This window comes from Macaca nemestrina, chromosome 13 (assembly GCF_043159975.1).
Source record: "Macaca nemestrina isolate mMacNem1 chromosome 13, mMacNem.hap1, whole genome shotgun sequence".
Taxonomy (NCBI): Eukaryota; Metazoa; Chordata; class Mammalia; order Primates; family Cercopithecidae; genus Macaca; species Macaca nemestrina.
The window spans coordinates 122,396,108-122,463,171 of record NC_092137.1 but is presented as its reverse complement, the minus strand read 5'-3'; the positions used below and the strand labels follow the sequence as shown (position 1 = coordinate 122,463,171).

The 67,064-nt window shown below is 45.6% G+C and overlaps 2 protein-coding genes and 1 long non-coding RNA gene across 5 annotated transcripts; 2 read left to right on the top strand and 1 right to left on the bottom strand.

Moving 5' to 3' along the window:
• Positions 1–20,053: 20,053 nt before the first annotated feature.
• On the bottom strand, positions 20,054–49,498 carry LOC105490014 (zinc finger protein 514). 2 transcript variants are annotated; one of them, XM_011755217.3, is made up of 5 exons: positions 48,824–49,498; positions 44,622–44,798; positions 30,840–30,966; positions 30,378–30,473; positions 20,054–27,980 (listed from the first exon to the last, which is right to left on the bottom strand). In XM_011755217.3, the coding sequence occupies exons 1-5, from the start codon at positions 48,863–48,865 to the stop codon at positions 26,995–26,997; spliced, it is 1,428 nt and encodes a 475-aa protein (XP_011753519.2). In that variant the 5' UTR covers positions 48,866–49,498; the 3' UTR covers positions 20,054–26,994. The 2 variants fall into 2 exon arrangements, with proteins under 2 accessions (XP_011753519.2, XP_011753521.2); XM_011755219.3 differs by lacking the exons at positions 44,622–44,798; positions 48,824–49,498 and adding exons at positions 40,801–40,889; positions 42,438–43,036.
• Positions 42,724–46,807, top strand: LOC105490013 (uncharacterized). The gene is made up of 2 exons (XR_011612160.1): positions 42,724–42,849; positions 44,665–46,807. It is a non-coding gene; the product is annotated as an uncharacterized lncRNA (long non-coding RNA).
• Positions 49,499–49,602: 104 nt separating the features above from the next.
• LOC105490012 (zinc finger protein 2) lies at positions 49,603–65,905 on the top strand. 2 transcript variants are annotated; one of them, XM_011755215.2, is made up of 5 exons: positions 49,604–49,685; positions 58,374–58,445; positions 60,366–60,492; positions 63,028–63,141; positions 63,953–65,905. In XM_011755215.2, the coding sequence occupies exons 2-5, from the start codon at positions 58,413–58,415 to the stop codon at positions 64,948–64,950; spliced, it is 1,272 nt and encodes a 423-aa protein (XP_011753517.2). In that variant the 5' UTR covers positions 49,604–49,685; positions 58,374–58,412; the 3' UTR covers positions 64,951–65,905. The 2 variants fall into 2 exon arrangements, with proteins under 2 accessions (XP_011753518.2, XP_011753517.2); XM_011755216.2 differs by lacking the exon at positions 63,028–63,141 and having other exon boundaries at positions 49,603–49,685.
• Positions 65,906–67,064: the final 1,159 nt, after the last annotated feature.

Genomic DNA, 67,064 nt, shown 5'->3' with positions numbered 1-67,064 from the left:
GCGGGGGTTGGGCGGCGGTTGGGCGGGCGGCCGGGCTGGGGTTGGGCGGGGGTTGGGGGGGCGGCCGGGCGGGGGCGGGGCTGGGACGGGGGGACTGGCGGCCGGGCGGGGGCGGGGCTGGGACGGGGGGACGGGCGGCCGGGCGGGGGCGGGGCTAGCTCGCGCCTGCGGCGCCGGAGAGAGAGCGCAACCGGCCGGGTGTATTTGGCCGCTTGTGCAGGGGCGCTCTGGAGGGGTCCGCTGGCGGGGGACCCTCGGGCTTACCAGAGCTGGCACTGCGGACGCCTGCGAGGTTCACAGAAGCACCGAAGGGTTCCAAGTGCAATGAGGATCCAAGGGATGAATAAGACGAGGAACGTAGAGGTGTTCATCCGCAACTCCAGGAAAGCTCTGAGTTTCATTAGATTAAGCACTTAAATGACCTGCATTTCACACACACTTGTGGATTCATACTGATTTTAACGTTTGGTCACACATGTGTATCTCAGTCCCGGGTCACGGTTTTTTTATTGCCTCCATACCATCTACGTCTACTCAAGTGACCCACACACCTGCAACACAGCAGGGCACAATGTCTTGTAAGAGGGTAGCCTGCTCAGATAAACGTCTGGTTTTCAAGTCTAGCATAAAATTTTTCAAACATACAGAAGAGTAAAATTACTGACAAGCTAGAGTTAAAGATTATCAAGAGGAACACAGTTGTTTCATCTACTATTTTCCCATTTTCTTTGCTGAAATAGACAACTTATTTCACTCCAGGTTATTTTGATGCACACCATTTTCAACAGACCTTTTACATCTTGAGTTGGCGAAATTAAGAGAAAAGAGATTCATTACACCTATGTGTAAAGCCAACTGCTTCAGCATATTTGGGAACATGGTAAGACCAGCTAATTCCACGAGCAAGGACCTACTGCCACACTTCATTTGCTGTGGAGTGAGTTCCTAGGTCAGAGGCAACAGTGTGTGAAATAATTATTAAGTCCAAGGACAGTTGTTTTGGCAGACGCACGGTGGGCAGGAATAGCAAATCCATATCCAGAGTGTCTATTCCAGTCAGAACAAGTGCTGCCCCTTCCATGGTCCAATGTAATCAACCTAGAGCCAGAGAGCTTGCTGAGCCCCCAGAAGTGCTGCTGTATCAGGAGCTGTAGCCAGATTGACCCTGGGGAGTGAAAGTCCACATTGACCCCATGTGTAACCTCCATCCCTAGCCCTTTATTCATGAGTCCATTTGGCTAGGTAAAGAGGCTGACTGACATCCACAAAATGGATTATTCTATCCACCTCATTAAAATCCTCTGTGGAGGTCACCCTTTGATAAGCACTCATGTGGGAAATAATTATCTTCACATTCTGGGCCGAAGTCCATCCACATACCTGTTCCCTAGACGCCCTTGTCACCAACTTCCTAATTATGTTCCTCTCAAGTACTGACCATCCAGCCAAGCCATTAGCCACTGCTCATGAAAAAGTATAGATCTATACTTCCAACCAGGCAAAATGAACAACCAGGTACACTACTCTTATCTTCTTCCCACTGGGAGGATCTCCCTTCACCGCCATCCTTCAGAAGCATCCCAGAGTGGGATTGCAGTACTGCAGCTGTCCACTTTCAGGTGATACCAGCAGATCATGCAGAACCATGAGTAAACCAAGCCCAAGAGTTTTCTTCTTCAGGCAACTGGTCATAGGTAATTCCTCATGAAGCTGTGGGTATGGGTTGAGAGAAGATCATGTAGCTTGCATGTTCAGGTCCTACTCCAGTTCAGTTTCGTATGTACCATTTCCATTCGATGATGGAGTGTTGCTGTGCACGCACAACTTTATGGCTTGGTGATCATACAACAGCCAGTTCATGATGAGCAGCTTAAACTGCATGGTAAGTTGCTGGTCGATGGTCATGCCTTCAGACTCTGTTAAGGCCCAAAACCAGTTTGGTTTTGATTACTTAGTCATTTGTTTCTAACTTTTAAATTTGAAATAATTACAGATTCAAAGATACAGATAGGAAGTTGCAAAAATAGTACGGAGAAGTCCCATGTATCCTTAACTCAGTTTCCCCAAATGGTACAACTTACGTAACTATAGTACAACATCAAAACCAGGAAGCTGACATCGGTACAATCCATAGTTTATTTAGATTTTATGAGTTTTACATACACTCATTTGTGTGTGTGTGGGGGTAGTTCTATGCAATTATGTCACATGTAGATTTCTGTAACCAGCACCACAATAGAGATACAGAACTGTTTCTATCTCCAAGACCACTTGTGCTTCTCCCTTCGAGTCAAACCCACCCCCTCTTCTATCCTCTCCTCCACCATCTCTAACCCTTGGCAACCACTAATCTGTTTCTCATCTCTATAATTTTATCATTTGAGAACATTATATAAATGGAATCATATAATACATATAATACATGATCTCGGCTCACTGCAAACTCCCCCTCCCAAGTTCAAGCGATTCTCCTGCCTCAGCCTCCTGAGTAGCTGGGATTACAGGCCTGTGCCACCATGCCCAGCTTTTTTTCAGTCAGCATAATACCCTTGATGTCTATCCAAGTTGTTCCATGTACCAATAGTTTCTTCCTTCACATTGCTGAGTAGTATTCCATGGCACTACCATTTGTTTAACCATTCACCCGTTGTAGGACATTTAGTTTGTCTCAAATTATTATTTTTCTTTTTCTTTTCCTTTTTTTTTTTTTTTTTTCCTTAAGACAGAGTCTCGCTCTGTTGTCCAGGTTGGAGTGCAGTGGCACAGTCTCAGCTCACTGCAACCTCTATCTCCTGGGTTCAGGTGCTTCTCGTGCCTCAGCCTCCCGAGTAGCTGGGATTACAGGCGTGTCCCATTACACTCAGCTAATTTTTTGTATTTTTAGTAGAGACAGGGTTTCACCATGTTGGCCAGGCTGGTCTCGAACTCCTGGCCTTAAGTGATCCACCCACCTCGGCCTCCCAAAATGCTGGGATTATAGGCATGAGCCACTGCGCCCAGCCTGTCTCCAGTTATTAACTATTTCAAACAAAGCTGCCATGAACATTCATGTATGTGATTTTTTGATATTTAGAAATTTTATTTTTATTTTTTTGAGACAGAGTCTCACTCTGTCACCCAGGCTGGAGTGTAGTAGCATGATCTTGGCTCACTGCAAACTCCCCCTCCCAAGTTCAAGTGATTCTCCTGCCTCAGCCTCCTGAGTAGCTGGGATTACAGGCCTGTTCCACCATGCCCAGCTAATTTTTGTATTTTTGTAGAGACAGCATTTCACCATGTTGGTCAGGCTGGTCTCAAACCCCTGACCTCAAGCGATCCGCCTGCCTCAAGCAATACACCCGCCTCAGCCTCCCAAAGTGCTGCGATTGTAGGTATGAGCCACTGTGCCCAGCCAGAAATTTTAAAATTGTGGTAAAATACACATAACATAAACATTGCCGGCCGGGCACGGTGGCTCACGCCTGTAATCCCAGTACTTTGGGAGGCCGAGGCGGGTGGATCACGAGGTCAAGAGATCGAGACCATCCTGGCTAACATGGTGAAACCCTGTCCCTACTAAAAAAAATACAAAAAATTAGCTGGGTGGGGTGGTGGGCGCCTGTAGTCCCAGCTACTCGGGAGGCTGAGGCAGGAGAATGGCGGGAACCCAGGAGGTGGAGCTTGCAGTGAGCCAATATTGCGCCACTGCACTCCAGCCCGGGCAACAGAGCAAGACTCCCTCTCAAAAAAAAAAAAAAAAAGCCATCTTAATTTTTTAAGCTGTTGCCCAGGCTGGAGTGTAGTGGCATGATCTCAGCTCACTGCAACCTCTGCCTCCTGGGCTCAAGCGATTCTCCTGCCTCAGCCTCCTGAGTAGCTGGGACTATAGGTGCCTGCCCTCATGCCCAGCTAATTTTTGTATTTTTAGTAGAGATGGGGTTTCACCGTGTTAGCCAGGATAGTCTTGATCTCCTGACCTCGTGATCCATCCACCTCCAGCTCCCAAAGTGCTGGGATTATAGGCGTGAGCCATCGTGCGTGGCCCACCTTAATCATTTTTAAGGGTACAGTTCAGTGGCATTAACTACATTCGCTTTGTTGTGCTACCATCACCACCATCTATCCACAGAAGTCTTTTATCTTTCAAAACTGAAACTTCAGCCATTAAACAATAACTCCCCATTCCCTTCTCCCCCAGCCATGGCAACCAACATTCTACCTTCTGTGTCGATGAGTTTAACTACTTTAGGTACCTCATGTAAGTGCAGTTATATAGTATTGTCCTTTTGTGACTGGCTTGTTTCACTTAGCATGATGTTCTCAAGGTTCATCCAGGTATAGCATGTGACAGAACGTCCTTACTTTTAATATTACGAATAATATTCCATTGTATGAATAGATCATATTTTTTTTATCCATTCATCTGTCAATGGACACTTGGGTTTCTTTCACCTTTTGCCTATTGTGAATAATGCTGCTGTGAACATGAGTGTACAGATAATCTCTTCAAATCTCTGCTTGCAATTATTTTGAAATATATCCATCATGTACATGATTTTGTGTGGCTATACGTTTTCATCTAGGGGGATAAATGTCAAGCCGTGAGATTGTCAGACTGTGTGGTAAGTATATGTTTAGTTTCTAAGAAACTGCCAGCTGGGCGCGGTGGCTCACGCCTGTAATCCCAGCACTTTGGGAGGCCAAGGCGGGCGGATCACCTGAGGTCAGGAGTTAGAAACCAGCCTGGCTAACATGGTGAAACCCCATCTCTACTAAAAATACAAAAATTAGCCAGGTGTAGTGGTGCACACCTGTAATTCCAGCTACTCAGGAGGCTGAGGCAGGAGAATCTCCTGAACCCAGGAGGTGGAGGTTTCAGTGAGCTGAGATTGAGCCATTGCACTCCAGCCTGGGTGACAAGAGTGAAACTCCATCTCAAAAAAAAAAAAAAAAAAGAAATAAAAAGAAAAGAGGAAGGAAGGAAGGAGGGAGGGAGGGAGGGAAAGAAAGGGAAGGGAGGGAGGGAGGGAGGGACTGCCAAACTACTTTCCAAAGTGGCCATTCCATTTTATATTCCTGCCAGCGATGTGTGAAAGATCTAGTTTCTCTGTATCCTCACTAACACTCAGTGTTGTCCCCATTGTTTTTAGATGCTCTCATAGGTATAGGGACATATCGTCATGGTTTTAATTTACATTTCCCTAATAGCTAATGATGCTGAATTTCTTTTCATGTGCTTCTAGAATTGCCATCTGTACACCCTCTTGGGTAAAATGTCTGTTCATATCTTTTCCTCATTTTCTAGTTGGATTGTTTGGTTTCTTTCACTGCTGTGTTTTGAGAATTCTTTGTCTATTCTATATGTGAGTCCATTTTCTTTGTTTTTCTTTCGTTTTTCTTGGAAACAGGATCTTGCTGTATCACCCAGGCTGAGTGTGCTGGCACCATCATAACTCAGTGCAGCCTCACACTCCTGGCCTCAAGCAGTCCTCCTGCCTTGGCCTCCCAAAGCACTGGATTATAGGTGTGAGCTGCCACACCCAGTCAAGCTCATTTTCAAATAGGTTGTTTGCCAGTATTTCCTCCCAGTCTGTAGCTTGCCTTTTCATTCTTGCAGAAGGGTTTTTCACCAAGCAAAAGTTTTTAACTTTGATGACGTCCAATTTATCCTTTTTGTTTGTTTTATGGATCATGATTTTGGTGTCATGTCCAAGAATTCTTTCCCTAATCCATGGTCTCAAAGACTTTCTCCTGTGTTTTCTTCTAAAAGTTTTGTTGTCCCGATTTTACATTTAAGTATGTGACCCAATTTGAGTGAATGTTTGGACAAATGTGTGCGGTTTAGGTCAAGGTCTATCCTTTATCTTTATTGTTGCCTGTGTACATCACTCATGCACCATTTGCTGAAAAGACTGTTGCTCTTCCATTGAATTGTTTTTGCACCTTTGTAAAAAAATCACCTGCACACACTTGCGTGGGTTTTCTATTCTGTTCCAAGGCATTTTTGAAAAGGGAAGTTATGCACAGAGGATGGCATGGTTTTGCTCCACTACCCTCAGGGTCTGCACTGTGATTCACCAACAGCAGCCTGCCAGAGGCTCCACACAGCATCCCTATCTGCCACTGATGCTTCAAACACAGTCATATCTGCTGGGTCATGGCAGCGTGGCAGGGAAGCTCACACAGCAGTCCGGATCTTCTGGCCATCTCTTGTCTTGAGCCCGACGCAAAGCTAGCAGCTTTTCTGGTTACTCGGTAAATAGGTCAGAGTAGCACACCCAAATAAGATGTATGTTACTTCCAAAATCCAAAAAGGCTTGCTAGGCTTTGTGTCTCCTTCTTAGTGGTCTCCCTTAAGAGGCCAAATGCAACTTTTCCTTTACCTTGGAAAGATATCTTGACATGCCTCAGACCACTAGGATTCTACAAATTTTACTAAGGTGGAAGGCCCCTGAATTTCTGTGGGATTTATTTCCCACTCTCTGGCATGCAAGTACATTGCCAATGTATGTATCTAGGTTAGTCACTACTTCCTACTCACCGGATCCAATCAGCATAATATGATCGGTATAATAGGCCAGCCTGATCTCCTATGGGAGGGAAATGCATTCGAGGTCCTTTGAAACTAGATTATGACTTCGGACTACAGGTTGGATATATGCCTGAAGTAGGACACTGAAGGCAAAGTCCTGACTTTGCCATCTGAACGCAAACTACTTCTAATACTCTTGATGAACAGGATTAGAGAAAAAAACCATTGACCACATCAATATGCATACAAGGTGCTGGGGGATGTACTGATTAGCTGTAAAACCACATCTGAAACAGCAGCTGCCAGGGGAGTCATCACCTGATTAAGTTTACAATAGTCCACCGTCATTCACCAAGAGCCATCTATCTTTTGAAGAGGCGAAATGGGCAAGTTTAATGCAGATGTAGTAGGAACTGCCTCCTGGCATCTTTCAAGTCCTTGATGGTGGCATCAATCTCTGCAATCCCTCCAGGATATGATACTGCTTTTGGTTTTCTGTTTTTGTGGGTAGAGGCAGTTTCAAAGGCCTCCTCTTGGCTCTTCCTACCCTAATAGCTCTCGTTAGAAGGTCACAGAAGCCATGAGGAGATTCTGCCAGTTGCTGAGTGTGTTTATGTGAAGTATGGAATCCACAGCTACAGGAATAATCACGGGATGGGTTCTGGGACCTACTGCACCCACCGCGAGACAGACCTGACCTAAACCTCCATCAGTCGCCTGATCTCTTTATCCCTCTGCCCTGACAGGTCACTGTGACATTTTGGGTCTCTAGGAATTGGTGTCAGCTCAGCCAGTGCTGAGTAATCCTTAAAACATCTGATATTCTCTGTCCTTCATGCATAGTCATCCTAGTAAATGGCTACAGGCACCTTTAGGGAAGGCTGAAAGGAAGATGAACAGCGTCCACTTTTGGTAGTGTACCAGTGCCTTTCCTGAGGGGGACCTGGCCTCCCCTTCACTCAGGGGACTCTCCATCTGTGAACTCCCTCAAGTCTGGGAATTGATGGAGGAGACATGACTCCCTCTTTTGGTGATTTAAGTCAGACTTCTGTTTACTAGGCCTAGATCTTTTCTGCTTATACAAATCCAGTAAGATTTCAGTAGGTTCCCCATTTCTTTTATTTCCAGAAGCACCAGGTAGCAACGCCAAAGGTCCTGGTGAGCCTGGCTATTCTGATGACGGTGTTTGTTCTACTGTCTATATGGTAACCATACCCAACTTCTGTTCAGTGATTAAATGCCGCCACATAGTACCTGTCACGTCATTATCTTCATTGTGTTTAGTGTTTTTGGGGGGTTTTTTGGTTGGCTTTTTTTTTTTTGAGACAGAGATTTGCTCTTATTGCCCAGGCTGGAGTGCAGTGGCATGATCTTGGCTCACTGCAGTCTTCGCCTCCCGGGTTCAAGTGATTCTCCTGCCTTAGCCTCCCGAGTAGCTGAGATTACAGGTGCCCACAACCACGCCCAGCTAATTTTTATATTTTTAGTAGAGACAGGATTTTACCATGTTGAAGAGCTGGCCTGCCCTTCCACACCTGTGGGTGTTTCTCGTTAGGTGGAACAAGAGACTTGAGAAAAGAAATGAGACACAGAGACAAAGTATAGAGGAAGAAAAAGTCGGCCCAGGGGACCGGCGCTCAGCTTGCAGAGGACCCACGCCAGCACCGGTCTCTGAGTTCCCTTAGTATTTATTGATAATTATCTTTACCATCTTAAAGATAAGGGAGTGGCAGGACAATAGGATCATTTTAGGGAGAAAATTAGCATATGGACAAAGACATATGGACAAAGATCTCTGTGACATGAACAAGTTCAAAGGAAAATGCTGTGCCTTGATATGCGTATGTAAACATCTCCACAAACCTCTTAGCAGCATTGTGCCAGCGAGCCCCACCTTATGCCATAAGGCGGTTTTCTCCTGTCTCAGTAAACAGAGCATATAATCGGGTTTTACACCGAGATGTTCCATTGCCCAGGGACGGGTAAGATTTTTAACCAGCAAGCTGCCTTCAGACACTTGTTTAACAAAGACACACCCTGCACAGCCCAAAATCCTTTAAACCTTGAGTCACCACAGCACATGTCTCTTGCAAGGACAAGGTTGAGGGTAGGGTCACAGATTAACAGCATCTCAAATACAGAACAAAATGGAGTCTCTTATGTCTACTTCTTTCTATATAGACACAGTAAGAGGCTGATCTCTCTTTCTTTTCCCCACACCATGTTGGCCAGGCTGGTCTTAAACTCCTGAACTCAGGTGATCCGCCTGCCTCAGCCTCCCAAAGTGCTGGGATCACAGGCATGAGCCACCACACCCGGCCTAGTGTTTCAGTTTGATGGTAGCTGTTCAAAGAATTAGACTTCCACAAAAAAATTTTAAAAACTTTTATTCAATGAAAGACTCCATTAAGAGAATGAAATGGGCCAGGCGCCGTGGCTCACACCTGTAATCCCAGCACTTTGGGAGGCCGAGGAGGGCGGATCATTTGAGGTCAGGAGTTTGAGACCAGCCTGGCCAACATGGTGAAACCCCGTCTCTACTAAAAATACAAAAATTAGCCAGGTGTGGTGTCCGGCGCCTGTAATCCCCGCTACTCAGGAGGTTGAGGTAGGAGAATTACTCGAACCTGGGAGGCAGACGTTGCAGTGAGCCGAGATTGCGCCACTGCACTCCAGCCTGGGCGACAGAGCCAGACTCTGTCTCAAAAAAAAAAAAAAAAAAAAAAGAGAGAGAGAGAGAGATAATTAAATGACAAGCTACAGACTGGGAGGGAAATATCTGCAAGCCACATACCTGACAAAACACTAGTATCTAGAATTTATGAAGAATTCTCAAAACTCAACAGTAAAATAACAAGCAATTTGATTAGAAAATGAGGAAAAGACATTTCGCCAACAAAGAATTACAGAAGGCAAAGAGGTACCTGAAAAGATGTCCCACCACATTAACCATTAGGGAAATGCAAATCAAACCCACAGTGATATATCCCTACACACCTATCAAAATGGCCAAAGAAAAAAGTAGTGCCAGCACCATGAACTGATGAGGATGTGAGAAGCGGGATCACTCATACGTTGCTGGTGGGGATATAAAACGGTACCGCCATTCTGGAAAACATTTTGGCAGTTTCTTAAAAAGCTAAACATGCAGGCCGGGTACAGTGGCTCACACCTGCAATCCTCGCCCTCTGAGGGCCTGAGGTGGGAGAATCGCTTGAGCCCAGGAGGCTGATGCTGCAGTGACTTGTGACAAGACCACTGCACTCCAGCCTGGGTGACAGAGCAAGACCCTGTCTCAAAAAGAAAAAGAAAAAGGAAAGGTCAATTTCAAAAGGTCACACACTGTATGGTTGAATTTACATAATATTCTTGAAATGAAAAACTTATAGAAATGGAGACCAGATGAGTGGTTGTCAGGAGTTAGGAAGGGGGTGGGGGCAGGAGGGAAGTGGTGTGGCTATACAAGGGCAACCTGAATTCTTGTGGTAAAGGAAGTACAGCTGGCCCTCCATATCCGTGGGTTCCTTATCTGTGGATTCAACCAACCAAGATAAAAAATATTCAGAAAAGAAAGGATGGTAGGCCGGGCGCGGTGGCTCAAGCCTGTAATCCCAGCACTTTGGGAGGCCGAGACGGGCGGATCACGAGGTCAGGAGATCGAGACCATCCTGGCTAACACGGTGAAACCCCGTCTCTACTGAAAAAATACAAAAAACTAGCCGGGCGAGGCGGCGGGCGCCTGTAGTCCCAGCTACTCGGGAGGCTGAGGCAGGAGAATGGCGTGAACCCGGGAGGCGGAGCTTGCAGTGAGCTGAGATCCGGCCACTGCACTCCAGCCTGGGCGACAGAGTGAGACTCCGTCTCAAAAAAAAAAAAAAAAAAAGAAAAAAAAAGAAAAGAAAGGATGGTTGTGTCTGTACTAAACATGTACAGACTTTTTTCTTGACATTATTTCCCAGGCAATACAGTATAACAACTACTTATATAGCATTTACATTGTATCAGGTGTTATAAGTCACCCAGAGATTAAAGTATACAGGAGGATGTGCATGGGTTATATGCAAATATTATTACATATCATTTTGGATCAGGGACTTGAGTAGTCTCAGATTTTGGTCTCTACAGGGGTCCTGGAAGCAATCCCTCAGGGATATTGACAAATGATTATATTCTGTGTCTTAACTGTATCAATGTCAATATGCTGGCTGTCATATTGTTACTGTTTTGCAAAGTGTTACTATTAAGAAAACTAGGTGAAGGGTACATGGGATTTCCCTGTATTATTTCTCACAACTGCATGAGAATCTGTAATTATTTCCAAATAAAAATTTTAATGTAACAAGCATATGAACTCAAAAAAGTTCAGCTGACTGTGAGAATGGATATCTTATACCAAGGACTAAAGGAATCTTTCCCCTACCAAGAATCTTGGCCAAATTTTTTTTATTAGGAGTTGATAGCCTCTCAAAAATCATAAACTTTGTGATTTTTACAAAGGTTCTTTCTGGTGGTCGCTGGATGTCCAAACCACATCTCATCACCCTTACTCATTTGCTCAAACCAGGCCAGCAAATTAGGCCTCAGTCTTAGGGATCACCCCTATTTCTGCACCCTGGTTATTCAAACCACTTTTCAAGGCTTCCCTCCCAGGTGTTTCCCTGGAAGGACTTGCTACCGATGCTCAGGAGAACTAGATACAGGCAGTTCAGGCCATGGTTAAGGTTCCCCAGTTCCCTAGGGTGGACCTCATCCCCTTTTTTAACAGCTGCATTTTGATATATTTCACATACTACACAATCCACTCATTTAAACTGTAAAACTTGGTGGTTTTTAGTATATTCACAGAGCTGTGCACTCATCATCAGAGTCAGTTTTAGAATATTTATTACTACACGAAAAGAAACCCCATACCCTGTAGCTGCTTCTCCCCTAAACTCCGTCCGGTCTGCCACTCTAGCTCAAAGCAACCACTAACTTAACTAAGAACCCACTGCCAAATCTGAGGTCACAAAATTTAGCCCTGTTTTCTTCTAAGAGTCTTATCATTTTAGCGTTGATGCATTTTGCGTTTATTTTTGCACACTGGGTTAGGTGAGGGTGCAGTTTCTGCATGTGGCTGTACAGGCATCCCAGCACCATTGGCTGAAAAGACTATTCCTTCCTTCTCCACAAAATGGTCTTGTTGAAAATTAGTCGGCCACAGACACATAGGTTTATCTCTGAGCTCAAAATTCTGTTCTGTCGGTCTCCATGTCCATGCTTTACCAGTTCCACATTATCTTGACTGCTGTTGCTTTATAGTGAGTTTTGAAATTAGTAAGTGTGAGTCCTTCTACTTCATTATTCTTTCCCAAGATTGTTTTGGCTCTTCTAGATCCCCTGCAATTTCATGTAAATATTAGAATCAACTTTTCAATTTCTACAAATAATATCGCTGGGATTCTTATAGGGATTGCCTTGAATCTGTAGATCAATTTGGTGAGTATTGTTATCTTAACAATAGTAAGTCTTCCAATCCATGGACGTGAGATGCTTTTTCATTTATTTATATCTTCTTTAATTTCTTTCAACAGTGTCATATAGCTTTCAGAATATAAGTTTTGCCATTTCTTTTTTTTTTTTTTTGGAGACGGAGTCTCGCTCTGTCACCAGGCTGGAGTGAGCGGCGCCATCTCGGCTCACTGCAAGCTCCGCCCCCCGGGTTCACGCCATTCTCCTGCCTCAGCCTCCCGAGTAGCTGGGACTACAGGCGCCGCCACCACGCCCGGCTAATTTTTTGTATTTTTAGTAGAGACGGGGTTTCACCGTGTTAGCGAGGATGGTCTCCTGACCTCATGATCCACCCACCTCGGCCTCCCAAAGTGCTGGGATTACAGGCTTGAGCCACCGCGCCCGGCCGCCATTTCTTTAGTTAAATTTATTCCTAAGTATTTTTTACATTTTGATGCCATTGTATTATACATGGAATTGTTTTCTTTCCTTCCTTCTTTCTTTCTTCTTCTTCTTCTTTTTTTTTTTTTTTTTTTTTTTTTTTTGAGACAGGATCATGTTCTGTTGCCCAGGCTGGAGTATGGTGGCATGATCATGGCTCACTGCAGCCCCAACCTGCTGGGCTCGAGCAGTCCTCCTACCTCAGCTTCTCAAGTAGCTGGGACTATGGGCCCACACCACTATGCCTGGCTAATTTTTGTATTTTTTGTAGAGACAGGGTCTCACTATGTTGCCCAGGCTGGTCTCGAACCCCTGGGCTTAACCAATCCTCCTGCCTCGGCCCCCTAAAGTGTGGGGATTACAGGCATGATCCATCACATCTGGTCTGGAATTGTTTTCTTAATTTCATTTTTGGATTGTTCCTCACACATGTATGGAAATATTATTCATTTTTGGCCAGGCGCAGTGGCTCATGCCTGTAATCCCAGCACTTTGGGAGGCTGAGGCAGGTGGATCACAAGGTCAAGAGATCGAGACCATCCTGACCAACATGGTGAAACCACTGTCTACTAAAAATACAAGAATTAGCTATGCCTGGTGGCCTGTAGTCCGAGCTACTTGGGAGGCTGACGCAGGAGAATCACTTGAACCCAGAGGCCGAGGTTGCAGTGAACCAAGATTGTGCCACTGCACTCCAGCCTGGTGACAGAGTGAGACTCCACCTCAAATAAATAAATAAATAAATAAATAAATAAATAAATAAATAAATAAAATATTATTCATTTTTGTATATTGATCTTGTATCCAGCAATGCTGCTAAACTCATTTACTCTAAAAGGTTTTTAATGGATTCCTTAGCATTTTCTACACACAAGATCATATCATTTATGAACAGAGTTTTTCATGTTCAACCAACTAATTAAACATTTACAATGTTCTTTTTTTTTGAGATGGAGTCTCACTCTGTTGCTCAGGCAAAAGTGCAGTGGCGTGATCTTGGCTCACTGCAACCTCTGCCTCCCAGGTTCAAGTGATTCTCTTGCCTCAGCCTCCTGAGTAGCTGAGATTACAGGCATGCACCACCCCGCCTGGCTAATTTTTGTATTTTTAGTAGAGACAGGGTTTCACCATGTTGGCCAGGGTGGTCTTGAACTCCTGACCTCAAGTTATCCACCCACCTCTGCCTCCCAAAGAGCTAGTATTACAACCATGAGCCACCGTGCCTGGCCTACAGTATCTATTATTCTCTCCCTCTGACATTTCCGTTCACCACTGCAGCACTCTGAATCTTGCCATTCTCCTGCTCCTAACACTAAGAAAAGGGGGGGACCTCACAATTGTCTTACCTAACAGACAGTTATGGAACTTCCTGTAGCTCACTCAGATCCCTTAGAGACTCCTGTGAGAACCATGGGCTAATATTTTTATTGTTGTTTATGATGGATGATACCTTAAAACTGAAACTGGAGGTTATTAAGCAGGATAAACTATTACTAATTTATCTTTAGAATATAGTCCCCTATCTGAGGTAAAGTCAGCCCAGATGGCAGAACTTATCCCACTTACTATATAAAGCTCATCAACTAGTCAAATACCAGACAGTAAACATATATACAGATAGCAGACATCCTTGGGAGGAGTACATGACTTGAGGGTACTCTACAAACAAAGAGGGTTTCCTAACCTCAGATAGAACCCTCTTCAAAAATGAACAACCAATTAAAGAACTTATATTAGGTAGATGCACTCCTACTTCTTAGATTGTAGCTGTTACGAAAGCTAAGGCTCATGAAAAGATAGTACGAGAAGTGATAATATGAAAAAGATAATATGGAAATGAAAGAAAATGCTCTGATTTCTACGCCAAAGAAGGAGCCTTACCCAAAGCTATGTTCCTCACTGAACCCTCAAAGGATCCATCTCTGGAGGAATTCCAAGAGATTAAAAAATATCAATATTAAGGCCCTCATTCTGGAAATGAAAAGTGTTAAAAATTATAACCTTCACTCAAATAATCCCTAGTGCTCCCAAAATGGCCATGTGGGTGTGCCAGATTTTTTCAAGTGGGCACCAGCTAAATTTCTCCATTATATTATCCATTATGGTACATATGAATCAGCTACTATCTTAAATTAACATTGATGAAGACACTTTAAAGCACAGGTTTTAAACAGTATTTTTAGGCTGTACACCATCTGTCAACATAGTCCTGGAAAAACTGTAAAGGTAGGACATGGCCAGGAACCAAAGTCTCAAGAGCCCTCTGGAAACTTTCAGATGGATTTTATCCAGCTTCCTCCCTTCATGATATTCGAATATATTTTAGTTATTGCATATTTTAGTATTGTAGGTGTTATATTAATGGGTTGAAGCATTTCCTCTCTGAAAATTTGCAGTCCTTACAGCCACTAAGAGGTTTCTCACCTGGAACATCCAAACTTTTATAGCAAGTGATCAAGGCACACACACATTAGGGGAACTGATAAATTAACAGTTTGGATATTTGTCCCCACCCAAAACTTATGTTGAAATGTAATCACCAATGTTCGGTTGGGGCCTAGTGGGAGGTGACTGGATCATGGGTGTGGAGTGAGTTCTCATGGGATCTGGCCATTTAGGTGATACCTCCCCCTGCCAACTCCTTCTCACTCCTGTTTTCACCATGTGATGTGGCCACTCACCCTTTACCTTCCACCATGATTGTAGCTTCCAGAGCCCACACCCAGAAGCTGAGCAGGTGTCAGCACTATGCTTCCTGTAAAGCCTGCAGAACTATGAGCCAGTTGAACCTCTTTTCTTTATAAATTACTCAGTCTCAAGTATTTCTTTATAGCAATGCAAGAATGGCCTAATACAGAAAATTGGTATCCAGCAGTGGGGCATTGCTATAAAGATAACTGAAAATGCAGAAGCAGCTTTGTAACTGGGTAACAGGCAGAGGGTAGAAGAGTTTGGAGGGCTCAGAAGCAGACAAGATGATGAGGGAAAGTTTGGAACTTCTTAAAAGACTAGTAAAGTGCTTGTGACCAAAATGTTGATAGTGATATGGACAATGAAGTCCAGGCTGCCAAGGTCTCAGATGGAAATGAGAAACATATTGAGAACCAAAGCAAAGGTCACCCATTATGCCTTAGCAAAGAACTTGGCTGTATTGTATCCATGCCCTAGGGATCTGTGGAAGTTTAAATTTCAGAGTGATGATTTGGGGTGTCTGCCAGCAGAAATTTCTAAGCAGCAAAGCATTTAAGATGTGGCCTGGCTGCTTCTAATAACCTATGCTCAGATGTGGAAGCAAAGAAATGACTTAAAGTTGGAATTTATATTTCAAAGGGAAGCAGAGTGTAAAAGTTTGGAACATTTGCAGCCTGATCTTGTGGCAGAGAAAGAAAAAGCTTTATTGGGAGAGGAATTCAAGCTGGATGTGGAGCAACTACTTGCTAGTGATATTTGCATAACTAAAAAGGATCCAAGTGCTAAAAGCCCAGACAATGGGAAAAAAGCCTCTAAGGCATTTCAGAGACCATTGTGGCAGCCCCTCCCATCACAGGCCCTGAGGCCTAGGAGGAATGAATGGTTTTATGGGCCAGGCCCATGGCCATACTGCCCTGCACAGCCCAGGAATATGCTGCCCATATCTGCTGCTTTAGTTCCAGTTGGGGTTCAAAGCGGCTCAGGTACAGCTGAAGCTGCCACTTTGGAGGATGCAAGCAGTAAGTTTTGGTAGCTTCCATGTGGTATTAAACCTGTTGGTGTACAGAGTGCAAGAGTGAAGAATGCCTATCAGACTCCATCTAGATTTCAGAGTCTGTATGAGAAAGACTCAGTGTCCAGGCAGAAGCCTGCTGCAGGGGTGGAGCCCTCATAGAGAACCTCAACTAGGGCAGTGTCACGGGGAAATGTGGGGTTGGAGCCCCCACATAGTGTCCCCAGTGGGGCACTGCCTAGTGGATCTGTGGGAAGGGAGCTGCTGCCCACCAGATTTCAGAATGGTAGAGCCACCAGCAGCTTGCAATCTCAGCATGGAAAAGCCACAGAGGTGGAGCTGCCCAAGGCCTGGGAGCCCACCCCTTGCAGCAGTGTGCCCTAGATGCAGGATATGGAGTCAAAGGAGGTTATTTTGGAGCTCTGAGATTTAATGGCTGCCCTGCTGGGTTTCAGAGTTGCATGGGGACTATAGCCCCTTTCTTTTGGCCAATTTCTCCCATTTGGAACAAGAACGTTTACCCAATGTCTATATACCCCTTGTATCTTGAAAGTAAATAATTTGGTTTTTTATTTTTTAGGCTCATAAGTGAAAGCACTTGCCTTGTCTCAGACCTTCAAGTTAACTCTGGAATGAGTTAGGACTTTGGAAGACCATTGGGAAGGCATGATTGTGTTTTGCAATTTGAGAAGGACATGAGATTTGGAGGGGGCCAGGGACAGAATGAAATGGCTTAGATATTTGTCCCCATTGAAATCTCATGTTGAAATGTAATACCAATGGTGAGGGTGGGGCCTGGTGGTAGGTGATTGGTTCATGGGGGTGGAGTTCTCATGAATGGAAAAAGTGCTTACAAGATCTGGTCATTTAAAAGTATGCTTGGTAGGCAACCATAAAAAAGGATGAGTTCATGTCCTTTGCAGGGACATGGATGAAGCTGGAAACCATCATTCTCAGCAAACTATCACAAGGACAGAAAACCAAACACCACATGTTCTCACTCATAGGTGGGAATCGAACAATGAGAACACTTGGACACAGGAAGGGGAACATCACACACCGGGGCCTGTCAGGGGCGGGGAGGGCGGGCTGGGGGAGGGACAGCATAGGAGAAATACCTAATGTAAATGACGAGTTGATGGGTGCAGCACAGCAACATGGCACAAGTATACACATGTAACAAACCTGCACGTTGTGCACATGTACCCTAGAACTTAAAGTATAATAATAATAATAAAAGGCCAGAAAAAAATTTAAAAATTAAAAAAAACAGTATGGTGGGGAGTCAGGCACAATGGCTCATCCCTGTAATCCCAGCACTTTGGGAGGGTGAGGCAGGCAGATCACTGGAGGTCAGGAGTTGGAGACCAGCCTGGCCAACATGGTGAAACCCCATCTCTACTAAAAATACAAAACTTAGCCAGGTGTGGTGGCATGTGCCTGTAACCCCAGGGAGGCTGAGGCAGGAGAGTCACTTGAACCCAGGAGGCAGAGGTTGCAGTGAGCCAAGATCGCACCACTGCACTCCAACCTGGGTGATGGAGCAAGACTTCATCTTGAAAAAAAAACATGTTGGGATGTTGGGGGAGCTAAACTATGAGGACGTGAAGGCATAAGAATGATACAATGGAGCCGGGTGCAGTGGCTCACGCCTGTAATCCCAGCACTTTGGGAAGCTGAGGCAGACGGATCATGAGGTCAGGAGATACAGACCAGCCTGGCCAACATACTGAAACCCCGTCTCTGCTAAAAATACAAAAATTAGCCAGGCATAGTGTCGCATGCCTGTAGTCCCAACTACTCAGGTGGCTGAGGCAGGAGAATTGCTTGAACCTGGGAGGTGGAGGTGGCAGTGAGCTGAGATCATGCCACTGCACTCCAGCTTGGGCAACAGAGACTTCATCTCAAAAAAAAAAAAAAAAAAAAAGAAAGATACAATGGATGGACTTCAGGGAGGGAAAGGTGGGAGGAGGATGGGGATAAAAGACTATACATTGGGTACAGTGTACACTGCTTGGGTAATGGGTGCACCAAAATCTCATAAATCACCACTAAAGAACTTATTCATGTAACCAAATGCCACCTGTTCCCCAAAAACCCAGTCTCAGGTATTTCTTTGTAGCAATACAAGAACAGCCTAACACAGGAACCACTATAACAAAACTCCATAAGGAATTAACCCTTACTCAAAAATTATACTTCCTTTACTATCCACAATCTTCTGGAATGCTTGGAAGAATAAATAGCATCCTTAAGTTAAAATAAACAAAATTTTCAGAAACCCTTGTGCTCTCTAGGCAAAGGTACTTCCAGAACCCCTTATGGCCATTTGGTTCACTCCCCTGGGGACATATCAGTTCTTCCGCTAAGAACTGGTAACTGGAAGGCCCACTTATTTAGGGATTTTACCTCCAGTACTATACGCTACCATGCTGTATGCAGGCACGGCAAAATAGGGTAAAGGACTCAAGTACTGTCACCAACAGCCTTATCACCAACAGGCTGAGGCCACCTTCCCATATTTTCCTAAACAGCCTCTTTATAATGTTAAATCATAAGATTTTGTCTACTGGAAGAGTCATCCAAGAAAAACTGCTTTTGAACCTTATTGTGAAGGATGTTATCAGGTACCATTAGCAAAAAATACAGCAGTGAAACTCCAGGGAACCAATCAATCAAACTCTGGGGAGTCAAGTTGTCCTCATTTCACAACTAAGGAAACAAGAATTAACGTAACAAGATCCCAGCACTTTGGGAGGCCGAGACGGGTGGATTACGAGGTCAGGAGATTGAGAGCATCCTGGCTAACATGGTGAAAACCCATCTCTACTAAAAAATACAAAAAACTAGCCGGGTGAGGTGGCGGCGCCTGTAGTCCCAGCTACTCGGGAGGCTGAGGCAGGAGAATGGTGGGAACCCGGGAGGCGGAGCTTGCAGTGAGCTGGGATCCGGCCACTGCATCCAGCCCAGGCGACAGAGTGAGACTCCGTCTCAAAAGAAAAAAAAAAAAAAAATTAACGTAACAAGATGCCTACTCCCATAGAAAATTGCAAACTAGGATTCTCCAGGGCGTTCTATACATAGCTGATCTTCAGAACTATACAGATAATTAAAGATCCTCAGAATAAACTACCCTGAATAGTAGATAGCCTCTGCGCAAGATGTCAGACCAGACCTCTGTAAAGATTCTGTTTTGTTTTTCCTCTGCTTGCTTATGGTCATTCTTCTTTTCATTTTCTATACACCCCTGGTTGTCATCCACCCGCGATGGCCCTTTGTCTCTTTTCTTTCATTTTTGTTGTAATTGTTAGGTCAGAACACACTCATTCTAATGCCATTCTTACATTATCCCAAACAGTAGCCACTGCCCTCCATCTTACCAACACTGGTTACACCATCTGTCACCAGACCAGCATGACAGATACATTTGACAAGTTCTAGTCTCATCAAACGAGTCCACAGGGGAATTACAGGCCATGGCTTTTTCACTTGCACCCACAGAACAAATGACATTAAATAAACACACCTGTGGTTTTACCAGTGTCCTTCTCTCCCAGAAAAAGAAACAATTAAGATAATATGTTGATCTGACTCCAGGTAATTCTAAGTTTGAACCCAATGAACTTCACAGGGTGATGAGTGAGTTACTATCACCTGGAAGAGACATTAATAGGAATCCAAATTTGTAACACAGTTAATGTAAGGCCTTTGTTCCAATTTTGAGCCATGAAATAACTCCCTTTTTTTCTGGAGTTTTACGTGCCCTAACCAGGTTCACTTCATTTTTAGCCAGGACATCTATTCTTTATTTTATTTTATTTTATTTTATTTTATTTTTTTTTTGAGACGGAGTCTCGCTCTGCCGCCCAGGCTGGAGTGCAGTGGCCGGATCTCAGCTCACTGCAAGCTCCGCCTCCCGGGTTTACGCCATTCTCCTGCCTCAGCCTCCCGAGTAGCTGGGACTACAGGCGCCCGCCACCTCGCCCGGCTAGTTTTTTGTATTTTTTCAGTAGAGACGGGGTTTCACCGTGTTAGCCAGGATGGTCTCGATCTCCTGATCTCGTGATCCGCCCGTCTCGGCCTCCCAAAGTGCTGGGATTACAGGCTTGAGCCACCGCGCCCGGCCATTAGGACATCTATTCTTATTTTCCTCAGATTAAGGAATAGTATTTCAAGACTTGCCTGCATATTGAAATCCTAACTCTAGTCACCAATGCTGGAAATTCCAACTCAGGCAGGAGCTCCAAAATGAGATCCCTCGTGATTATTCAGGCACTCTACTTGAGGAATTGCTTACTTACTGTTTATGTGAACAGAGCAGTGTTCCAATGGTAGGAAATAAAAAGACTGAAAAAGACCTATCACTACCTCTGGCAGAATGTATGAATGACACCACCTCTTCCCTAGATGGAACACAGATCTGTCTCAACTCACTGGCACAAGTTGTGATGGACGACTGCAGTGCTAGGATTGCCTGTTGGCTAATCAAGGTAGCATCTGTGTCACTGCTATTACTTCTTTCTCTACTTGGATTAAGGACACAGACATGGTAGAATAAGCGATACATCATCTTAAAGAAAGCACTCCTTTGCTCGGTGCTTCTGTACAACTGCTCTCTTATCAGACGACTGCCATAATGAGACAAGAAAAAGATCAAGAAGATATTCTGGTACAGTTTACTACAGAGACAACAAAACAATCTCCAAGTGGTGAAGGTCTGGATATCGTGCCTTCTCTGAACCAGTCAATCTTTCTCAGTAAAGAGAATGATCAAAAAGGAAGTCCTTGACAGTCTTAGTGTTTGTGACTTGTTTATTTGAATAATAATTGAATCATTTTCATATTTATTTGTTTGAGGTTGTGTGCTTGTGTAATAAAGAACTTGGGCCGGGCGCTGTGGCTCACACCTGTAATCCCAGCACTTTGGGAGGCCGAGGCGGGCGGATCACTGGAGGTCAGGAGTTCAAGACCAGCCTCACCAACATGGAGAAACCCGTCTCTATTTTTTTTTTTTTTTTTGAGACAGAGTCTTGCTCTGTCACCCAGGCTGGAGTGCAGTGGCCGGATCTCGGCTCACTGCAAGCTTCGCCTCCGGGGTTTACGCCATTCTCCTGCCTCAGGCTCCCGAGTAGCTGGGACTACAGGCGCCCGCCACCTCGCTCGGCTAGTTTTTTTTTTGTATTTTTTAGTAGAGATGGGGTTTCACTGTGTTAGCCAGGATGGTCTCGATCTCCTGACCTCGTGATCCGCCTGTCTTGGCCTCCCAAAGTGCTGGGATTACAGGCTTGAGCCACCGCGCCCGGCCACCCGTCTCTATTAAACACACAAAATTAGCTGGGCATGGTGGCGCATGCCTGTAATCCCAGCTACTCAGAAGGCTGAGGCAGGAGAATTGCTTGAACCCCGGAGGCAGAGGTTGCAGTGAGCTGAGATCGCGCCACTGCACTCCAGCCTGGGCAACAAGAGTGAAACTCTGTCACAAAATAAATAAAATAAAATAAAATAAAATAAAATAAAATAAAAATGAAGAACTTGGCTGGACTTTGTCCCTAGTTCCTGGGAAATCACCTCTAGATCACTGGAATTTCCTGAGGGATAGAAGTACCTTTTACTATTCATGGTGGGCCACATCTTGTGGGGGTTCAGTCAGGATGGTGGGGAAAATTATATGACGCAAACCTTCTTGGAAAACCTGGAGGGTTTGCTCAAGTAATAAACTTGGCTGAAGGCAGCCTTGTCCTCTTAAATAAATTAGAGTAGAAACAAAGGAATGTGGGGAGTTTACCTAACTAGTTTGTTTACTCATGTGGTCCGAAGACTAACCTTTGAGGTACGGCGGGTGCTTAACTGCTTTCTACTCGGGAAGTCCACAATGTCAATTACCATCTAGTGGTGTTGACTCAAGCCTCTGTCAATTAATCTTTACTGAATAAATGCAAGTCTCACTGGCTGGTCAGGGCTGCGGTCCCAACTGTTGACAGCACTCTGCTTGGAGTCGGTAAGCAGCCTGGACACTCAGCTGGACTGGCAAAGCAGAATGTCTGTGTGTCAGTGTACTTTATCCATCCATTGTTGGGTCAGGGTCTGCAGGACAGACTCCCGCATTTTCTGATAGTTTATGCTAAAGAGGTGACTCACAGTTGGCCTCTACTTTATGCTAATGAGATAACAGGATGGCTGCGATGGCTGCTGGTCATGCCAGAAATACCAAGCATGTAATTAGAGTTGGGGCTTTGAGCCATGTAATATCAGCCGCACCTCTAGGGAGAGGAGGGGGAGCTGGTGATTTGAGTTCCACTGTGAGGTCAATGATTCAATCATTCATGAATACGTAATGAAACCCCAATAAAAACTCCGGACACCAAAGCTCCGGTGAGCTTCCATGGTAGGCATTTCTCTGTGCATTGTCACACATCAGTGTGCCAGCAGGGTAACATGCTGCAGGGGAGACAGAAGCTTTGCATTTGGGGTACTCCCATACTCTTCCCCACGCATCTCATCCTTGGGCTGGTTCTGATTCGTATCCTTTTTCTATAATTGTCATCATAAATACAGAACTCTCCTGAGTTCAGATATTCATTCTAGAAAGTTATCAACCTGCAGGGGTTAGGGGAATTCCTGACTTTGTAGCCAATTGGTTATAAGTAAAGGTAGCCTGGGAACTCCCAGATTTGTGGCTGGTGTCTGAAGTGAGGGCAGTCTTGTGGGCTACTGTGTCCTTAACACATGAAATTTGGCTTAACTCTTGGTAATTGGTATCAGAAGTCATCATACTGCTGCAAAATAACACTGAATTTCTATGTAAGCCCCCCCTACACACACACCCCAACCTATCCCTAGAAGATGGAACAGTGCTCATCTATATTTGCATTTGAAAAATAACTACAGTAAGCAATATTACATTTTTCTAAAGAAATATTTAACTGGTAGTTTTCTAGAAAGAAGGCTTTTCATCTAGTACAAAAACATGCAGTCGGAAGCACTGAGAAAACTGGGCAACACAAGAGAAGCGTGAGATGTGACACGAAGCAGCTGACAGTCTGCGTAAGTCAAAAATAAAATTCTAAGCAACAACCAACTGAATGGACCCTTCTGCTTGGCCAAGAGCATTCTAAAGTAAACCTGAAACACTAGTTCAGGCCATGATGGGAAGGGGTGGTCAGACATACCTCATTATACCCTCCTCTCATTCAGGCACAGTGGACCAGCATTAACTTTAAAACAGAGACCTTAAGGCTGACAAAAACAGACTCTTTGTAACAATAAGGTAACATGACAGATAACAGGCCCTGAGAGAAATCTAAGTATTTTACCCTAAAATAAATTTCTCTTAAGTCTGATAAGAAGCATTTACAATCTACTCTCTCTGAAGCCTGCTACCTTCTGGCTTCATCTTATAGTAAGAACCTTGGTCTCCACAACACCTTATCTTAACCCAGACATTCCCTTCTATCGATTCCAGGTCTTTGGACAAACCCACTGCCAATCAGAAAATCTTTGAATCCACCTATAACCTGGAAGGCCCTCCCTCTGTCCCTGTCCCTTCCCCACCAGCTTCAAGTTGTCCTGCCTTTCTCTATCGAACCAATGTAAATCTTACACGTATCGATGTCTGACATTCCCCTAAAATGTAAAAATGTATGAAACCAAGCTGTAGCCTGACAGCACCACTGTCTCTTCTTCTCACATATCCTTGCCATGTTAACCATACTCACCAGTTTGAACCCAGTGTCCTGCCCTCCAAAAATCCTTTGCCCTTCCTGCAAGATAAATCCTCACTCCCGTGTGTGGTATATAATGTCCTCTTTAGGCTGCTCCAACCTGCTGCTGCTCCTGACAAGAGCCACTTTGGGCACATGTTCTCAGGATCTCCTGGGGCTCTGTCAGACTGGTTTCTTATCAGACTTAAGAGAAATCTATTTTGGAGTAAAACCCTTTGATTTCTCTCAGGACTTACTGTCATGTTGTTATTGCTACAAAGAGTCTGTTTTTGTTCGTCTTAAGGTCTCTGTTTTAAGGCAAATGCTGGTCAACTATGCCTACAGGTCAGTCATATTTGTCTCAGAACAAATCTCTTAAAATATTTTACCATTTGACTTTTTCTGTTGTCAGCTGGTTCAGGAAATAAGAAAGTGGTAAAGTGATAAAAATTATTTCAATAGATCAAGACAGTGATAAGATTTACCACAAGTCTAGATATCATCCATTTTAAAAAACTTATGCGAACAAAGGTTTATGATCACAGATGGTAAGATACGACTTCATATCAGTTTCCAAGAGAACACCTCCCCGAGGAAGGGAAAGTTACACGGGTTTCTGACTGATTACGTAGGCTTCACGTAGGTAGAAAAGGTGCCCCAGGCTGATGGAACAGTAAGGTAAAGGTTTACAGGCTGAGAAGTAGAAAGGCATGTCTGAGGGATGATAAGAGAGCATTTGTGTGCAACGGAGGCTTCTGTCAGGAGCAGCAGGAGGTTGGGGCAGCCTAAAGAGGACATTGTATACCACACACGGGGGTGAGGATTTATCTTGGAGGAAGTGCAAAGGATTTTTGGAGGGCAGGACACTGGGTTCAAACTGGTGAGTATGGTTAACATGGCAAGGATACAAGAGAAGAACAGAGTTTGGACAAAGACCAGTTACAAAATTGTGACAGATGTCCAGGTATAAAGCGATCTGGGTAGGTACAGAAAAGGGCACTGGGAAAAAAGGGAGAGATGGAGCAAGAAAATATTTGCTATTTCTGCTCCTGTAAACCTTGGCTGTCTGGGAAGAAATTTCTGTGTGATTTTTGGGCTCCAAGACTGGCATCTCAACCTCAGTTGTCCAAGTACTTCCAGATCCAGATGCCCCCGTGCATCCTGCCTGCCCTGGCCAACCCTGTGGACTCTTAGACCCAGCCTGTCTGCATGGGCCCGCTTTGTGCTGCTTCCCTGAATTCTGGGCTCAAGTTCCTCCTCTGGACTTTAAATAGTTGAAGGATTTCCCTCGGTATAGGCTAATCCTATTAGGCAAGTATCCTTCGGTCTACACCAGCTCCTGGTCTAGGCTTCCCCACCAGGGTTACCGAGCCAACATCGCAGGGACTCTAAAGAAGAGTCTGACAAGGTTCTGAGACCCAGTACATGCAGGGGTAACTGTTATAGAAAATAGAAAGTGACACCAAAAATGCACAGATGGTTTGAAGTAACAAACAAAACAGGAACATTTGTTTAGCAATGGTTGGTATATCTGTAAATTTGATTTTGAAAACTGATTTTATTGAAGTATATTTGCCATAAATCTGCCCATATAAAGTGAACAATTCAATGATTTTTAGTGAAGTTACCAAATTATTCAACCATCACCACCATATAGTTTTGGAACATTTTCATCACCCCGAAAAGATTCCTTGTAACATTTGCAGTTACTTTGTTTCTGAAGATCTGCCATTTCTGGACATTTCCTAAAATGGTACTAGAAAATACGCGGTCTCTGACATCTGCCTTCTTTCACTTAGAATCACGTGTTTGAGATCTGGATTGTGTGTAATGTACCCATATTTTAGTAATTTTAATGTTTAAACAAGGTTTCATTTCACTTCAAAAATTTCCAAATCTATTAGCATAAAGATGTAATGAAAATTGCTTTTTGTTCAATCCTAGACCACTCCATTGCCTCACAAAGAAAGGTAACATGTGCTACAGAGAAAGCAGTGCATGGAGGTGTTGTGCTGGAAAGGTCCAGTCTACTAATTTCCACGCTACAGCTGTGAACCACAGGAAAGAGGCCCAGCCTGTCGCTTTTTGAACATCAGTTTCATTAGCTCTAAACTACGACTGGGCTAGATCACGGGTAGCCGTCTACCTTTCTCAGCCTCCATCCTCTGCACCATGCATGGCACCCTGCCCCGTCAGTAACAGCATGAGGAGGCAATGCACAAGTGTGGTTATACAAATGGCCCCACCAGGCAAAAAATCACCAGACAAGGTCATTTCTCAGCTTCTTTTCAGCTCTAGTTTCATACATCTCAACCTGGAAAGGAACTTTCCTCACATTCATCATGTTCCCAGGGTTTCTCTCTGAGGTGAATACCGAGGTTTGAACTGTACTAGTGGGTTTTCCCAGTTTCACTAAATTTGAAGAGTTGCTCTGGCACAAATTCTCTAATGTACAAATTCTCTAACGTGTTTTTGTGGAACATCCATGAAAGCCTTTCCCACGCTCATCACATTACCAGAGTTTCCAGCTAGTAGGGAGAGTTCTAAGGGGCTTATAAAGCAATGAGGTTTGGCGGAAGGCGCTCCCACATGCCCACATTCACAGGTTTTTCTCAGGTATGAATTTTCTGATGCTTAATACGGGATGAGCTCTGACTGAAGGCCCTTCCTCTATTTCCTGCTTTCATAGGGCCTCTCTCTAGTATGTGTTCTTGGTGCCTAGCAAAGGAAGAGATACAACTAAAGATTTTTCCATACTTACCACACTTGTAGAATTTCTCTCCAGTACAAGTTATCTGATTTTCTTAAACAGTCAGTATGTAACTGAACACTCACTGCACTGATAAGCCTCCTCCCCAGTGTCGGCTGTCTGATGCTGAATAATATGCATCCTCTGATCGAAGCCTTTCCACGTTCATTGCATTCACGTGGTTTCTCACTAGTATGGATTCTTCTGTGTTTGGTAAGAGAGGGGAGGCCCACCCCCTCCTGACATTGATAGGGATTCTCTTTAGTAATTATTTCCTGATGTGGAACAAGAGGTGGTCTTCCCACACACATTACCCCTTCAGGATCTCTCTCTGATATGAATTCTTTAAGTTCTGGTGATATCTGCACTCCAGCTGAAAGCCCTTCTATATTCACTGAATTCATAGGGGTTTTTTCCCAGCATGACTTCTCTGATGTTTAATAAGCGATGCAGTATGAGCAAAGGCCCTTCCACACTCATTACATTTGTAGGGCTTCTCTCCAGTGTGAAATCTGTAATGTTGAGTGAGAGATGAACTCTGGCTGAAGGCTCTCCCACATTTATTGCATTTGTAAGGTTTCTCTCCAGTATGAAATCTGTAATGCACAATGAGTGAGGAGCTCTGGCTGAAGGTTCTCCCACATTCCCTGCATTCATAGGGCTTTTCTCCAGTATGAGTCCTCTGATGCTTAATAAGGGAGGAAGTGTGGCCAAAGGCTCGTCCACACTCATTACATCTGTAGGGTTTCTCTCCTGTGTGAAATCTATAGTGCAGAACAAGAGATGAGCTCTGGCTGAAGGCTCTCCCACATTCACTGCATTCATAGGGCTTTTCTCCAGTATGAGTTCTTTGATGTTTAATAAGGGATGAAATATGACCAAAGGCTCTTCTACAGTCACTGCATTCGTAGGGCTTTTCTCCAGTGTGACATCGCTGATGGCGCCGGAGTTCTGACTGGAAGTGAAAGGACTTCCCACATTCATTGCATTTACAAGATCTCTTCTCTGGATGGGTTCTCTGAGAGTTATTTCCCTCTGGAGTCTGCCTGAATTCGGTGTCACATTTATAAGACCCTTCTCCCATTAGAACACTGTGTTGCTTAACAAGGACTGATCTTAAACCTAAGCTTCTCCCAAATCCATTCCATTCGTAATCTCTGCTAAGGGTGGTAGCAGATTTGTGAGTGGTTGACATTTGTTTCAGATGTGTCTCCTGTTTTATCTGCTGCATCTCTAACTGGCCATCGCAACCGCAGGCTGCTTTCAACTTTGAGAACTGCAGCACATCTTCAATATGTTTTTCCACTGATACTACCTGGAATAATTCTTCTTTGGAAATTCCCCAACTTGGCATTGATTCCTTGGATTTAGACCTTCTCTCCCAGTCTGTTTAAAAAAAAAAATGAAGACATTCTAGTATGTAGAATGTCCTATGTACCAAGAAAAGCAAGCTCCTATAATAAATGTGAAATAATTAAGCTTTAAAATAATACCTAAAAGGGATGTATGGATTTTTTCAATAATGGCTTATGTCTGAAAATGGTTTTGGAGTATCGAGAACAAGGGATGAGCAGATGACTGGAGATTAAGAAAATCTGAGAAATCTGTGTTTAGATTCCAGTACACAAAGTGAGTCCAAAGACCAAAGATGAGAGGAGGGTAGGAAGGGGGACAAGGGAAATAGATTAAGTTTAAGGGATGGTGACAAAAATCAATAAACAAAGTATAAGATTGTAAGTCACCAGGTACAGATTCTATATTCTCACAATTTCTTCAGGCCTACATAATTGTAACAGAGTTCTACCCAGTCTTCCTACCTCCAGGTTTCCTGAAACCCTTCACTTTCTTCTTTTCCAAATGCCCATTTCCTTAAGTTTCTTCCCAGTCTTAATCTTCCAAAGGCTCTCCAGTGCCTACAGGATAAACCCTTAATATTTCATTATAGCTCTATAATACTTCACCAGGTCCTGTCCTCTTTTTCAGCAAGTGCCTTGAGCACAGAAACTGGCTGCCTTCCTGTTTCCCATATATCCACTGCCCCTCTCACCACTTTCTTTAAGACTTTGCGTACCTTTCAGGGACAAGCTCACGTCCTCCACGAAGTATTCCTTTAATACCTGAGTGCATGCTCTATATTATTATATATTATGGACATATACATATCACACGTATCATATCACTCTACATAATTACGACAGGAAGAGAAACTCTCCCCTAAAGATGCCCATGTCCTAAGCACAAGAACCTGTGAGTGGTCACCTTACATGACAAGAGGGACTCTGCAGACGTGACTAAGGGCTCAGAGCTGGAGATGGGGAGATTCTCCTGGACTATTTAAATAGGTCAAATCTAATCACACGTGCTTAAAATCGGAGAGCATTTCCTGGCTGCACAGAAAGGTGTGTGAGCCGCTGCTGGCTTTGAAGATGGAGGAGGCACACTTTCAGCCAAGTAATCTGGAGTCTCTAGAAGCTGGGAACACCCATCTGTTTATAGCAAGCAAGAGAACAAGGACCTCAGTTTTAGAACTGCAAGGTATTGGTGCTGCCAACAACCCAAATGAAAAGAAAAAGGTGCCCAGACACTCCAGAAAGGTACACAGCCCTGTGGACATCTTGGCTGGAACCATGTGACACACGCGCCAGACTTCTGACCTGTGAACTATGACATGAGTTTGTGTTGTTTAAAGCCACCAGGTTTGTGCCACTCTGTTTCAGACACAGTGGGAAATTAATACAATAATAATAATAACAGGCACACTTCTGAAGAAGGAAATGACTGGTAATGCCTAACCAGTGGTCCCAGAGGCCAGTCAGAGAGTTTCTGAGTCAGCAGGTCTTGTGTGGCTCCTGGGAACCTGAATGTGTAACAAGCTCCCTGGGACGTTCTGAAACATAGCCATGCTTATACACCACTGTTAAATAAACAGATGACCAGATCCAGATGTTAAACCCTTGATCTCATTTTGGAAGGAAAAAAGATCAAGTACCAGTACAGAGGAGATCAGCATCTTCCCCCTCTGCCATAACCTAGGTTCCTCTCATAAAGCCCAGCCTGTCCTCTCAGGAATTTAGCACCACTTTCCTGAGCTTCAGCTATGGCCACGGGTAAGATTCTGGCTCATGGAAATGAACTGGCATAGACTGTCATGTGCCTCCAGTGTGCTTGGGTCACACACGGCAGTCAGAAAGCTTTGAGTCAAGAATTCTGCTCCAAGGCATACAGCCTACCAGGTACTCTCCAGTCACCTAAGAATCCCAGGTCTCAAAGGGATGCTGTCAACGGCTGTCAGGGAGCGGTCTTTGTTCCTGGAACCACTTTTTTTGAGACTCAGCTTAATCAAGCTTGAAGTCTCCTCACCTGGATCTTTCTGACATCTCCTGTCTGTCACTGCCTGTCACCCTTTCATTTCTGGGGTGCTCAACTTTTCTGCCTGATCCCTCACTAACTCCCTTAACTCTGCTGATCTAGGACTGCCTGGCCCTATATGATTGTTGATCCATCTAACATCGACTATGAGACATCTCGTGATGCTGCATGGCACCAATAACCCAGAAGGCATGGGCAGAGATGGGCATCAAACAAAGCACAAAACCTAGAAAAGAAAATGAACATCTCCTCTTCTGACACCAGAAATAATTATAAACTTCAACATACCAGAGTTGAGTGCTCCTGCCAAGTGAGCTCATCTTCTGAAAAGACAGCACCCTGACCAGAGGCTCAGGGCTACCTCCCACCCCAGCTGGGCGTTAGCGTATGCAATGCTCTCACTGCCTCACTCACCTGAGTAGGCCCCTGTTGAGATTTCTCTCTCCACGATGAAGGGCTCGCCCCCTTCCTCCAACTGGCAGATCACATATGGTTTGGATACTGGAAGGCCTGACGGTAGAGAAGGAAAAGGATTTTGGTTGCGTGTGCCAGTGGCCGTGTCTTTGGATCTTCATCTTCAAGGTGGAGAAACACTGTAGGTGTGGAAAGCCTCCAGGGAACAGGCATTGTGAAAAATCAGGAACACACCAGGTAACTTCCTATTTCAACTCCGTAAGTAGCTGGATGTTTCCTGGAACTAGGAACAGAAATACCGTATCACTGGGCCCCAGAGAGAATGTAAATGTCTGATTCCAGACTTCCCAAGGAAACCCAGGGCAAGACTCAGTCAACTGGCCCAGACATCGCTAACTCTTACACATCAAGGAAATCAAGAAGTCCTGTGGGCAGGCTTTGGGCTTTGGAGGCCTTGCTCACCCAGAAAGGCCAGGTTCCTGAAGTTCTCCAGCATCACCTCCCTGTAGAGGTCCTTCTGAGCAGGGTTCAGCTGCCCCCACTCCCCCTGGGTGAATTCCACGGCCACATCTTCGAATGTCATCAGGTTCTGAAACACAGAAGACACTCCTGCTGTGCCCTGAAGGACCTCCCTCACGGCCCAGGGGAGAAGAGCGGGCAGGCATCTATGGAGAACCTCAGGGCATGCAACAAGGGATTCTCAGTGCCCGCCAGCTATCCCAGGGCCCACAGAGTTGTGGGTTTTGTTATCTCAAAAATATTTAAGCTGCTCCAGGGATTGTACCATCCTTACTACTTGGTATCCCACCCAATGTCCCACCTAATGTCCATTATCAACATGAAATATAAACAGTGTCTCAGGTGAATCAGGCCTACGGAGACATTCTTCTTAGTCAGAGGTAAATGTAATACATTTCCTCATTTGTCAAAAGGTCTTATTCTCAATCTAGTTACATTTAATTGGAATCAATTAGAATTAATGATGAATATGCTTTGCATTCTCAAATGCACAAGGATCAACAGTTTTCTAATAAAGTATTTTTGAAACTTGTGACCTATGATTTTAACAACAGTAAGGCCAAATCAAGTAATCTGGAGCTTGTGATAATTTATCCTCCACCTGCCTGCCAGCACACAGTTCCGCAAAAGTAAATTGAGTGGCTTTACGATGAAACAGTAGGTTTTGTGAGTCTGACTAGCATGATCCTTTCCCCCAAAGCCTGATCATTATTCAGTCCCTAAGTTTACAAAGCTGAGCATGAGACCCTGGACCCCAGGTCGCCCTTGTAAAGTATAACGACTCCACAGGTCCTGGCCAGAACTGTCCTGTCACCTTCAATCTCAGTAATTGGAACACCTCCCACTTGGCTTACAGTATATGGCAATCCACTGAAAAGCAGAGTAGGTGAAAGCACTGTAAATTCCTGTTACTTTTACCCCAAAGTGTTTAGAAATCAAATCCCATTTAGACACGGATTCCACAGAAAAGCTGAAGTAACAATTTTATAATATAAAAATCATCCAAAATAATCAAACATGAAAAATTCACTACTATACTGACCTCTTTTGATAGGTTATATTATTTGTCCAAAATATCCACTGGCCCTCCCTGAAGAATTGAGCTTCTGCCTCCCCCTGCCCCAGGTGGGGCGATGTCATCTGCTTTCTCACACTGAACGTGAAAGACACGAGCTACAGGTGAGCAAAAGCCTTCAGGGCCAGTGGGGGTTCTGCAGTTGTCCCTTCCTGTCTGCCTTGAGAACAGCAAATGATCTGAGTGAAGATGTGGGCAAAGCCACGGCTGTCATGTAACGTGGCAAGAGGGAACCTTTCATGGCGTAAGTCTCTGAGGGTTTGCTGTTGCTATCACGGCATAACTGGCCTATACTGACTCATGAAAAAACTGGTACTCAAAGTGGAGTTCTGCCATAACGAAAAGCCAAAACTAGATGACACTGGAGTCCGGGCCAGGCAGTGAGGAAACTTATTGGCAAGGTGGCAACCCATGTAATTTGGTGGTGAACTGTTTGGTGAAACGATTGCCTTTGGTAACTTGAAAGATGAACGATGAAGGCATGAGCTTGTGATGTTACGAGAAGAGACTGGAAACATAATATTAGTAGTGTGAGGTGGTTTTATAGGCTGAGTTTGACAAAGTATTACAAGAAAAAATGAGCTCAAGAGTTGTGGTTTGCAAAACAAAAATGGAAGGCAATAGGAAACGTCCAGAAATGCTAGGACTTGCAGGGTTGGAGACAACCAGTTCTCATTTCCAACTGGCCAAAGACAATATACATCAGCTTCTGCATGACAACGACTAATTAAAACTCAGCCCATTATCAGGGACCAAATCATAGATAGGGTTGTCAAACCTTTGGTTTAAACCTCTGAGTAATTTCAAAAGGCTCCCAGTAAATCTCCCAATAATTTCAAAAGGCTCCCAGTAAAGGCTTTCAGTGGGACCAAACTGTTTAGAGTGAAAAAAGTATGGATTGTCAAAGGAAATCCAAAAACTCCACAATTAAGGCTAACAAAGGGGGCATATTTCAAAAAGAACTGTGGGTCAAACCACTGACACATGGAGCCAACTGGAAACAAAGTCATAAAAAGCTGTTGAAGTTTTTAGAGTTGCACTTAAAACAATCCTGGGCCACCAACCTACTCTGGCAGGATGAAAAAGCTGCTTTGCCCCCAAGAAAGCTTATTCTCCAGTATCATCTTCATATGACACCAAGCAGGTATCAAAAGGAAGGAACTTCCCAAGGGCAAAGCCAACAGCCAAGGAAAACACTAGGCTGGGGAGCATCACCCAGGGAGCAGAACCAGGGAGTAACCTGCAGACTTTCCCACTCCAAGACCACGGGTCCTCACAGTGTCTGTCCAGTGGAATTTCACCACTGCTATGGACCTGGGACTGGCTCTTCCCATGCTTCCCCTTTCTGCAAAGGAATGTTTACCGAGGCCATCCTGTCCCCATTGCTCACTGTATATTGTATATTGGATATATGGATTCAGGTAACTGTCCTTTTAGTTTATAGGTATCCAGACCCACAGGATCTCCATCCAGACTATCGCACCATCCAGGACTTTGATCATGATGCTCTGACTGGATGCGGCTCCTGGGTTAATTCTCTTGGAGGGCATTTTGTGTGCAGGAGAGAGGGAAGTGAACATCAATGGTTAAGAAAATATACAGTGATAGATGAATTATTTGCTTAATATAATCCCTGCCCTTCCCTTTGGGATCCTCACTCTAGGAGGCTAATACTTCCCACTTCATTAACATTAGGCTTGGCCACGGGACCTGCAACAGCCAGTTGGTTGTGAGCAGAAGCCACATGGGCCACTTCTGATTGGAAGCCCAAAGAGCTATCCCCAGGTTCTGACACTGCTCTTTCCCTCTGATACAAGAACAGCATAGGCTGGGGGAGGGGTGCCCACCATTGCTGAGGCTTCAGTAGGTAAAGAAAGTGGCCAGGAAGCACGAACTGGGTAGAGCCCACTGCAGCTCAAAGAGGCCTGCCTGACTCTGTAGACTCCACCTCTGGGGGCAGGGCACAGCTGAACAAGAGGCACTTAAATGTCCCTGTCTGAACAGCTTTGAAGAGAGTAGTGGTTCTCCCAGCATGGAGTTTGAGAACTGAGAACGGACAGACTGCCTCCTCAAGTGGGTCCCTGACCTCCGAGTAGCCTAACTGGGAGGTACCTCCAGTAGGGGCCAACTGACACTTCACATGGCCAGTTGCCCCTCTGAGACGAAGCTTCCAGAGGAACGATCAAGCTGCAACATTTGCTGTTCTGCAATACTCACTGTTCTGCAGCCTCCGCTGGTGATACACAGGCAAACAAGGCCTGGAGTGGACCTCCAGCAAACTCCAACAGACCTGCAGCTGAGGGTCCTGACTGTTAGAAGGAAAACTAACAAACAGAAAGGACATCCACACCAAAACCCCATCACCATCATCAAAGACCAAAGGTAGATAAAACCACAAAGATGGGGAGAAACCAGAGCAGAAAAGTTGAAAATTCTAAAAATCAGAGCACCTCTTCTCCTCCAAAGGAATGCAGATCCTCACCAGCAACAGAACAAAGCTGGATGGAGAATGACTTTGACAAGTTGAGAGAAGAAGGCTTCAGATGATCAAACTTCTCCATGCTAAAGGAGGAAGTTTGAACCCATCGCAAAGAAGCTAAAAACCTTGAAAAAAGATTAGACAAATGGCTAACTAGGATAACCAGTGCAGAGAAGTCCTTAACTGGCCTGATGGAGCTGAAAACCATGGCACGAGAACTACGTGATGCATGCACAAGCTTCGGTAACCGATTCAATCAACTGGAAGAAAGGATATCAGTGATTGAAGATCAAATGAATGAAATGAAGCGAGAAATTTAGAGAAAAAAGAGTAAAAAGAAACGAACATTTCTCCAAGAAGTATGGGATTATGTAAAAAGACCATATCTACATCTGATTGGTGTACCAGAAAGTGACGGGGAGAATGGAACCAAGTTGGAAAATACTCTTCAGGATATTATCCAGGAGAACTTCCCCAACCTAGCAAGGCAGGCCAACATCCAAATTCAGGAAATACAGAGAACACCACAATGATACTCCCTGGGAAGAGTAACTCCAAGACACATAATAGTCAGATTCACCAAAGTTGAAATGAAGGAAAAAATGTTAAGGGCAGTCAAAGAGAAAGGCCGGGTTACCCACAAAGGGAAGCCCATCAGACTAACAGCAGATCTCTCAGCAGAAACTCTACAAGCCAGAAGAGAATGGGGGCCAATATTCAACATTCTTAAAGAATTTTGAACCCAGAATTTCATATCCAGCCAAACTAAGCTTCATAAGTGAAGGAGAAATAAAATCCTTTACAGACAAGCAAATGCTGAGAGATTTTGTCACCACCAGGCCTGCCTTACAAGAGCTCCTGAAGGAAGCACTAAACATGGAAAGGAACAACCGGTACCAGCCACTGCAAAAACATGCCAAATTGTAAAGACCATCAATGCTAGGAAGAAACTGCATCAACTAACAAGCAAAATAACCAGCTAACATCATAATGACAGGCTCAAATTCACACATAACAATATTAACCTTAAATGTAAATGGGCTAAATGCTCCAATTAAAAGATACAGACTGGCAAATTAGATCACGAGTCAAGACTCATCAGTGTACCGTACTCAGGAGACCCATCTCACATGCAGAGACACACATAGGCTCAAAATAAAGGGATGGAGGAAGATCTACCAAGCAAATGGAAAGCAAATAAAAGCAGGGGTTGCAATCCTAGTCTCTGATAAAACAGACTTTAAACCAACAAAGATCAAAAGAGACAAAGAAGGCCATTACATAATGGTAAAGGGATCAATTCGACAAGAAGAGCTAACTATCCTAAATATACAGGCACCCAATACAGGAGCACCCAGATTCATAAAGCAAGTCTTTAGATACCTACAAAGAGACTTAGACTCCCACACAATAATAATGGGAGACTTTACACCCCACTGTCAACATTAGACAGATCCACGAGACAGAAAGTTAACAAGGATATCCAGGAATTGAACTCAACTCTGCACCAAGCGGACCTAACAGACAGTTACAGAATTCTCCACCCCAAATCAACAGAATATACATTCTTCTCAGCACCACATCACACTTATTCCAAAATTGACCACATAATTGGAAGTAAAGCACTCCTCAGCAAATGTAAAATAACAGAAATTATAACAAACTGACTCTCAGACCACAGTGCAATCAAACTAGAACTCAGGATGAAGAAACTCACTCAAAACTGCTCAACTACATGGACACTGAACAACCTGCTCCTGAAAGACTACTGGGTACAAAACGAAATGAAGGCAGAAATAAAGATGTTCTTTGAAACCAATGAGGACAAAGACACAACATACCAGAATCTCTGGGACATATTTAAAGCAGTGTGTAGAGGGAAATCTATAGCACCAAATGTCCACAAGAGAAAGCAGGAAAGATCTAAAATTGACACCCTAACATCACAATTAAAAGAACTAGAGAAGCAAGAGCAAACACATTCAAAAGCTAGCAGAAAGCAAGAAATAACTAAGATCAGAGCAGAACTGAAGGAGATAGAGACACAAAAAACCCTTCAAAAAATCAATGAATCCAGGAGCTGGTTTTTTGAAAAGATCAACAAAACTGATAGACCGCTAGCAAGACTAATAAAGAAGAAAAGAGTTAAGAATCAAATAGACGCAATAAAAAATGATAAAGGGGTTATCACCACCGATCCAACAGAAACACAAACTACCATCAGAGAATACTATAAACACCTCTACACAAATAAACTAGAAAATCTAGAAGAAATGGATAAATTCCTGGACACATACACTCTCCCAAGACTAAACCAGGAAGAAGTTGAATTCCTGAAAAGACCAATAACAGGCTCTGAAATTGAGGCAATAATTAATAGCCTACCAACCAAAAAAAGTCCGGGACCAGACGGATTCACAGCCGAATTCCACATACAAGCAGGAACTGGTACCATTCCTTCTGAAACTACTCCAATAGATAGAAAAAGAGGGAATCCTCCCTAACTCATTTTATGAGGCCAACATCATCCTGATACCATAGCTTGGCAGAGACACAACAAAAAAAGAGAAGTTTGGACCAATATCCCTGATGAACATTGATGCAAAAATCCTCAATAAAATACTGGCAAACCAAATCCAGAAGCACATCAAAATCCACCATGATCAAGTGGGCTTCATCCCTGGGATGCAAGGCTGGTTCAACATATGCAAATCAATAAATGTAATCCATCATATAAACAGAACCAAAGACAAAAACCACATGATTATCTCAATTGATGCAGAAAAGGCCTTCGACAAAATTCAACAGCCCTTCATGCTAAAAATTCTCAATAAATTTGGTATTGATGGGACGTATCTCAAAATAATAAAAGCTATTTATGACAAACCCACAGCCAGTATCATACTGAATGGGCAAAAACTTGAAGCATTCCCTTTGAAAACTGGCACAAGACAGGGATGCCCTCTCTCACCACTCCTATTCAACATAGTGTTGGAAGTTCTGGCCAGGGCAATCAGGCAGGAGAAAGAAATAAAGGGTATTCAGTTAGGAAAAGAGGAAGTCAGACTGTCCCTGTTTGCAGATGATATGGTTGTATATTTAGAAAACCCCATCGCCTCAGCCCAAAACCTCCTTAAGCTGATAAGTAACTTCAGCAAAATCTCAGGATACAAAATCAATGTGCAAAAATCACAAGCATTCCTATACACCAATGACAGACAAAACAGAGAGCCAAATCATGAGTGAACTCCCATTCACAATTGCTTCAAAGAGAATAAAATACCTAGGAATCCACCTTACAAGGGATGTGAAGGACCTCTTCAAAGAGAACTACAGACCACTGCTCAATGAAATAAAAGAGGATACAAACAAATGGAAGAACATTCCATGCTCATGGATAGGAAGAATCAATATCGTGAAAATGGCCATGCTGCCCTAGGTAATTTATAGATTCAATGCCATCCCCATTAAGCTACCAATGACTTTCTTCAAAGAATTGGAAAAACTACTTTAAAGTTTATATGGAACCAAAAAAGAGCCCACATTGCCAAGACAATCCCAAGCCAAAAGAACAAAGCTGGAGGCATCATGCTACCTGACTTCAAACTATACTACAAGGCTACCGTACCCAAAACAGCATGGTACTGGTACCAAAAGAGAGATATAGACCTATAGAACAGAACAGAGCCCTCAGAAATAATGCCACACATCTACAACCATCTGATCTTTGACAAACCTGACAAAAACAAGAAATGGGGAAAAAATTCCCTATTTAACAAATGGTACTGGGAAAACTGGCTAGCCATATGTAGAAAGCTGAAACTGGATACCTTCCTTACACCTTACACAAAAATGAATTCAAGATGAATTAAAGACTTAAATGTTAGACCTAAAACCATAAAAACCCTAGAAGAAAACCTAGGCAATAGCATTCAGGACATAGGCATGGGCAAGGACTTCATGTCTAAAACACCAAAAGCAATGACAACAAAAGCCAAAATTGACAAATGCTCTGGCAAAGGGCTAATATCCAGAATCTACAAATAACTTAAACAAATTTACAAGAAAAAATCAAACAACTCCATCAAAAAGTGGGCAAAGGATATGAACAGACACTTCTCAAAAGAAGACATTTATGCAGCCAACAGATACATGAAAAACTGCTCATCATCACTCACCATCAAAGAAATGCAAATCAAAACCACAATGAGATACCATCTCACACCAGTTAGAATGGCGATCATTAAAAGTCAGGAAACAACAGGTGCTGGAGAGGATGTGGAGAAATAGGAACACTTTTACACTGTTGGTGGGACTGTAAACTAGTTCAACCATTGTGGAAGACAGTGTGGCGATTCCTCAAGGATCTAGAACTAGAAATACCATTTGACCGAGCCATCCCATTACCAGGTATGTACCCAAAGGATTATAAATCATGCTGCTATAAAGACACATGCACACGTAGATTTATTGCAGCACTATTCACAACAGTAAAGACTTGGAACCAACCCAAATGCCCATCAATGATAGGCTGGATTAAGAAAATGCGGCACATATACACCATGGAATACTATGCAGCCATAAAAAAGGATGAGTTCATGTTCTTTGTAGGGACATGGATGCAGCTGGAAACCATCATTCTGAGCAAACTATTGCAAGCACAGAAAACCAAACACCACATGTTCTCACTCATAGGTGGTAATTGAACAATGAGAACACTTGGACACAGGAAGGGGAACATCACACACTGGGCCTGTCATGGGGGCGGGGGATAGCATGAGGAGATATACCTAATATAAATGAGTTAATGGATGCAGCACACCAACATGGCACATGTATACCTATGCAACAAACCTGCACTTTGTGCACATGTACCCTAGAACTTAAAGTATAATAAAAAATAATAATAATAATGCTAAACAAAAACAAAAACAAAAGCAGAACAGCATATCCCAGAGGGGGCTGACCCGTCAGCCTGAAACTCAGAGAGAAGAGGGTGTGGAGCAGAGTCACAGTTAGCCCACGACCGATAAAGACAGCAGAAACAAGACACTCTTTCTGACTGCGAGCCACTGAGATGCGGGGCCATGATTACCACACTGAACCCACCTGAGCACTCGATAAATCTCTGAACGATGTACGTCAGGGCCAAAAAGATCTGAACGCTATTTATGACGTTACTGATTAAATGCCTTACTGGGGGGGTTCCCGTTTTGGCTTAAAAGTAAAATGTCAGTGTCTATCATCAAGCCTGAATCCCATGCCTATCCTGGATGCTGGGAAACCCCGGAGGCTGGCATTTGTACCCCTCCACATCCAGCTCACGAGAGCCAAACCTGAATCCCCCTTGAGGGCCAGTCACCATGAATCCTGATGCCAACAAGGATTAGGCAGTTACCATCTGCCAGTGGAACTGCCAGTGGACTCTAACAACCACATGAGGCGGTTCTATGATTGAGTGGTTAAGATCTCAGAGCTAGACAGCCTGGATGTAAAATTGGGGTCCCTTCCTCACTAACTGGATAACCACCAACAGGTTACTTTCTCTCTCTGTGCCTTGATTTCTTCAGTTAACCTCTCCACACTTTGGTTACCATTCTTCAAAATGGTAACCATTTATGGGAACGTTTTAGAGACAAAATGAATTAGTATGTGCAAATTGTAGAGACTAGTTCCTGATACAGGTTTTGTTCTCCATAAATAATAACTATTTTCATTATCGTTAACATTATTATAGTCTTCATGTTACAGGAGGCAAACCAAAGCACAGAGAGGTTAGGTGACTCATCCAAGGCCACACAGCCTGTCAACAGTAAAGTTAAGTGTGTCTCCTCCCTAATCCAGGGAGATAACATCTGAACAGGGACCCAGCCTCAAATGGCCTGCCCACCTGTCTATACCCTCAGAACCCACTTGTCCCCAATTCTCCACAAGCTTTCTCAACCTCTCCGAACAGGCCAATTCCCCTTTTCGTGAACCTCGATGGAAAGGCCTGTGTGTGCCACTCCATTTGGCATCAAACCATTCACATCATGTTACTGGTGGCTGCGTTCAGGGTGTCAGGGTCCTCTCCCACTGTGGCTGTGACATTCTCTCAAGGCCAGGGCTGTCATATTACCTGGTGGTCACCACAGTGCCCTTTCCAGAAATATGATCTGAGAAGGTGCATAGCAAGAAGAGAACACCCTGGGCAGGGCAGGGAGCCATCATTCACTTGGACGGGCTCAGCCTCCCGCAGAGACAGCATCGGGTCAGTTCCCTCAGTGAACAAAGAGGCTACTGTTTGGTGAAAAGTAGGCAAAGCTAACCATGGTTCAGGCATTTGAGGAAAAATGGAGAACACAACTCACCTGAGGCCTAGCTTTCAGGAATGAAGTGGTTGTTCCCTTTGCTCCTGGGAATCTCTCTGGAGGAAGAGCAGGATTCTGAGAAGGGGAAGCTGGGAAGGTAGAAGGAGACGTGAGGGAAGCTGACCCTGCTGGCACACACAGCTCTCAGACTTCCCAAGCCTGAGACCCAGAACAGCTCTGAATGTCACCTCCGTGGTCCTGAGGACACCAGTGGGTCAAAGGGATCTGAGGGGCAGCTTCTAGCCTTCAAACATAGAGAGAAGTGCCCCTGTACACAGCTGCATGAGGCTCCCATCTGTCCACAGGCCCACATCAGTCTACAGGTGAGTGAAGTGTGACCAGTCTGGCCACACCACTGAAGTTATTTGCTGGGCATACGGTATGCAGGTCATCTCCTAGGACTTTTGGAAATATAAACATGGAAAAGACCTTCAAGGAACTTTCAATCTAGCCTACAGGTTAACAACTACACAAGACCCAAGGCGAGGCCATGCGGGATGATGAGGCTTTAAGGGGAGGAAGTTACACCTCTCCCCTCATCCTTGGGAACCCAGCTCAGAGGCTGCCTCTTCCTGAGAAACTGCCCCTGGTGTTCCCAAGCTCTGTTAGGTCTCTGCAGCACACTTGAGAGCTCCTTCGTTAAAAAGCTTTGTATCATACTGTTTGCAGAGCCTTAAAACAAACAAAAAAACTAGCCCAAATCATGCCAGAGTAGTTAAGGCTAACAATATGGATGTAAGCAGGCAGCATAGCACAGGTCGGCACTCCTCAAGCTTCATGTGTGTGTGGATCCCTGAGGATCTTGTGAAACTCCAGTTCAAGACTTGCTAGGACCCTGTTTGAGGATGTGTGGGGCCCCAGAGTCTGCAATTCTAGAGAGCTTCTGGGCAGTGCCTCTGCTGGTGCCAGAGCCACACTGATTAGCAAGGGTATAAAGGAAAAAAGGGTTGGGAGGCCCAGGGACTGGGCCCAGTTCTTCCACTGGCCAGTTTTGTGTCCTTGAGCATGTGCACTGAAGGATGAACAGTCGCATTAAAACGGCCACCTGGTGAAAGACAGGACGTTCTAAACCTAGGACTGGCTTAAAATCTCCTGGGTCCCCTGGATTGTCCTGCCCCAGTGCTACTGGGGGAAGAGCTCACAGGAGGTGCCAACCGTGTACACTGCTGACCTTATACACTGCCGAGCTAGAAGGGCTGGAAGAACCTTATTAGTGAGGTGATTAAGGAGGTGGATGACAAGGCTCCAAATGGCTCTATTGTTCTCTGATCCCTGGCCAAGGGCCACTCCCTCTTGGGTTTGCTTGTCCTCTCCCTGCAGCAGCAGGACGAGATCAGATCCTCTTCTGCTCTCCTCGCTCTCCTCTCTCTCCTCTGGCCATTGGGACAATTTTCCGTGGCCATCTCCTCCACCTCTGCCACGGTCATCTAGAGACCCCTGCCAGACCCAGCAGACCGCGGCTTCAGCCTCCTGGGTCTGGAAGGTTAGATGTCGCCACCGGGAAGGCAGACGCAGTACAGCCTTCCCCTTCCCCTTCAGTGCGATTCCCCGGCCTCTTCCTGGGGTCCTCCTCATATCGGGCCCGGTACTAGCTCCCCAAGAGGGCTCCTGGCCCTCTGCACGCTCCAGAGCCAAACCTGATGCTGTGGAGTCCATAGCTGGGGCTAAGGAGCGACGTCCTTTCACTAGGTCCAAATCTCTGTCTTTCGGCCACAGCCCTGTGGTCCTCCCGAGGGTTCAGGGAGCGGGACGCAGGCTGAGGCTGCCTGGGGCACACGGGACATCCCCAGTAGGCGCGGCGGGGCCAGCGGACCTGCAAGGCCCAGGGCAGGGCCGGCAAACACGGGTGCGCCCGGCGCCGTGCTCTTCCCCCGCCAAGTCCAGCCTCCTCCCCGCGCTCGGCTCCGCCTCAGGACCAGGCTCTGGAACCCAGCTCCCACGTGGATCCACACGCGCACTGGGCTCAGACCACCAGGAGACACGGCCACAGCCACGCCCGCGACGCGGGGGCCCGGCGCCCTTCAGCTGCCCGGAGACAGCAGGGATTCGGTGAGAGCCTCACGGGGCAGGCACAGGCCCCATCAGCCCGGCTTCCCCGCTGCCCCTGCCTAGCTCCGGCCTGCACAGTCCCTAGCGGGGGGCACTCGGAGGGACACGCCCCGCTCTGTAAGAGGCCGGGGAGCGGGCCCAGGACAGGTCTGCGCGCCCGCAGTCTCCGAACGCGCACAGGGATAGGCCCAGCCCCGCCTCCCGAGGCCGTCCCCAGCTCGCGCAGACGCGGCCGCCGCCGAGGCCCTTCGGAGCGAGCGCCGGGGGTTGGGGGCGGGGTGGGGGGCGCGGGGAGGCCCGAGAGGACCTCAGCTGGGAAGGGCCGTGCGCGCCGGCTTTCACCCCGCTCTCCCCGGAGGGCCGGACCTACAAGCGTTTCCGCTCTCGCGCGTGCCTTTGGTAGCCCAGCCTCATCTCCCTCTCTTTTTTTGGAGACAGGCTCACTCTGTCGCCCAGGTTGGAGTGCAGTGGCGCGCTCTCGGCTCACCGCAACCTCTGCCTTCTGGATACAAGCAATTCTCCTGTCTCAGCCTCCGTAGTATCTGGGATTACAGGTGCCCGCCACCACGCCCAGCTAATTTGTTGTATTTTTAGTGGAGACGGGGGTTTCACTGTGTTAGCCAGGCTGGTCTCGAACTCCTGACCTCAGATGATCCTCCCACCGCAGCTTCCCAAAGTGCTGCAGTTACAGGTGTGAGCCACGGCGCCCAAGCCGCATATCTCGATGTAAGGCTGTTCAACAGAAGCCGCAGTCCTGCCCTGGATCTGCTGAGTGAGGATTTCCAGGAGGTTCTCCTGGCTGCCTAGGAGATACGGGGGGCTCAGTGCTAGATACTGCTTCTACAGGCTGCCCCGTGCCTCTTGCCTTTCTCCATCTGCCCCTGAATTCAGCAAAGGGTGATGGAGAACAAAAGAGGACTTTGGATGCCCTCCTACTCCAGAAACAAATATCATTTAGGACCCAAAAGAAATGGAAAAACAGCTTGCTATGGTCTAAATGTATGTGTCCCCCTCAAATTCATATGTTGAAACCTAACTCCCAAGGTGACAGTATTAAGAGATGGAGCCTTTGGAAGACTCTGCCCTCATGAATGAGATTAGTGCCCTTTAAAAACAGGCCTTAGACCGGGCGTGGTGGCTCACATCTGTAATCCCAGCACTTTGGGAGGCCAAGATGGGCAGATCACACGAGGTCAGGAGTTTGAGACCAGCCTGGCCAACATGGTGAAACCCTGTCTCTACCAAAAATATATTTTGAAAAATTAGCTGGGCGTGGTGGTGCACACCTGTAATCCCAGCTACTCAGAAGGCTGAGACAGGAGAATTGCTTGAATCTGGGAGGCGGAGGTTGTAGTGAGCCAAGATCATGCCACTGCACTCCAGCCTGGGCAACAGAGCGAGACTCCATCTCAAAAAATAAATAAATAAATAAAATAAAAATAAAAACGGGCCTTAGCCCCCTTTGCTCCTTCTGCCATGTGAGGACACAGAAGGTGCCATCTATGAGAAACGCACCCTCACCAGCCCCTGAATCAGCTGGCATGTTGATACTGGATTTCCCAGCCTCCAGAACTGTGAACAACAAATCTGTATTATTTACAAATTACCCCCTTTAAGATACTCTGTTAGAGCAGCGCTGATGCCTAAGGCACAGTCTGAGTATTAAAACAGTGGTTTTCTGGAGGCAGCCCTCAGCCAGAGAAGGGCCACTCATGAGGATAGAGAGATTGGTTTATCAACTCTATTTAGGAGTTCAGGACAAAATAACTTACAAAATCAAGGCAAAGAGCCCATTCTCCTTTCCTGCTTTTGCAGTCTGTTTCACTTCTCTGCCAGCACTTCCAGTGGCACAGATGGCCAGGATGGCGCAGCAAGCAAACCCTCATCCACGCAGGGGGACATTGTCTGGGAACCATGGCTGGTATAGGAGCTTTTCCATCTTCGGTGCTCTGAACCAAAAAGGTGAGGGGATGGACAAGTGAGAAAAGATTTTCATCTCATTGATGGGTCAACAAAACTAGAGATGGAACTACTTCAGATGAACTTGAGGGCCACTGCCTTTTCCTGATGCCCATCCTCTGGGCCTGCTACAGTGTCTAAAATTCCCCAATCTTACATTGTGTCCTTTGGGACAGATCTTGATCCAGAGGCCCTTGTTTGTTACAATGCACGTTAATTATCCCAGGCATATTCTCTCTCCTGCTCAGTGCTCTAGTGCACCATTTCATCTCAAAGCACTGTTGGTGGAGCTCCAGTCCTCACCAGCCTATACACTCTCCACCACCTTCAACATTCCTTTTACTGTTGCTCTGCAAACACCTCTTCCACCCAACCCGTGACCACTGCTGTTACCTGTCCCTATAGTTTTGCCTTTTCCTGAATGTCACATAAATGGAATCATACAGTTTGTAAACTTTTTTTTTTTTTTGAGACAGAGTCTTGCTGTCTCCCAGGCTGGACGGCAGTGGCACGATCTTGGCTCATCACAACCTCTGCCTCCCAGGTTCATGCCATTCTCTTGCCTCAGCCTCCCGAGTAGCTGGGACTACAGGTACCCGTCACCACGCCCGGCTAATTTTTTGTATTTTTAGTAGAGACGGGGTTTCACCGTGTTAGCCAGGATGGTCTCAATCTCCTGACCTCGTGATCCGCCCGCCTCAGCCTCCCAAAGTGCTGGGATTACAGGCATGAGCCACCGCGCCCAGACTGCAGTTTGTAAACTTTTAAGACTGGTAGCTGGGTGCAGTGGCTCACACCTGTCTCTGCAAAACCCCGTCTCTACTAAAAAATACAAAAATTAGCTGGGCATGGTAGTGTGCACCTGTAATCCCAGATACCTAGGAGGCTGAGGCAGGAGAATCACTGGAACCTGGGGGGCCGAGGTTGCCCACTGCACTCCAGCTTGGGTGACAGGGCAAAACTCCGTCTCAAAAATAAAAAATAAAAAAAAGGCTTCTTGGCCGCAGTGGCTCACGCCTGTAATCCCAGCACTTTGGGAGGCAGAGGTGGGCGTATCACCTGAGGTCGGGAGTTGGAGACCAGCCTGACCAACATGGAGAAAACCCATCTCTACTAAAAATACAAAATTAGCCGGACGTGATGGCACATGCCTGTAATCCCAGGTACTCGGGAGGCTGAGGCAGAAGAATCGCTTGAACCCGGGAGGCAGAGATTGTGGTGAGCCGAGATCGTGCCATTGCACTCCAGCCTGAGCAACAAGAGCGACACTCTGTCTCAAAAAAAAAAAAAAAAGCCATGAAGCCTCTGTCTCGTCCCCTGGGACCCTCTTAGAGCCCTGAAATGAGGTGCAAGAAGCCTGACTGCCCCAAGGTCACCATGCTGTGAGGAAGTCCAAGCACAAAGAGAGGTTACGTGCGGGGACTAACAGTCGCAGCTGAGCCTAGCCACACGTGCCAATCTGGGTGCCAGATACAGTCCTCCCAATTGAGGATCCAGAAATTGGGAAGCAGAAACGAGCTGTGTTAGGCCATTCTGCACTGCTATAAATACCCGAAACTGGGCAATTTATAAAGAAAAGAGGTTTCATTGGTTCTTGGTTCTTCTGGCTGTACAGGAAGCATGGCACTGGCATGTTTGGCTCCTGGGGAGGCTTCAGGGAGCTTTCACTCCCCGTGGAAGGTGAAGTGGGAGCTTGCACTTTGCATGGTGAAAGCAGGAACAAAACAGAGTTGGGGAGGGCAGGAAGGTGCCACACACGTAAAAAACCAGATCTCAGGAGTACTCACTATTACAAGGACAGCACCAAGCCATGAGGGATCTGCCCCCATCACCCAAATACATCCCACCAGGCCCCATCTCCAACACTGGGGATTACATCTCAACATGAGATTTGGAGGGGATATCCAAATGATATCCTTGTGTGCCCATCCCTGTTGTGCCCATCCAAGTTCCCGACCCACAGAATGTGTTGGCCTAATAAAATTGTTGTTTTAAGTCACTAAGTTTGGACTGGTTTGTTAAACAGCATCAGATGGTCATAACATCCTGCAATTTGGCAGAACCTACAAGCTTGTGGGCCCAAGAGGTATCTGTTTTACTCTAAAAAAATTAATGTATGTCACTTCTTGGCTGCTTAGCTTCGATATGCTCCTCCTCTTTTGAGAAAATCAGTTAAAATTCTCTTAATCTTCCCAGTAACATGGCAGATTAGATGGCCTAAACAGCCCTCTTAATCAAAAAAACTAAAAATGCTGAAAAATTACAAACATCTTTATAAACACACTGATAAGCAGGCATGAAAGTGAGGAATGTGTAAACATTCAAAAAAATAAAGTGAAATGGGCCAGACGCAGTGGCTCATGCCTGTAATCCTAGCACTCTGGGAGGCCGAAGAGGGTGGATTGCTTGAGCCCGAGTTTGAAACCAGCCTGGGCAACATGGTAAAACTCTGTCTCTAAAAAAATATATATACAAAAATTAGCCCGGCCTGGTGGTGCACAGCTGTAGTCCCAGCTACTCTTGAGGCTGAGATGGGAGGACTACATGAGCCCAGGAGGTGGAGCTTGCAGTGAGCTGAGAGCATGCCACTGCATTCCGGCCTGGATGACAGAGCCAGAGCATGTCTCAAAAAATAAAATGAGAGCTAGAATTCTGAGAATCGAGCAACAAACCTGACTTTGAGGCCGCTAAATCCTAGAGAATATAAACTTCCACTTTGGCAGCTACATGGAAGCAGTAAAGACAAAGCCTAAGGCCTGCCAGTGGGTGCAGAATATTCTAGAAAGAAACACTTTCAGGACCCCAGTTTCCACCCTCAGTATAAAGCTAAATAAATAATAAGGCCGGGCATGGTGGCTCAAGCCTGTAATCCCAGCACTTTGGGAGGCCAAGACGGGCGGATCACGAGGTCAGGAGATCAAGACCATCCTGGCTAACACGGTGAAACCCCGTCTCTACTAAAAAAAAAAATACAAAAAACTAGCCGGGCGAGGTGGCGGGCGCCTGTAGTCCCAGCTACTCGGGAGGCTGAGGCAGGAGAATGGCGTAAACCCGGAAGGCGGAGCTTGCAGTGAGCTGAGATCCGGCCACTGCACTTCAGCCTGGGCGACAGAGGGAGATTCTGTCTCAAAAAAAAAGCTAAATAAATAATAAAAACCACCACACAGAATGGAACAAAAAGAAAATATTTCTCTTGTGGATGTTGTGACTTTAATCAAGCTCTAATCTTCTAGGAAGGTCCAAACTCGTTAGTACAACACAAAGTCAGCCACAACCTGGCCTTACCTCAAGATAGTTATTGGCCCCTAAACCTCATCCACAAGCCATTCACTTTGCTACAAATTCTTTTCACTTTTATCCTCTAGACTGTGCCTTTGCAGGTGCTATTCTCTGTTTAGATCACACTTCTTTTTCTTAATTACTTTAAGCACACCAATTATAGGAATCCTTTCCCACCTTTCCCAACCATAGTTAATAGCTTCCTTCCTCCATTGTACTCTCATAGTATGCCGAGGGGTGACATAATTGTAGAACATACTGCCTCTATTGTGATTTTTTCCATTGGACCAAGAGTTCATTTGGGTCAGTAACTTACTCAACCGTGCCTTGCCTATGGTGAGCAATTAGGATTTTTTTGAATGAAAGTGTAGTCTTATGGAGATGCAGAGTAGAAGGATGATTAACAGAGACTGGGAAGGGTTGGTGGGGTGGGGAAGTGGGGCTAGTTAATAGGTACAAAAATAGAATAAGAAATAGTATAACTAGTATTTGATAGCACATCGGAGTAACTACAGCCAATAATATTGAACATTTTAAAGTAATTAAAGGAATATAACTGAATTGTTTGTAATACAAAGGATAAATGCTTGAGGTAATGGACATCCCATTTATCCTGATGAGGTTATTACGTATTGCATGCCTGTGTCAAAATATCTCAGGTGGCCCATAAATGTTTACAACTACTGTGTACCCCAAAAAAACTTAAAAAAAAAAAAAAAACTAACGAAGTATTAACCTGGAAAAATGTAGTTTTGTTCCTGAAGTAGGATTTTATCATATTCTTTGTAATTTTCAGTCTTCCCGGAGCTATAGCTCAATAGTTCTTAGCTTTAGCTGCACGTTAGAGTCACCTGCAGCTCTTTGCAAACTTTCGCTCCACAGCTGGGCCTCAGGCATCAATGTCTAAAGCTCTCCGGGTGATCTTAGCTTGCAGCCAGCGCCCTTCCAGCAACTCCAAGGCCGGCTGGTGTGAGCTCAAGCAGTCGGGAGTCGGACCAGCTGCACAGCTAATACATATATGTCCTAGGCTCTTCTCTCCTTCCAACGCAAATATGTGCATGGACCCTGCCTGGAACCGCAGCCCTGTTCTCACAACCAAACTGCCTCTCGGGCCAAAATTCCAGAATCAAATTTCTGCAAATGGACAAGCGGAAGCGGAAATAAGCCCTTTCCAACGCTAGATGACTCGATTTCGTCTCGGTCTTCCCCTGCCGGCTGGGCAGAGGCACCAGGATCAGACAGACACATTCCCTGTGGACGGCGCTCCCATCGGATGACTGGAGGAACTGGACACCAGGCGCAGGCAGTACTTCAGGGTGACCATAAGTCTCCCAAACATCCACAACGGCTCGCTCTCTCAGCTAAGGCGACAGCGCTGCCATTTTGGATCCTGTTCAGCCGCGCGAAGCTGGCGTTTGCACAGATTTTCTGACGTCATATTAAGGCGCACCGGGCGCGCAGACTTCTGGGAGATGAAGTCCTTGCGAAGGCAGCGCATTGATTGGGAGCGCGGGCGCCAGGACCCTTTGCGCAGGCGCGTTGCTTACCCGACCTGAAGAGGCGCCGTCTTCCCGGGTCCCGAGCACTCTGTGCCGGAGGTGAGGGTTGTGGGTGTGTGTCTTCGAGGAGCGGACTGAGCGCAGCAGCTTAGAGACGGGACTTGAGAACTTTGGGGAGGTGCTGTGGGAGCAAAACGGGGTGACAAGGGCGAGGCCAGCAGAGCGTGTGTCGCGACGACTCGGTGCGGACGGAAAGTTGTGCACCCACCCCCGTGTGTGCGTGTGTCCCGTGGGGTCTGGGCACCCATTGTCTGTCGGTCCCGGACTTTCAGGTTGGAGGTTTGGTGTCTTCCTCCGCCTCTCCCGTTTCTTCTTCCCATAATGGGTGCTCAATGAACGTGGGTGGAATTGACACCAAATTTAGGGTGCTGCCCGCTCCCTCTTTCCTAGCAAGCGCCTCAGATTGCCTCATTTAGCTCCCTGCCCTGGGCCTCCGCACGAGTGCTGGAGGGCTTCATGGAGGAGGTGGGATTTGACGTGAAAAAAAAGAAAAAACCAGGAAAGCAGCAGCTAAGCGTTAGGCAGATTTGAGCTGGAGAGAATTTTTACAGAAATTTAGCAACAGTGGTAGACAAGGTTGAAGAAAAGGTACGCTGGGAGCCAGGGCCCGGGACTCAGAGAATCAGGACAAGACCAGTAGGCAAGGTGGCTTGTATAGGTGTGATCCAGGGACTGACACGAATCAAACTATTTGGGGACAGTTGTTGTAGAGGTCACATTCAGGACTAGAGAGGGGAAAGGACCAGAAGCAGAGAGCCAGTTAGGGACGTATGGCAGTTTTGAAGTAAGCTGTTGTGGACCTGAATTCAGGTGGTGGTAGTGAAAGGGAAGGATACGGATGACATTGCAAAAGAAGAGTCAAAAGGGCCTGGTGACTAGATTTGGGAGGAAAGACAGTGAGGTAAGAGTTTGAGTTTGGGACACCTGGGAGAAGAATAAAACATCTGATACAAATGTAAAGCCAGGAAGAGGCGTGGATGTGGGGAATTGCCTAAAGGAACATAATTTTGAGGTGATGGCGGAACGCCTAATTCAAGGTTTGCAGTCATTTGGAAATGCAGGATAAGTTTGGAAGAATGCAGTACAGTTGTACAATTACAATACAGTTACAGGACATGGACATCTGTAGAGTTGGAAAATGGAGCCCTGAGTGTGGATGGACTTTCTGAGGGATGGCAAAAATGAAGAAAGTACAAAGACTGAGCTATGGGCAGCATCCATGTTTCCAGGGCAAAAGTGGGGAAAAAGAATCACACACAGACAGCAATTTTAGTGGTTGGAAGAAAGGCTAGTGCAGTATCATAGCAGTTACAGTAACCACTGGAACAAGCAGAAGCTTGTCAGAACAGTGAAAAGCTACAGAGAAATAGAGATAAGATCAGAAGTGCACTGGTAGGCCAGGCACAGTGGCTCATGCCTGTAATCCCAGCACTTTGGGAAGCCGAGGTGGGCAGATCACTTGAGGTCAGGAGTTCAAGACCAGCCTAGCCAACATGGTGAAACTCCATCTCTATAAAAATACAAAAATTAGCTGGGCATGATGGCGGGTGCCTGTAATCCCAGCTACTCGGGGGGCTTTGGTGGGAGAATCACTTGAACCTGAGAGGTAGAGGTTGCAGTGAGCTGAGATCATGCCATTGCACTTCAGCCTGGGTGACAAGAGTGAAACTCTGCCTCAAAATAAAAAAAGGTAGCTTTCAAGCATGCCCTTTCAGGTGTGTGAGGGGCAAAACTGAAAAACAGGGACTGGAGAAGAGTAAGTGGTGACAGTGTGGAGTCAGTAGGTTTGTATTACTCTCCAAAAAGTTTCTTCATGAAAGAAGAGCTTAAATGAGAACTGTTTTGCTAGAAGGAGGTCATGGGATTCAGTGAAAATAGTTTCAGGTAGAGGAGGCTTGTATGTCTTTGAAGATGTCAAAAGAAAGTACTACTGGGGTGGAAAATGCTGGGGGGGGCGGGGGAAAGACTAGGGGCCAGGCGTGGCAGCTCACGCCTGTAATCCCAGCACTTTGGGAGGCTGAGGCGGGTGGATCATGAGGTCAAGAGATTGAAACCATCCTGGCCAAAATGGTGAAACCCTGTCACTACTAAAAATACAAAAATTCTGTAATCCCAGCACTTTGGGAGGCCGAGACGGGCGAATCACGAGGTCAGGAGATCCAGACCATCCTGGCTAACCCGGTGAAACCCCGTCTCTACTAAAAAATACAAAAAACTAGCCGAGCGAGGTGGCGGGCGCCTGTAGTCCCAGCTACTCGGGAGGCTGAGGCAGGAGAATGGCGTGAACCCGGGAGGCGGAGCTTGCAGTGAGCTGAGATCTGGCCACTGCACTCCAGCCTGGGCGACAGAGCGAGACTCCGTCTCAAAAAAAAAAATAAAAAATAAAAATACAAAAATTAGCTGGGCGTGGTGGTGCATGCCTGTAGTCCCAGCTACTCCGGAGGCTGAGGCAGGAGACTGCCATGAACCCAGGAGGCGGAGCTTGCAGTGAGCCGAGATCGTGCTACTGCACTCCAGCCTGGGCCACAGAGCAAGACTCCATCTCCAAAAAAAAAAAAGAAAAAAGTTAGAACACAGGTAAAGTCCTGGAGATAGACATTTCTGTCTTGTTGACCTCACACATCTCGCTGCCTGGCACATAACGGCTACTTGGTACATGGTCATTGAATAGTGCAATAAGTGGATGGATTGCACTGAGCAGTAGAAAGGAAGAGAACTTGTATTTGTTGAATGAACTGGATGATAAATGCTTTATATTAATGGTCTTACCATTTGTAACTACTCTGTGAGTTAGGCAGCAAACAACTATTGGCTTAGGTAACTCATCCAAGGCTTCATGGTTAATAATTCCATGCCTGTGTAGTGCTTTCTACCATATAACCCTGCTTCCCTTGAAACTCATTCCTGGGACTCTTTGGTGTGGTAGAAGACAAAAGTTATGCAGAAATTTCTTGCTTATACTTAGCTAAACTTGTTTTTCCAAAAAGTTTTTGCTTGTTTTTCACATAGTTTTTGCAAACTGGTATTCACCCTCAAGGTAATATTCCTTTAAAATTTTGCTTGGCCAGTGTGAACCCATTATTAAATAACCCTGAGCTGCCTGGCAACCTGTAACTCTTAAGCTATAATGATTTATTTTCATGAAAAGATAGCAAAGGTAACAGACCAATAGACTAGAACAGAAAATCCCCAAATATCCAAGAATGTGATAGCCCCATTATAGAATAGAGTTAAATGCTGCCAGACAGACCAGTGAATATCTATTGATCTGGTCTTTTGACATTTTTGAAAACTTAGTTGTTCCTTATTTGTATCTTTGATTCATAAGTCTAGCTGTAGGACTCATCTCCTAAGGGAGAAAGGATGAAATCTGCACAGTTACAATGCCTCTTTGGAACCAGAGGTAGGTTCATTGTTAGTAGAGCCCGTTTCTCTTTCTACCTGATAGTTACCTGTAGCCCCAGTACTGTTAGTCCTCCCTGTTTGGGGTGTGTAGTTCCGTGTCTGGAATTACCTGGTTTATTCCTATTCCAAATTTCTTTTTACATACTTATGTGAATAGATACAAGTATATATCCCAAGGGTACATCTATACTTTATGAATAGTCATACAATTAATAGAAAAAGTACCTTTTTATATAACTAAAGTTTTAAACATTGCCTTCCTTGTATTGCAACTTTTATGGCATACTTTATATTAACTTTTCTATTTTGAGTATGAAACTCATAGCCCTTCAAAGTTCAAATTATTTTATTTAGCACTAATGATTTTTATTACTTATCTGGCCAGTGGGAGCCAGAGTCATCTGAGTTTTCTTATTCAAGGATGTGGGGTCAGCTCAAATTCCGAATGTCCAAAACTGTACTCATTGGTTTTCCCTTCCGTCCTCCTTCTCTGTTGCTTATCTCCATGAACAGCATTGTTATCCACGCCGCAATGGTAACCTGGACATCATTTTTGCCCTCATCACCTTCAGCCTCTTCTTCCAGCCAGTGTATTGTCTGTTCTTCTTCTTTTTTTTCCCCCCTGAGACGGAGTCTTGCTCTGTTGCCCAGGCTAGAGTGCAGTGGCGTGATCTTGGCTCATTGCAACCTTTGCCTCCCAGGTTCAAGCGATTCTCTTGCCTCAGCCTCCCAAGTAGCTGGGATTATAGGTGCCCACCACTGTGCCTGGCTCGTTTTTGTATTTTTAGTAGAAATGGGGTTTCACCATCTTGGCCAGGCTGGTCTTAAACTCCTGACCTCGTGGTCCACCCACCTCGGCCTCCCAAAGTGCTGAGATTACAGGTGTGAGCCACTGCGCCCGGCCTGTCTGCTCTTCTTAATAGCTTGACAGCAGTGTCTTCCATTTCTGCTTTCACAGCTTTCATTCAGTTTGTCATCTTTCTTATTGAAGTACAACACTCTCCTCAGTGGTCTGCTCACCTCCATTCTTTCCTTCCTGTAATCTCATCACACCACAGCCGCTCAGTGTGGCGTGGCCACCTGTGTTGGGGTCCCCAGGATCACCCCAGGTTCAGAGATTCACTAGAAGGACTCAAGACTTGACCCGTAGTTGTACTTCTGGCTAAGAGTATGATGATGACCCTGCAAGGACAGGCAGCCAGATCATAAGGTGAAAAGACAAGCCAGGTAGAGGAATCCACATATAGGCTTGCTTCTATTCTCCTTCTCCCATGAGGGTGTCACATGGAGCACACTCCTTCCCCCAGCAACGAAAATGCAGCAACAATCTCTGCTCAAGGCAGCTCACTGGAGACTCAGCCCACGTTTTTACTGAGAGCTGGTCACCTAGGCACCGTCTGTCTAACACATACCAAAATTCCAGACCCTCCAATAGGAAAGCAGATGTTCACCATAAACCACATTGTTTGCATGAATAGTTTAGGCATAGCAGACCCCCATTATCTCTTAGGGAACTGGGGAACCCTCTCAAAATCGAGGTTTCCAGCTGCCAGCGAAGGGCCAGCACGCAAGCAGAACTTTCTAGGAATAGCAGTCTCAGGTCCGCTATAACTTTTCTGCACACCACTCTTCTTTCCTTTCTGTTATTTTTTCTGTACACCAAAATAAGGACATACTCATGTTGAAAAAAATGTATAAAGAATGGTAAGAAAATAAAAATCTCTTATAACTCACCACTCAAATTTCATTTACATTTTAATATGTGTTCGTCCTTTTTCTATACATAATGTGCACGTACATGTATGTAATTTTAAGAGTGTACATTCTTCACGTAGTATTTTTGAATTTCTTAGTGTTTTTTTTTTTTTTTTTTTTGGTTTTTTTTTTTGAGATGGAATCTCACTCTTTCACCCAGGCTGGAGTGCAGTGGCATGATCTCAGCTCACTGCAACCTCTGCCTTCCAGGTTCAAGCGATTCTCCTGCCTCAGCCTCTGGAGTAGCTGGGACTACAGCCATGTGCCATCATGCCTGGCTAATTTTTGTATTTTTAGTAGAGATGGGATTTCACCATGTTGGCCAAACTGGTCTCGAACTCCTAACCTCAAGTGATCCTCATCCCTTGGCCTTCCAAAGTGCTGGGATTACAGGTGTGAGCCCCCGTGCCTGGCCATTCTTTGTGAGTTTTTTCAATTGTTGATTTTTTTTTTTTGTAAGAAACAAAGCATTATAAAGCTGAAGTATCCTGGGTATCCCTCCCCAGTCTTATTTCCCTATCTTCTCAGATATGTACACATTGGTGCTTATTGTCCCATGTGTTAATAGATTTTTGCAGGTATTATCTACCTGTTTTTAAATTTTATGTAAATATTATACAGTAAGTCATTTTATAACTTATTTTTTGCCCAGTAATTATGTTTTTTGCAATTTATCTCTGTTAATAATGTATAATATTCATATATGTGTATATATTCACAAATCCATTATCTGATTAATGGACATTGAAGTTGTTTGCAGTTTATCACTAGTGATCTTCTCCCCACTGACTTGTAATGCCACCTCAGTCGCACATCAGGCTTCCCTAATGCTTGGATATGTTTTGGAATTTTCTGTTCTAGTCTATTCATCTGTAATTGATGTGGCTATCTTTTCATGAAAATAAATCATGATAGCATAAAAGTTAAAAGCTCCCAGGCTGACTTGGATCCAAGTTCTACCTCAGCTTCTTACAAAGCCTTAATTTCCTAATATGTAAAATAGTGTCTTCCTTATTGATTTATGAGGATGGAGTTAAATTATCCTTATAAAAAGCACTTAGCACAATACCTGGCAAATAGCAAATGCTCAGTAATGCTAGTTGTTACTAAGATGATGGGGTTTTTTTGTTTTGGTTTGTTTGAGATGGAGTCTCTCTCTGTCGCCCAGGCTGCAGTGCAGTGGCACGATCTTGGCTCCCTGCAACCTCCGCCTCCTGGGTTCAACCAATTCTCCCGCCTCGGCCTCCCGAGTAACTGGGACCACAGGCACGTGCCACCACACCCAGCTAATTTTTTTGTATTTTTAGTAGAGACAGGGTTTCACCATTTTGACCAGGAGGGTCTCTATCTCTTGACCTCGTGATCCACCTGCCTCAGCCTCCCAAAGTGCTGGGATTAAGCCAATGCGCCAGGCCAAGATGATGTTTAATAGTGTTCCACTTATGTATGGACTGGACCAGAAATTACTTAACCAAGTCTCCAGATGTTTAAGGTATTTCAAATTTTTGCTGCCTTATTGAAAAGATTAAATGAGATCATACATATAGAGTGCTTAGGAAGTGCCCTGGAACATAGCTGTCAGTAAGGGTTAGTGTTAATGATGAGTCATAAAAAGCTGTGTACATATTATTACTTATTTCCTTAGTATAAATTCCTAGGAGATAATTGCTGGGTCAAACAGTATGTTTCAAGGCCCTTGCTGTAAGTCACAGTGGTTTTTCTAAAGCACAGATGTGATGACATGTCCACACCCAAGCCCTTCGGTAACCTCCATGCCTGTGGAGAAAGGGCCGTGCAAAACTCTCCTTGAGGAAACTGGCCTCTGCCTCCCTCTTTAGCTGCATCTTCCCCACAGCACGACTCACAGCCTAGACTTCTACCATTCTAAGCTGATTTTTATTGTTAATCCTTTCCATGTAAAGACCTGCCTCCTTCTTTTTGAGAAACTTGAGGTTTTTTTCTCAAGATTTAGAAGGTTCTGGCTCCTCCCACAAATGAAAACTTAGCTTAGATCCCACTCCTGTCAAGAAAGCTGCAGTGCTCCTCCCTCCACCCCTCCCTGCTGGGCTAGGTGAGCCTCTGAGGTGCTCTCATGGATTGCTGTGCATATCGCTTTGCTGCACTTACACATCCTGGAGTGAAATATTATTTCATTTACTTGTTCTCCGTGCTAAGCTATAGCTTCTGGAGGACAAAGACAGCGTCTGACAGTTTTTTTGTGCTTGGTATAAGTAGTTGGTGCTGAATAAATGCTGGTTGAATAGAAGGATGAATGAGTCACAAGAAGCAGTGACCATATCCCCTTGACTGTTGGAGAATGGTCAGTGCACCACAAATACGCCTTTTCCTTCTCCTCACGAGGACCACACCATCTCCCAGCCACCATAAATCCCAGAAATGTGGGATTTAATGCTCTTGTTTTATTTTTATAGTTTTTATTTTTGTAGAGACAGGGGTCTTGCTATGTTGCCCAGGCTGGTCTCGAGAACTCCTGGCCTCAAGTGATCCTTTTACCTCAGCCTCCCAAAGTGCTGGGATTACAGGCGTGCGCCACTGCGCCTGGTCTGTTGTTTTAATTAGACTCTCGATTGCGAAAAAATGAGACTTCGCTAATCCCAGTAAAGGGAATTAGTGATAAGATCTTACACAGAGCCCAAGAGGGTTAGAGTATTACGGCAATCTATGAATAAATAAGGCTGGTTTGCATGGAAATTGGACCCGTGGGTGGTGCTAGGCGAGGTGAGGGCCTCCCCAGGAATTCTTAGGTCTCTGCGTCGGTATTCCACCGCTGGTTGCACTGGGCTCCCCCTGCCTGCCCCTGGTCCCGTGGTCTATTATGACCTTTTCTCTACCTTGTACCTCCCACGTGCCCATGGCTTCTGCTGCTGGTAACTTTGGTTCCCCGATCCTCGTGGCTGCTTCGGGACCTCATGATATCCTTTCAGCTAGTCACTTACTTGTCCTGACATTTCTTAGTTCACATTCCGAAGGAAGGATGTCACCCCTTTTCAAGCCAGACCACGTCTCAGTCTACTACTCACCTATGCATCGCCCACCTGTGGCCTAATCAGTGTGGCTCCGGGAATGAGACCCAGGGTCACATGGTACAAAACCTGCCCAAGGGACAGTCCTTTAGCAGGGGCTACGAGTGGGGTCTTTTTCCTTTGAAGAGACTGGATTGTCTTTGATATGTCTTGTCCGTGTAGTCTTTTACAAAATTGCTTCTGGCTTTTGCCCAGTAATTGTTCAGGGCAATACTGAATGTGAGTTTATACGTATACGCACTGTGTGAATCTTACACGGTTCTTGACTCAGGAATAGAACTCTGCCTCTAGCATCATGGTAAAACCACCACCACATTGTGGTCTAATTCGCAATTCCATGGTTGTTGGCTCTCATTCTGGGGTGGTCTGGGGTTGTGCCTGGCCTTGCTTGACTTTGACCCCCTTTTGTAAGGTATTGAGAATGACGTATCCCCCTGGTATGGGCTTCATGGGTCAAAACACTATGCGACGGTACTGGTCTTTCTCGTACCTTCTTTCTCACCCCACACTTCTGCTTCATTAGGACTCTGCCCTTGACTACAGGGAGAGCACACAGGAAAGAATGGCTGCTGTGTCTCCGACCACCAGATGCCAGGTGAGGTGGCCTTTTGTGTTTCTGAAGTACTCCATTCGTCTCCAGAATAGAACCACTTTTCTTTATCCTGGAGCCTCTTTGAGCAGACCCAGCCAGGCAGATGAAGGACTCCACAGGGAGTATTTCTTTCCCATTTCACTTGAGGTGTCCTTTAGTGACCTTTTCCTGCCGTGAGCATGTGCCCACTAGCTCGTCACCAGACTCACAACTCCTGGAGCCTTCGCTGTGAGTGACTGTGCCTAGAAGCCAATGGTAGGGTCTGACTGGAAGGTTTGGGGAATAGTGGGCTGGTTCTGGTCCTGACTGTCCCTTTGGTACATTCACGTGTGGACTGGGAGGAGGCCCCAGTGTTCAGAGAGTGTGGGGCTAGGCGGGGATGTGTGGTACACACTGTAGAGCACCTGTCTGCAGGCGCTGAGAGGCGGGGATGTGTGGTACACACTGTAGAGCACCTGTCTGCAGGCGCTGAGAGGCGGGGATGTGTGGTACACACTGTAGAGCGCCTGTCTGCAGGTGCTGAGAGCCCTGAAGAGTCTCCCGTGCTACAGACACGTGGCTTGCTCCATTCCTGCCCAAGGGCAGAGTCTTGAATTCGGCACCCTGGCCTAGAACTTTTGCCGACGCGCTGGAGACTCATCTGAGGTTTTAGAACTGGAGGTAAAGAGATGCAATCTTACAGAATCACAGAGCATTGGAATGAAATGAGGGGGATCCTACAGATGATCTAATCAACACCATTATTCTAAGGATTTGTAAAAAACAAAGACAATTGGTGAAATCTGAGTAAGATTGTAGATTAGGTAATAGGATAAGATCAATGCTATTTTCTCCTTTTTTTTTTTTTTTTTGAGACGGAGTCTTTGCTCTGTCACCCAGGCTGGGGTGCAGTGGCGCGAACTCGGCTCACTACAAGCTCCGCCTCCTGGGTTTACGCCATTCTCCAACCTCAGCCTCCCGAGTAGCTGGGACTACAGGCGCCCGCCACCTCGCCCGGCTAGTTTTTTTTGTACTTTTAGTAGAGACGGGGTTTCACCGTGTTAGCCAGGATGGTCTCGATCTCCTGACCTCGTGATCCGCCCGTCTCGGCCTCCCAAAGTGCTGGGATTACAGGCGTGAGCCACCGCGCCCGGCCCTATTTTCTCCTTTTTATTTTATTTTATTTTTTTGAGACACAGTCTCACTCTGTCACTCAGGCTGGAGTGCAGTGGCACGACCTCACCTCACTGCAAGCTCTGCCTCCTGGGTTCAAGCGATTCTCCTGCCTCAGCCTCTGGAGTAGCTGGGACTACAGGCGCCGCCACCACGCCTGGCTAATTTTTTTGTATTTTTAGTAGAGTTGGGGTTTCACCATGCTTCTGTCCTCATGATCTGCCCGCCTTGGCCTCCCAAAGTGCTGGGATTACAGGCATGAGCCACCACGCCCAGCCTATTTTCTCCATTTTTTATAGTTATACTGTGATCATAACAACAGTACGCCCTTGTTTTTACAGAATACACATTGAAATATTTAGGATTAAAGACATCTGATGTCGGCAAGTTAGTCAAGAGGCTTAGCAAAAAGATAGGAGAATGTGTATCTAGAGAGAGACAGAAAGATAAAGCAAACGTGGAAAATGCTGCCATTTGAGGAAGCCAGGTGAAAGGCACACACGGCTTTTTTTGTGCTGGTTTGAGAGGTCTGAAGAAAGAGGCTGATACTCAGATGCTCAGCTGCAGGTGTAGTGCTGTGAGGTTCTGACCAAGAGCTCCATGTCCTGGGTGATGAGGCCACTTTTCCCAAGGGCTTTAAAGTTCTACTCAGTCCATTGTTTTTCTTCCCTCCCACCATGCATCCTCCAGGGCTGTCATCTTTGACATTTTTGGTCTGGTCCAAATAAAGAGAAGGGTTAAGAGTAAAGGAGAATGTGATTGTATTTTCAGGAATCAGTGACATTCGAAGACGTGGCTGTGGTTTTCACAGATGAAGAGTGGAGTCATCTGGTCCCCATACAGAGGGACCTCTACAAGGAGGTGATGCTGGAGAACTATAACAGCATCGTGTCATTGGGTAAGGGGAGCCTCCATGAGGAGGTACAGTCTGTCCTATGCTAATGTGGGGCTGAGAGGGCTGAGGAATTATTACCTTTCTCCTCCCCACTGAGTCCTGAGCCACTTGAGAGACAAAGTAAGAGGTGAAAGATGTGGCATCAGAGTACAGCAACGGCGGGCTCAATACTGAACCCCAGCATTGGGCAGACATGCCTCCCCAGCCATGGGCGGTGCTGGACGACCATAGGCTCTCTCGCTCAGCAGCCTGCCCTGGCAAAATGGAGGGAGGGCCAGTGAGGGCTGAGCGACCGAGCAGAATGTGTGTTAGAGGCAGGGAGCTGGGTCTCCAGAGGGGCAGGCGGAAAACGCTGAGTTCCATATGCCCAGCTATTCTCCCAACTCGCCAGTCAGGTAACTCAGCTCACCCAGAGGAGTGTGTGCTGGGGAAGGGGGCCATCTTGTCGGAATAGAGGGTTGTGCCTCTGAGGTCACCAGAGATGTGTTTGATTTTGAGTATTTGTCTTAGGTACAGTCTTAGATGCTCACAGAACACACTTTGTAATTATAGAGACTTGTGTGACAGAGAAAGTTGAGTCACTACTGATTCCGGTATTAGTGAAAAGTAAAGCTGGGCTCCTGGAGGTTATGGGAACCTCTCAGGGGCTTCACGAGTGAGAGGCTGAGGGAGTGCCCAGAATGAGAAGCTGGTTTAAAATCAGCAGCAGTAACAGGACTCGCAGTGCAGATTTCCTACCAGGCAGGTCTCAAAGTAAGTGCTAACACCCCCCAGAGTAATGTAATCAGGCCAGTAGTCTCCCAAACAGAATGGAATATTCAGGAAGGAGCCTTTGTTACAGGCGTTAGCAGATGGCTGTTGAGGAAAATAGAGCCCCTGAGGTCAGGGACCGAGAGCCACAGGGAGATGCTGGGTGTGGCCATTTTGTCAACAGAGAATCTACATAAAACCCAGTAGACAGTCCTTGGGCCCAATAAGAAAGTGCCTCTTTCCCAAGTTGGGGCCTGAACAAAAGGGAAGTTTAGAGCCCAAGCCTATTTCCAGGATCTATTTTTTAATATAACCAAAAATGGATAGATTTGCTTCAGGGAATTTATCCTAAGGAAATAATAGGACAAACAATCCGTGGTATATGGAGATGTTCATTACACTATTGTTTGTTAATAGCAAAACATTAAAAATGATCTAAATGTCTGTTATAAGGGAATTCATTAAATAAATTATGTTATCCATACAATGTCATATCCCGTAGCTATTACAATGGTGAGGTAGATCAGTGCTGATTGAAATAAAACAGTATTTTAAATTTATTATGTGAAAAAAAAAAATCAAGTTTACAAGTCAGCATCATTTCATTATCCAGTTTTTTATTTTTTAATTTAATTTTATTTTTTCATTTGAGAGAGTCTCACTCTATTGCCTAGACTGGAGTGCAGTGATGCAATCTCGGCTCACTACAACCTCCGTCTCCAGGGTTCAAGCAGTTCTCGTGCCTCAGTCTCCCAAGTAGCTGGGATTACAGCCATGAGCTACCATACCCTGCTAATTTGTGTATTTTTAGTAGAGACGGGGTTTCACCATGTTGGCCAGGCTGGTCTCGAACTCCTGACCTCAGGTGATCTACTCGTCTTGGCCTCCCAAAGTGCTGGGATTACAGGGGGGGGCCACTGTGCCCAGCCTCATTATCCAGTTTTTAACAGAATGTATCTAGAGGCATCTTTGGATATCTGAATAGAAAGAAAGAAAATACACTGTATGCAAGGTGATTTTTTTTCTTGTTGTTTGCATAGACTTCTAATTTTCCTAGAATGAACCGGACAGATTTGTTTCAATGAAAGCATAGTGCTCAAGGCAAACAAATGAACAAAAATGGGCAGTTTTGATACACTTTTTTATTCAAGGTGACTTAATTTCATTCTCATCTCCCCTAAGCCTTCATCCTACCAGTACTAACACCGGGAACTTCCCATTCACTTCACGGGGAAGAATAAACATGTGAAACCACATGGGTTCTCTCAACCTTCTGACCTTGTGCCACTTGCTCCTTTTATAGCCTCAGTCTTGGCCTCTGTCCAGAGTTTCCTCTGCTTTGGACTCTGCATTCTTGGCCTGTGCATTCTGCCTTTTGCATTTTCTCTCTAAAAGACTTAGACGCTGTGTCCAGGCACAATGGCTTATGCCTGTAATCCCAGCTGTTTTGGAGGCCGAGGCAGGCGGATCACCTGAGGTCAGGAGTTCGAGACCAGCGTGGCCATCATGGCAAAGCTCCTTCTCTACTAAAAATACAAAAATTAGCCAGGTGTGGTGGCACCCGCCTGTAATTCCAGCTAGTGGGGAGGCTGAGGCAGGAGAATCACTTGAACCTGGGAGGTGGAGGTTGCAGTGAGCCGAGATCGGGCCACTGCACTCCAGCTGGGGCGACAGAATGAGACGCTGTCTCAACAGCAACCAAAAAGTCTTAGAAGCTGGGATTGAGCTTTGGGAGAGTGATATTTCATCACACACAGCCACTTGCTTTGTTTCTTTCTCTTTGAGCAGGCCTTCCAGTTCCTCAACCTGATGTGATTTTCCAATTGAAGAGAGGGGACAAGCCATGGGTAGTAGATCTGCATGGGTCTGAGGAGAGAGAACGGCCAGAGAGTGTCTCTCTAGGTAACTGAGTGTGAACAGGACAGGATGGAATTTTGTTATTTGGGTGATGGGGGAACATCAGCTCTCGCCTTTCTCTCACATTCCAGTCTTTTGCTTGTTATTTATTGTGTGTCACCCACTAGCTTTCATTTTTTCCCTTTACACCTTAACGTGTTATTCGTCTATATTCACCAAGTGTTACTTTCTCACATCTGTCACACGGCACACTCATGCCTTGCTCTTTCCTTTTTTTTTTTCCAAGACAGAGTCTCGCTCTGTTGCCCAGGCTGGAGTGCAGTGGGGCTGTCTTGGCTCACTGTAACCTCCGCCTCCCGGGTTCAAGTGCTTCTCCTGCCTCAGCCTCCCAAATAGCTGGGATTACAGGCGCCTGCCACCACACCCGGATAATTTTTGTATTTTAGTGAGACGGGGTTTTGCCAGGCCATGCTGGTCTCGAACTCCTGACCTCAGGTGATCCACCCACCTTGGCCTCCCAAAGTGCTGGGATTATAGGAGTGAGCCACTGTGCCCAGCCACACTTTGCTATTTCTATTGAGCGCCATCCAGTCCATTCGGCATGCTCTCGTAATTGTGCTGGCCATGCTCCCGCTGGACATTCTCCTGTTTTCTGAGGTGTCCACCATCCGTTCTGTTCCCTGCCACCTTCTTCAATCCCAGGTCTCAGTCCCTCTCTGCAGTGTAGTACTATTTGTGGGAGCAAACAATGCAGTAACCATACATCACTTTCAGACTCATGGAAGCATCTCTTCTCTCTGCTGTAATATTTTCTAGTCCAGGAAAAAAAACTGCATCTGTTTTCTGTTTGTTCCAGAAACTAAGCCTGAGATTCATGATGCTTCAGACGAAAAATCAGAAGGATCATTGAGGGAATGCCTTGGAAGGCAAAGTCCTCTGTGTCCTAAATTTGAAGTTTATGCGCCCGATGGCAGGATGGGAACAGAAAAGCAAAGCCCTTCAGGGGAGACTCATAAGAAATCTCTCTCCCGGGAGAAAGGCGTGCGGCGAGGGTCAGCCCTGCCCAGGGAAGTTCTCACTAAAGAGAGACACCAGGAATGCAGTGACTGTGGGAAGACCTTCTTTGACCACTCATCCCTCACCCGCCATCAGAGGACTCACACTGGGGAGAAGCCCTACGGCTGCCGTGAGTGTGGGAAAGCCTTCAGCCACAGAAGCAGCCTCAGCAGACATCTGATGTCGCACACCGGGGAGAGCCCCTACGAGTGCAGCGTGTGCGCAAAAGCCTTCTTCGACCGCTCGTCCCTCACTGTCCACCAGCGAATCCACACCGGAGAGAAGCCCTTTCAGTGCAGCGAGTGTGGGAAAGCCTTTTTTGACCGTTCGTCCCTTACTCGACACCAGAGAATTCACACTGGAGAAAGTCCTTATGAATGTCATGAGTGTGGGAAAGCCTTCAGCCAGAAAAGCATTCTTACTCGCCACCAGCTAATCCACACTGGCAGGAAGCCGTACGAGTGTAACGAGTGCGGGAAAGCTTTCTATGGGGTCTCGTCACTGAACAGACATCAGAAGGCTCACGCCGGGGACCCTCGCTATCAGTGTAACGAGTGTGGCAAAGCTTTCTTTGACCGCTCATCCCTTACGCAGCATCAGAAGATCCACACTGGAGACAAGCCATATGAATGCAGCGAGTGCGGGAAAGCCTTCAGCCAGCGATGCCGGCTCACGCGGCATCAGCGCGTCCACACGGGAGAGAAGCCCTTTGAATGCAGTGTGTGTGGGAAAGTTTTCAGTTCAAAATCTTCCGTTATTCAGCATCAGCGGCGTTACGCCAAGCAGGGAATAGACTGAGTTGGGTGAAAGCTTGGGCGGGACAAGAACGTCCATACAAATTCGAGATAGGTCTCCCCTGTCTTAAACAAAGCTGCCATTTACTCATTCTACCCACCCTGGCTGCCGCTGTCCTGGCCTGCTTGTGCGCCAGAGTGTTCAATAGGCACTCCCTTCCTGCTGTGTTACAGAACTGCAGGCAGGCCACGGAGATGACTCCCTTCCTGCTGTGTTACAGAACTGCAGGCAGGCCATGGAGATGACTCCCTTCCTGCTGTGTTATAGAACCACAGGCAGGCCATGGAAATGTCTCTAACGATACAAAAGTTTGACAAGGTTTGTCAGACAATAGGATAGATGTTAGGAGGAGACACACCTCTTGTCTGAGAACCTAGGCCCCGGGTATCACTGCACTTTAAGTAACTGGCGGCTGCAGCAGGAGGGAAAGGCAGAATGATACCAGAGCAGTACTATTTTTTTTCAGAACAGTTGTTTTGATGGCTGTTTTAGTCCCCCTGTCTTGGAGCTTTTTGGGGCCCTAATCTTGTTCTCTTGTGTCCCAGCTTTTAGACCTCTTCCTTCTACTGCTAGTAGCTGGCACTTCCTGAGCACTTACGATGAGGTAAAGACTCAGCTAAGGGTTTTACAGGAAGTAGATTAACTGATCCTGTCGCCAACCCTATGAAGTAGGCACTGTTACCATCTGCATCTCTAGATGAGCACCCTGAGGTTTATAGAGATTAAATCACTTGCCCAAGGTGACCCAGCTGGTAAAAGGTGATGCCAGGTCTTGAAGACAGGTCCACCTTCAAAGTCTATTTTCTTTACCATTATGCTTGACAGTTTGTTTTATAATTTATGTATATGTATTATCCTCTCAACTAGATTGTAAGCACTTGGAGGTGTGACTTACAGGTCTTTGTATCTCACACAGTGCCTTGCTAATGGGTGCTCAATAAATATTTATATGAATGAATGACTTTTCTACTTACCAGATTCTCTCCATTCAAAACACCTCTTGGATTTGCATTCTTTGTCTGAATTCACAGCCCAGCCTACACTTTTATCATCCCCAGCTCCCACTCCTGGCAGCAGTAGCTTCCTAATTCCAGTTCTTCCCACTTGATTGTTGAAGAGGGATGTGCTAAGATGTGGTACAGTAATAGCCCACAGAGAGCTATGTCTCCCTTAAAACCTGACGGGAACCACTCTGTCTTATTCTCTCCTCATTATTTGGAACATCTGGCTTCCAAAGTCACCACAAGGGAGGAAGAGAAAGCTAGAGGAATTTGTCGGATTTCTTTTTAGACCCAGGCTTACATCACTTCTGTCCACATCTAAGAAGACAGAACCCAGCACTTGGAGGCCAGGAAAGTAAACAAGCACCTCGAAAGCTGGTTAACACCGAGAGCCTCTGTCACAAAGTAAACAAGCACCTTGAAAGCTGGTTAACACCGAGAGCCTCTGTCACCATTACAGTTTGCATATTACTGTTAACCCAGTCTTTGCAAGTGACCCCTTCCTGCCCATCATTGCCTTCCTCAAGACCTAAAATAGCTCCCTATTCAGTGAAAAATTATCTCAATATTTAAGATCTGCCTTAACATGATCCCCATTGCTGAACTTTACCTCCTGACTCCAAAAACCCTTCTATTCCCTGGGCCCAGTCCTGTATTTTCATTTTTGTTAAAGGATACGCACTAGATGACCTCGACTCTAGGCATCTGCATTCTCTTGCTCTTCACTTAGGGTGAAGCTCAGAAAAGGACCTGGTTCTGAAAGGCTGTCTGGAATTAGACTGCCCTACATGATTCCCCGTGGATTGAGATGAATTTCCTCTGGAAGTTCAAGTCAGATTCGAGAAGCTGAATTACCAAACAGACCCTCCTCAACCTACTAACAACCCTATTCCTCTGTTCACCCTAGAGAAGACAAACGGCAGGGAAGACTTGATCTGTGGACTTTTGAAAGCAACTTGAGGAAAAACACGTAACAGAATCTGTGGGTGTGGACAATATGTGATATTGCTAAATAATGTCAAGTAGGAAATAAAAAAGACTATGGACAAACTTTTGGCTGATGACTGGGAGTTCTGAATTTTTACTGCCTCGTTAAAAGTAAATTGAGGGTCAGGT

Bases quoted from the DNA above. Each gene is read 5' to 3' on its own strand.
- LOC105490014 (XM_011755217.3), bottom strand. From the start codon at position 48,865: ATGATAAAATCCTACTTCAGGAACAAAACTACATTTTTCCAG. The intron at 30,967-44,621 runs GTAAGTTATTTT...TCTGTGTTTCAG, and splicing joins GGGCTCTTTGCCTTGATTTT to AACCTGATGACATTCGAAGA. The intron at 27,981-30,377 runs GTGAGTGAGGCA...TTTTTTAAACAG, and splicing joins CTCAACAGGGGCCTACTCAG to ACTGGGAGAGAAGGTCTAAA.
- LOC105490012 (XM_011755215.2), top strand. From the start codon at position 58,413: ATGGCTGCTGTGTCTCCGACCACCAGATGCCAG. The intron at 60,493-63,027 runs GTAAGGGGAGCC...CTCTTTGAGCAG, and splicing joins TAACAGCATCGTGTCATTGG to GCCTTCCAGTTCCTCAACCT. The intron at 63,142-63,952 runs GTAACTGAGTGT...TGTTTGTTCCAG, and splicing joins GCCAGAGAGTGTCTCTCTAG to AAACTAAGCCTGAGATTCAT.